The following is a 72089-nucleotide window of genomic DNA, read 5'->3' on the forward strand; positions in this document are numbered from 1 at the left end:
TTTTTCATCATCCAAAGTAGTTGTGTGCAGCAAGATGCAACAGCCACATATTCTGCTTCAACTGTAGATAAAGCAATTGAACTTTGTTTCTTGCTGAACCAAGACACTAACCTGGAACCCATAAAGAATGCACCACCACTAGTGATTTTTCTATCATCAACACTTCCTGCCAAATCTGCAACTGTATATGCATCAAGAGTAAGATCTGCATCTCTCGGATACCATAAACCATATTCCTGAGTCCTTGAAGATATTTGAAAATTCTTTTGACTGCCTGAAGGTGTGATTCCTTTGGATTTGCTTGGAATCTTCCAACTATTCCTACTGCATGCATGATGTCAGGTCGGGTACCTATTAGATAAAGCAGACTACCAATCATGGATCTGTAAATTGGTTGATGTACTGCTGTTGATTCATCATTTGAGCTAAGACCGTATCCTGTTATCATTGGGGCACATACAGGTTTAGAATCTTCCATTCCTTACCTTTTCAAGATCTGTTTGAGATATTTGGTTTGTGAAAGAAAAATACCATCTTTATTTTGTTGAACTTGTAGACCAAGAAAATAGGTAAGTTCACCAAGTAAGGACATTTCAAAGTCTTGCTACATTACTAAAGCAAAATTCTAACTCATGGATTCTTCATTGCTACCAAAAATGATATCATCAACATAAACAATAATAATTAGCAATTTATCAGTTTCAATATTTGTATATAGATTGCTATCTTCTGAACCTTTTGTAAAACCTTGTTGGTGTAGATATTTATCAAGGCGGTAATACCAGGCCCTTGGAGCTTGTTTTAGACCATAGAGAGCCATTTTGAGTCTACATACAAGTTTTGCATCATTTCCAAGAATGAATCCTTTTGGTTGTTCAATATAAACTTCTTCTTCTAAATCTCCATTAAGGAAAGTTGATTTTACATCCATTTGGTATACTTTGAATTTCTGAAAGCTAGAAAGAGCAAGAAACGTCCTTATGGCTTTAAGTCTAGCAATAGGTGCAAAAGTTTCTTCAAAATCTATACTTTCTTGTTGAGCATACCATTTAAAAACAAGTCTGGCCTTGTTTCTAATGACTTCTCCATTTTCATTCAACTTGTTTTTGAATATCCATTTAGTTCCTATAATATTTTTATCATGAGGTCTGGGAACTAATTCTCAAGTATCATTCTTTTCAATTTGCTCAAGCTCTTCATCCCTGGCCTTGACCCAACATTCATCTTTGCATGCTTCATTTACATTTTGAGGTTTGGTGGAGGATAGTAATGCTAGATAGCTTGAGGTCCCTGTAAAAGTTCTTCTTGTCTGTACACCTGCCTCTTTTCCCCCTAAAATTTGAGTTTCTGGATGATTTTTCTGAACATACATGGACGAAGTCTTTTCTTCTACCATTATCTCTTATTTTAGTGCTTCATTTGTTTCTTCTTCAATATCATTTTGATTTGATGTGGGAAAATAATCCTCATCTTCTTCATTGTCATAATCTTCTTTTTTTATTTGTTTTGGATTTTTGCATGCTTCATCAACTACAACATCAATGCTTTCAAAAATTTTCCCAAGTCTTTTATTATAACATTTATATCCTTTACTTTTGGAAGAGTAACCAATAAGAATACCTTCATCTGCTTTGGGTTCAAACTTACCAAGTTTTTCATCAGTCCTTTTGATGTAACATTTTCTTCCAAAAACTTTAAAGTATTTTACAGTAGGAGTCTTACCATACCAAAGTTCATGTGGAGTTTGAGTGCTATTTACCTGAACATTTCCTTGGTTGAGAATAGTTACGACAACGAATGCTGTTTCACCCCAGAAGGTTGCAGGAGTTCCAGATTCATCTAGCATATCTCGAGCCGTTTGTTGAACTGTTATGTTCATTCTTTCTACCACACCATTTTGCTAAGGAGTCCTTGTGGTGGAGAATTTCCTTTTTATTCCATGTTGTTCACAAAAGTCAAAGAATTCATCCGATGTAAATTCCCCTCCTCGATCAGATCTGAGGCATTTAATTTTTCGATCTGATTCATTTTCGGCCAAAGCTTTGAAGGCTTGGAATTTTTCAAATGCTTCATCTTTATGCTTTAGAAGACATATCCAACACATTCTGGAAAAATCATCAATGAACAAAATAAAGTATTCTTCTCCACGAGGTGACTTTTTCCTTGATGGTCCACATAGATCAGTATAGACAAGTTCAAGAGGTTTACTAGCTGACCCTTCTTTTTCCATGAAGTGAACTCTGGTTTTCTTACCAATTTGACATGGTTTGCATATTGTATTTTATGGGATGTTGATATTTGGAAGATCATGAACGACCTTGAGTCTGCATGGTTTTCTTATTTGAGAAAAGCTTAGATGTCCCAATCTTCTATGCCACAACCAGTTTTCATCATTTTTGCTTAGATAGCACTATTGTTGTCCTCCCTTGAGTACGTATAAGTTGTTTGGAGTTCTTGTACCTTTGGTCACGGTCTCTCCTATATCAAGCTCACGAACAACACATCCATTTGATCGAAACACCACTTCATTTCCTTGATCACACATTTGACTGACACTCAATAGGTTGTGCTTTAAACCGTCTACATACATAACATTTCCAACTTTAACCTTTTCTTTCAAGAAAACAGAGCCTTTACCGTTTATGACAACAAGAGTGTCATTTCCAAATGAGACATTCTTTTCTTTTTCTAAGGCATTATATGAGTGAAGTTTTTCTTTGTCACCTGTCATGTGTTTTGAGCATCCACTTTCAATGTACCACTGATTTTCTTGTCCTTCCGCATACAAGACTATACCACATCTTTCTATTTGAGATTCCTCCCTTCTCCATATCTTGGGATTTATAGGCGTTTGCTCCTTTTGAGATGTTTGCCGAAATTTGCTCCTACATTCAGATTCTTCATCACCAAAGTTGTTACAAATTGAGCATTCTATTTCATTTTCAAGAGGAGAAAAGTTATTATAGGAACTTCTCTTGATTCCTATCACATTCCTTTGATTTCGTGCGTCTCTAGTCATGATGGTTTTGTAAGCAACGCATTGAGCAGCTTTGTGCCAAAAATTGTGACATGAAAAACAATTCCCATTAAAGAAGTTCCTGCGACTATCAAATCTATTAATCTGGTGATTATAGTTTCTATTGATATTCATCTTTGGAGAAAATTGAGTATGATTTGCTTGAGGTTGGTTGTAGCTTCTATTCATCCTTGGAGTAAATTGAGTATGATTTACTGGTGATTTGCTTTATTCCTTTGCTGACAATTGTCATATTGTTCACTAGTCTTTGCTGCATCAAGATAGATTTTGTTGTAGGTTGACGACTTCTGTGATTGAGATGCTTCTTCAGTATATCCAAGACCTGTCTTTATCAGAGGAGAACACTGAACTTTGATAATTTCATTTAAAGTTTCTGATCCTTTAGTAAATCTAAGATTGAGAGTTTTCGTTTTCTCAAGATCCTTTCTTAGACCCACAATTTCACATTCTAGATTTTCATTGTGTTTTTCTTTTTCTGCAAGTTAGTATGTCAAGGTATCTATAATCATATTCTTTTCTTCTAGACAGATTTTGAGTTTAGATATTTCCTCATGAAGGTTTTCCTCTTCTAAAGCATCCCAAAAATTATCATTGTCATAAGCCATGAGAAGTCTATAATCATCACTATTAGATAAACCATCACTATCATCTTCTAAACTATCCCAAAAATCATTGCTATCATAAGCCATGAGAAGTCTGTAATCTTGTCTAGTTTCATCTTCATCGCTATTAGATAAACCATCGCTATCTTCATGAGTATAGTAACTCATTTTATTCACAACTTGTTTTCTATTCCCTTTTGTATATTTCTTTCCCTTTTCATATTTATCTTTATGAGGACATTTGGAAGCATAATGACCGACTCTTCCACAAGAAAAGCATTTGAAGGGTAGCTTACCTCTAAATCTTCCAGAACCCCGTTAAAGCTTTTTGACAAAGTTTACCTCATCTTCTTCTTCTGAAATAGGTCCTGATTCATTGTGTTCTTCCTTTCCTTTTGCTGAAGCTTTAAATGCGGCTTCCCTCATACCTAATGGTCCTCCTTTTCTCATCTCGAAGGTAGTTAAGATTCTATGAAGCTATGTCATAGTGATATTATACAGATCCTGTTTTTCTTCTATGGCAGACACTTTGGATTCAAATTTAGTGGACAAGGATTTCAAAACTTTCTCAACTAAGGTAAATTCCTTTATTTCTTCACCCAGATTCTTCATACAATTAACAATCTCATCTATACGTAAGAAATAACTAGCTATACTTTCATCACTATGCATATTAAGAGTTTCATACTGAATTTTGAGAGTTTGAAGCTTAGCACGTTTTACCTGATAGTCTCCTTTGTAGCTCAGAACGATTTTGTCCCATATTTCTTTGGCTGATTTGAGTTGCATGACTTTGACAAACTCTGATTGTGATATACTTCCCAATAAAGTATTGACAGCTTTGTCATTGGTTTCATATTACTTTTTACCTGCTGCATCTGTAGGAATTGCTATTGGAAATGTATATCCTCCTTCCACAATTTCCCAGACATCTGTTCCAAGCAATGTAGCTAGGTTGTGGTTCTTATTTTCCAATAAACAAAGTTTCTCCCATTGAAGATTGGTGATCTAATGGACCCCATGCTTTCTTGATTATTCATGTTGATGGATCTCCCTTCAAGCGATCAAGCTTCTTCTGAAGGACCTGCTCTGATACCAATTGTTGGAAATAATACTGAGAGGGGGGTGAATCAGTATTATCATATCAATAATTTTATTTCCCAAATATATTTATATACGCTACTTCAGTGAAGTGAACTAGCGTGTACACGTGACTGTGCTTAAAGAAACTAGTGTATATGTAGAGAACTTGTGATTTAGACAATTTATCATGTGTTGAGCTTAAACCAGTATATCAAAGATTTATTAGACAGTGCAATAAAAGCAGAATAAAGCATCACACATAAGCAACACACATGAACACCAAGATTTAAGGTGGAAACCCAATGTGGGTAAAAACCACCTGCTGCTGTCGTCTCTATCTTCTTTTAATAATAAGAAAATATGTTTACAATCTTGTACTGGTGCAGACTCATACCAGTACACAGGCTTCTACTTGTAGAAGGTTACAACCTTCTCTCATTCTCCAGCTTCTACTGGAAGGGAGCTACAACCCCCTAGCTCTTGTACTAGCCAATATGTTTACTAGTACGTAGGTGCTAGCCTACAGAAAACTCCACTCTTCCACCAAGGACCACGTTTCATGAATTTTCAGACTGGATACTCCTGGATCACAACACCACAATTTGAAGGCCACGTTTCATCAAATTTTCACACTGGACCCATCAATAACTTTTAAACTCAACCTGCATTAAACAATATTCAAATAATCTAAACAATCAGATCACTGACACCAAAACACTGTGTTGAAACCAGAACCCTGCATCATCATTCAGAACCATCTGTAAATTCAAAAATCATGCATTAGAGTGTATACGCTACTTGGCTGCGCCCAACCTGCGTGTATACACTACTTTCGTTAATTGAACCTGCGTATACCTTCAAAACTACTGCAAACATAAACTTTTGAATCAAGTCTGTACCAACTATCAATATACTAAACATCTAATGTCAACTTTTAGAGCTTTATATAGGCAGGGACAAAGATTACTTCTTCTCACTTCTACAATCAATCAATCAAATTACATCCTCCTTATGTATTTAGTTATACATTTAGATCTAAGAAGAATTCATTGACAGACAACAGTAAAACAACATAATTTGATCAGATATGAAAAAATAAGCTTTTCTTTTGTATACGCTACTTGAAAGCGCTGAACCTGCGTGTATACGCACTTTGGCCGAGACGAACCTACATACAGATCTACAAATATTGACTTAGAACTTTGCTGCAATTCCAGACTTCAGACAAACCCAGATCTTGATAGATAACGAGTAAAACAGGCACAAAACATCAAATCTAGTCTCAACCAATATCAGATCATTCAAGAATAAGTCATTTCATGTCTCATGATCCTGATCCAACATTGAACTCAAGGTGCACATAAATATTTCAGATCTAGTCCCAAACATAACCTTGCAACATAAAATATACTTCAGATAGAAGTATTCCTTAGAATCTTATTGCTTGCACACTTGGCCTAATGATCTTCTCCTCCTTATATACTCTTAGGCCTTTCTCAATACCTTGGACCAAAACCACTTAGGACCAATACCTTGGACCAAATACCTAGGGTCAATACCTCGGACCAAATACCTTGGTCCAATACCTTGGATCAAAAATACCTTGGACCAAATACCTCGAACCAAAAACTTGGTTTTCCAACATGTACGCGCTTTTCCTCCTGTGAAAGTGCGTGTATACGTTATATGCTCCTTTTGTTCTGTTAACTTGCGTGTATACGCTCCTTGGACAAAGTGAACCTGCGTATACCTCTCTTTCTTCATTCTTTGGAGTCTGATCTGTAATCTTTTGTTGTTAACCTGCTGCACTGTGAATTTTCATCTGAGTGAGTTGCCATCAAGGACAACACCTGTATCATAATGCGAACACCTCAAGAGATAAGACCTTCTCCCATGAGAAGAGGAATCATCTCCCATCCATTCAAGCTATATAAACCTCCACTTTTCCCAAGCACAAGCTAGTGTGTGTGTGCTAGTGCTAATTAGGTTTTGTTTGGAGTAATCAGCAAGTTATTCATACTTTATAGCTCTCTAGTTTGTGTTTAAGGGAGGATTGTGAGTTGGTTTGGTGTGAGTCTTAAAGGGAAGAGCCTTGAGACTATCATTGTTGGGGCCATCCATGGAACGCTAGAAGAAGTGTGTGGGAACCTGATTTGTCAGAGGAGAACAACAACGTCAAGACGCCGTTTGTAATCTTTTCTTGATTTAATAAAGATGCAACTATCGATTCAATTCCTACATAAGATATCATTTCACATGTTTATGGCTTAATGTTTCTTGACTTGTTATGTAGGTTGAATACAATTTATATATTATCACGATTTTTGTTTGTTGTTGTCTACTTGTTTTAGGTGTTTGCAAGAAGAAACAGAAGATAGCTAGAGCAAGGAAAGAGGGTCGTCATCAAACGGATAGTGCATTAAGAGGTAGGCACTTTTAATTGGTTCTAACCTAAGGAAATATTCCATAGAATGTCTTGTTTGTGGCCAGACCCGCTCTGGGGTTAGAGGAATTGTTTGTGTCCACACTTAGAATTTTACTTGCACCACAAATTGTCGTCTCCACTTGGGACCAATCCTTCTTTTTTCTTGTTTGTAATTCCATGGTTTTGTGTGAACTTTTCTAGTATCACCCTTTCCCTTTAGTTCTATCTGCTCTACCTTGTTTACTGCTTTGGGTTTGAAATTTACAGTAGCAAGTTTGGTCTCAGCCTTTGAAAATTTTTATTTTTTCCTTGTATCCTCAACCAGCGCGCTTACTTCGCTGACAGTCGCATCGAACATCGCGATATACTCAGAAACAGTCACGCCGACCCCCTTCTGGCGCTTGTTTTTAGTTAGGTAGTCGCACTGATGCCTGTAGGTGAAGATTAGGGTTTACCCCAAATCTCGACCAATGTGTCTTGCTCTCTTGATTTTTGCCTTGTAACTTGTTTAGACTATTTTCTCCCTGACTGGAAAGCTGCATTTTGACTTGGTTTATTTGCTTATTGACTTGCCTTCTTTTTACTTGATTTCTTGAGTCTGTGGATGGTTTGTAGCCCTAGGGCATCTAGGTTGTCATCCATTCAGTTGATTGTGAACTCAGTGAGTCAAGTTGTTGGTGAATTTACTCCTTGCATTTCGTTTATAGTCCTCTTATTGCTTTGGTCTCCATCACACAAGTTTGAAAAGTTTTGTTTTCTTGTTTAAACATATCTTTTCCGCCATAGGTCACATTGCTTGTCATGTTTTTGGTAGAGTCATTGCTTCATTAGTTTGAAAGACATTATTTTTGTGCCTTTTCATTTGCTTGAGGATTGATTGTCTCGAAAACTTTTTCATTGAAATATTTGATGAAATATTCGTTTTGTCATTTCATGAAAAGCACATAATTCTAGTTTGTTGCATCAATATGTTATGTTAGTTAGCATCATTGAAGACTAGGGTTGCATTTGCATTTGAAAATAAAAAAGAATTATCTTCACTCTTGAAAGAACTGTTTGAGTGCACTTGTTAGGAAACTAGGAATTGGAAGGAGTTTTTTCATTAGTTTATTTTCAAAAAGTAAAGTAGTGAAAATATCATTTTTGCTTTCAGTTGCTTCATTGTTTGCATTTGATTGTGTTTTCTACCCTCTCTAGTGTAGATGATTCATCGAATTGAAAGAGTCTTGTCTTATAATATTGTTTAGGATTTGGCTCAGGCGCCATCAGCTATGTCTACTCTAGAGGTACTTCAAAGGTGTTCGTCCCAACGGAAGTCATTACAGTCGGATATTGGGGCTATTGATCCTATTGATTCTAATCTAATATGTTTTGATCTAGAGAACCACGTTCCACGTTTTCCTCATCAGATTGCCTTTCTCATTCAGGTAATCATTAATGAGAAAACCATTCATAGGACCATCAGCGATGAAGGTGTCTCTACCTACGTCATGTCAGTCGCTTATTGGAAGGCAACTAGTTCTTCTACTTTGAACCAATCCCCTAGCACTTTGGAAGCTTTTGACGGGCACGATTCGTGACCATTCGGTGTCTCACCCAACCTTGGCATTACTTTGGAAGGCAAGATAGTACATGTTGAGGTAGAGATTTTTAACGCTAATCTCAATTATAATCTTCTACTCGGACAGGGTTGGACCCACGCCATGCATGATGTAGCCTCTTCCTTGTTCCGCGTGATTCGTTTTCCCCATAAAGGGAAGATAGTCATAGTCGATCAACTGTCCTTCTTTGCCTCTTCCTCTTCAGATGGCAATGTTCCATATGTCAAGTAGATCAGTGCTCCTTATGAGAGTGTGGGGGCAAGACTTTTTCAAGATTATGCTTTGATGGGAATTTTTCTGCTCCCACCTCCTCATGTTGCCTCTGCCAACATGATCTCAATAATATCTGATCCTTGGGTCATACCTTCACAGGATTTTGTTGATACCTAGGGTGAGGTTATGCCACTTAGTCCCACTGAGATCAATTATGTGGAAATTATTTCGGCCTTAAGTTCTGTATTCTCTGATCATCCTGTTTCGAGTTCATCTCTCGACGTGTTTTCTCAATCCCCGTGGCTTAGTTCTAGCTTGGCGGTCATGTCTATGTGTCTTGAGAAGTTCTCTTCTCCACTGCCTATTGACATGTCAGTTTCGCCTGCCATTGTCAAGATATTTCAATTGAGGGCACCTTTATCTCCTCATGGATTCAGGTTTTTTTCTCCCTCCCCGAGTTTTTACCGATTGCCCATTATTGCAATGGGGTTGTCATCTGACTCGTAACCCTCCCTCACCTAGGGGGCATGGGGGCAACGCCTTATATGAGTTCTACTCTATTATTTGGCCGAGTCGATGCTTACTCGTCATGTCAATGGTAAAACTCTGGTGTTCATCTGTGTTGATTGATTACCCGAGTCCGAGCATGGACTCTCTCACAAAGTACTATGCTTAGGTCATCTTGCATGGTTACTTATGTACATTAGTGTGTCATTCATTTTTTTGCAGTGTGGTTTGGTGTGTTGGTTTTCAAGCAGTTTTCATGCTCACTATGTTTTTACTTGCTTTGCAGATGTCTGTGACTCCTCACATTGGTTTCGCTGATGGTGCTTGCTGTAGTACTCGGAATTTATCCTCCGTGGCATGGGCCATTTATGACCCCCATGGTGAGTTGATTGATCTTCAAGGTATTTGTTTAGGTCGGACAACCAATAACATTATTGAGTACAACACATTTATCTAATTGTTGTTGAAAGCCATCGCTCTTGACATTCGGGAATTGGTTGTCAACCTAGATTCACAGCTTGTCATCCTTCAACTCAACGGACAATATTCCATCAAAAATCCTTAGATATTGAGAATTTATCTATGTATTTGTCTACTAGAGAGAAATTTTGATTATATTACATATCATCATATTCCTAGACATATGAATACATTGACAGATGCATTAGCTAATTATGTGCTGGATAGATATTTGCCAAACATGTGAAAAGCAAGAACAAATCATTTGTTCCATAGTAAGCAAGAAAATACAACATATATATATATCTGTGTGTGTGTGTCTGTATATCTATATATATATCTGTGTGTGTGTGTGTGTCCATAGTGTTTGATACATCCAAAACCTCAAAAAATAATATGTGTGTCCAAAACACATCAGTGGCTCGCAGGTCTTATACATCCGTGGCTCGCAAGCCTCAAAAATATGGAATGCTAGACCTATGCACTAAACATCATGATGCTCATGATAACATGTAACTGCTCGGACTACGCGACTAAGTAGTCGATGGATCCGATCTAACACCCCCACCGTATGCCTCTAGTACTGGCGTGGGACATCACCCATCCGAGCGTACTCTGGGATCCCATGGGTCAAAACCTCGAGATTCCGCGCAATCTCCTCCTCGTTGTCGCTCCCCTCCTGATAAGGAGCTACATCAAACTGTCCAGCGATGCGTCTGGCAATCGAGGACATCCTGACAGGGCGTTCTGGTCCAACATTTGCATTCATAAAATCGAAGTGTCATGAACAGATATATTTCAAAAACAGAAAAAACATCAAAAAATAAAAAAAATTGTTTGTTTTTACCTCCATCACCAAAATCCTCTCCTTTTGGGAGCGACATATCCAGATCTCTGCGGAAGTTGGTACCACTGTAAGGCCAATCCTCCATTACGATTAGCTGTCGTCGTAGCCATGAGAAGAAGGCAGGATTGTAGGACATCTGTTGGCCCCCTGTAACCCTCAACATCAAATCACTCCAATGGACCATCCGTGGGTATTGTGGCATCAACGGATCCACCTTGGTCAGCTGGTATTGTAACAATGAAACCCATTCCAAGAATAAGGTCACTAGCACAGACCCAAAGCAAAATTGCTTCAGGTTTCCCACCTTAGCTTTTGATAGCTAGCGCTTCATGTTGAATTTCATAGATTCCACCGAGTTTAAAATAGTGGGTGCTGTGCACTCGATAGCATATAGGAACTTTGATTTGTTAGTCTCATGTGGCGCTTGGGACCCAGTCACTATGTTGATGGTCAACAGTAACACTCTCAATACAAGATCCCAAACAATTGCGGTCTCGATCTTGCCTCTCTTGGATTTGAGAGCTTCTGGGCAATGTTTGACAAGTAACATGGAAACACTTGCCCCAATCGGCCTCGACCCGTATAGGTTGACTGGTTCCCCTCTTCGGGACAGTCTTGTGATGAAATAAATATCTGAAGTCTCCAACTCCAGCTCTTGGTCACCAATGATAAAAATTTCCTGATTTATGTCCCAGAGACTAATTAGGTACCGTAGCAGCTCAGGTTGAGCCCACATCCTTGGTGTGAGAAAGAACTTGAGGAGCCCACAGTTCCTCAAAGCCTCCAAGCAATTTGGATCAATGATGGATTGGGTATCGATATCCTCATGCTCTCTTTCTTTCCAATCCACCATTTTCAATGCTTTTCTTCCTGAAACAAACATTCAATCAAGTCAATGATCACTTTTTAACACAGAAATTTGGATTTAAACAGTGAATTAAAGAGAAAACATCATTTTTTATTTTTTTACGGTGCCGGTGCACCTTTTTTAGAAACAGTTGCGCTGACGGCACGGTTGGTAGCTTTAGCAACCCCCGGTCAGCGTGATTCCGTGCCCAGAAATTGCGCAAACCGAGGGCAAACAATTTCTGCCAAAACCTCCCTCAGAAATCCAAAAAATGGATCAAAATAGGAAAAAGCAATATGAAAATGGAGATTAAGGTCTTGGCTCTTACCTGCAATTTACGGCTCGGTGAATGACCTCCCGGATCTCTCACAATCTGCTCCGAAAAAATTAGGGCAAAAGTGGGTTAAAAGCTCTTCGCACAAAGGTAAAATGGTAAATGATAAAAAATAATTACTTTTCCCTCCTTTTATTCATTTTTTCATGAAATATTAGGGTTATTACGTATTTTTGACCTATTTTGCCTCAGGAATTGGATAATGCATTTATCTTTTTGTGCAGTGACAGGTCACGGATTTTTGATGATGGTACTGAGTCATGTTTAAGCTCTTTTCTTGACTCATAAAACTGAAATGAAAATATTTCCGAGTATTTTTCCCTTTTGACTCGTAAAAGAGAATAAAATGGGGGGTCGGCTTTCAAGCTCTTTTCCGACCCTTTAAACACAAAAGGATTTCTGAGATCTTGTCATTTTGAACTCATTAAAGGCTATGAAACTTCATTTATTGAGTATATGTTTACCCCTTTTTTGAGCTAGGATGCACTATTTAAAAAAAAGGTACTCCTTGACTAAAATGGTCAGGTGGTTCTCTTGAGTATCATTTTCTACCTTTTCGGGCTCAAGAGACACAAATGTATGAAAAGGGACCATGTGGAATTTTCTTTTCCATGTCTTTTTCAAACTCTTTAAACATGAAAAAGATACTGAGTTAAACCTTTGTCGGACTCGTTAAAACATTAAACGACATTAGATTCATTTCCATGACGAACATGAGCTTCTCCTTCCTAGGGCTCATTAAACTTACTAGGTCGGATTCGTCCGAAGGATGAACTTACAGTGCAAGCATATGCTATCCCATTTATGCGTGTGATAAAAAATAATTGGGGTACCTGCGAGAAATGGTGGGGGAAAATTTGGAAATTTGATTAGTCGTGTTGGCAACTCACTCTTGAACATGACACTTTCTACCTCATGTTGGGTTGGGATATCCTCACTTCATCATTGACCTTCCTAGGTTGGGCCGTTCATTTTTTCCATCCATTTGATCTCTGCCACGTCATCATGATCACTGATCCTATGGATCCCAAGGCTACCAAACTCCACATCATGTCATCGATATGTTCAAGAGTTGTCCTTCTGCAGTTACCCTTACCTCTGATTCCCTGTATCATCCAAAATAATTTTCATCCCTTTGTCTCATGTCGATGATGTGGGATACATCATGGCCCTCCTTCGACACGGTCACTTCCTATCGACTTCAACTCATTATCCAGGAAGTTGATTGAGAGACTCCTCTTCAGTACCTTGGAGCTTGCATGCCCTAATGGCAAGTTCTTCGCACTCGACGATAAGTTCACATCATTAGCTTTCAATCAGGTGATTTCACGGGTGTTCGACTTCAGTTCCTTCACTCACATTCCATGAATTGTGCTGCTAGCACCTTGAGAACCATTGTCATTATTGGTGGTTTCTCTCGCGCTTATTAACAATTTACATCATTGACTGGTAATCAAGTGGTTTTCTAGTGTGTTCGACGTCAACACATCTATTCACATGTTATATTTTGTACTTTGATCGGGTCATGTTGGAGTGCAAGACCCTGGGCTCAGATTAGAAAAGTCCAGGTTGCAAGGCGATGTGACATGGTTGTGCTGATATACATGTATCTTTTAGATGGATGGATGCGACCATACCATGAGTTGTCATATGTGATCCTTCTTATTATCGGATGGTTGCGCCCATGCCTGGATCCATTTACATGATAATTCTCTGGATGGATGCGTCCATACCATGATTCATGTGTCGTTTGATAGAGTTTTCAGTAATGTATATGTATCTATACTTGCTTGCAGGTTTTCCGACGGTAGACTCTGGTTCCCCACACTGAGTTATAAAGAATTTCACCCCTCACTCTAGTTTTGCATTCACGCTTTAGGGGTCATCTGTTACATAACATTTTGTCACTGTCCTTTTACTCCTTGTTCCTTGATCCTGAAGGACCTATACAGTGAACCCTTCATGCTTTCCCATCATGAAGAACCTCCCATTGTGTCCCTCTTCATGAGTAGAACAATTCCCCTTTGCATCATTTTCCCAAACTCTTCTATTTTTCCTAGTTTACAAGACTGACGCTAATGACCCGTGTCCTCCCCGCGCTGATATGCAGGATTACAACTATCCCTCGCACCGATCGGAGCGATTGAGCCTTTTCCGAGTCGCGCCGATCCTCTTTTGGAATTCTTTTTAAATTTGGAGCTGAAGCTTCCAGCTCTAGAAGCTTCGTAATGGAAGTCTGGTTAATGGTTAGGCCGAATGGAGCTGAGGAGGTCAAATTGGGATCCTTTCCCATATTAGGATGGAACTACTCAAGAGATAAGACCTTCTCCCATGAGAAGAGGAACCATCTCCCATCCATTCAAGCTATATAAACCTCCACTTTTCCCAAGCACAAGCTATAGTGTGTGTGCTAGTGCTAGTTAGGTTCTGTTTGGAGTAATCAACAAGTTATCCATACTTTGTAGCTCTCTAGTTTGTGTTTAAGGGAGAATTGTGAGTTGGTTTGGTGTCAAGCTTAAAGGGAAGAGCCTTGAGACTATCATTGTTGGGGCCATCCATGGAATGCTAGAAGAAGTGTGTGGGAACCCGTATTTTTCAGAGGAGAACAACAACGTCAAGATGTCGGTTGTAATCTCTTCTTGATTTAATAAATATGCAACTATCGATTGATTTCCTACATAACATGTCATTTCACATGTTTATGGCTTAATGTTTCTTGACTTGTTAAGTAGGTTGAATATAATTTGTATATTATCACGGTTATTGTCTGCTTTTGTCTACATGTTTCAGGTGTTTGCAAGAAGAAACGGAAGATAGTTGGAGCAAGGAAATAGGGTCGTCATAAAAAAGATAGCTTAATAAGAGGTAGTCCCTCTTATTGGTTCTAACCTATGTAAATCTTCCATAGAATGTCTTGTTTGTGGCTAGACCCGCTCTCAGGATAGAGGAATTGTTTGTGTCCGCGCTTAGAATTTTACCTACACCACAATATCTCTTTGGAGGAGCAGGCGGTAGTGACTGTAACGTTCCACTGATGGAACTAGTGGTTGGTCAAGGTTGTATTGTATGACTGGAACTTACACTTCTTAACATAACAGAGCAAACATGTTTCATGCATATGTCGTATTGTATTTCAACTATCTTTTTTACTCTAAATCATATATGTATATGTTTGCTTACGCATGCGTGTGTAGCTATTTTCTGTATATGCATGTATGAATCTTACTGAAATGTGCTATTGGTTTAACCATCACTTTGGATTGCTAGCTCATTTTCCTTCCAGTTTTTGATGCATCTTGGCTCATGTGTTCCCTTGTTAACTCTGTGCTTTCACAGGTCTCCAAGGGGTGCACTCACCTCATCCCCCGTGTGATATAAACACTCATGCACCTTCCTTGACTTACTAGATATGTCACACCATTGCTACCAACAGGGAAATCTTACTTGCCTCTGCGCACCATTGCGGTCAAGGCGATACCATACGACCCACTGTTGGGACTCCTTCACCAAACAGTCCGAGGTCTAGTTGGGACTTCTTACCAGGGAGATCCCCTGACATGTTGGTGGGTCCAACACCGTCAAAATTTTGGCACTAGAAGGAGGGATAGATGACAAACTGATTCCTCAAATCAGTTTTGAATCTCTGCATATCTATCATGACTAACTACAGAGTTTCTCTTCCAGAGTGTATGTTTTATGGAAACAACTTCCTTATCTCGGAAAAGATCTCAGATAAATTGTCACATCAAACATACGATGGTGGAAGTTACGTAGCCTTGGTTAGGCACGCGGTCATGCGAAAGACATGGAATATTTGAAGAATACATGACCTGCGTGCTGTTTATCTACATGCTTCAAGGGCCCCCAATGCACTAGTGTGCCACGCTGCCTGAAAAATATATTCATTCTCTTTCTCATCTGGTCGTAGAGATAGACCGTGATTTCAATCACTTTAACCATAAAGCACTCAACAAATAAATTATGGAATTATGAAAAGCACCCAATGAATTCGTTGAACAGTTTCACACATGCTTTTGTAATATTGCATACCGATTTCCCGAATATGAAATTGATTGGGAATTTTTCGATGGAAGATTTGAGTATCTTCTTCAATATTCAGAAATCTGCAATTCTCGAAATCACTCGAACCCCGCTCAGCATACTTCGGTGATGGAGCTGTGCAATCACATGCAGGCACAGTTGCTGTCACAAGTGACTGTCTTCCTTCACCTCATCAGACAGCTCCACCATTGCAGAGTGATGTGGGAGAACATGCACACACATTTGTTGAACTATCACATCCTCCCACCCCACTTGTTCTTGATATCTATGCATATTTGGCTTGAAAGTCTGTTGGTTGTCATGTTGATTCGTTCCTTGAACCTCCGTCCCCACATTATGTTGATCCTACAGATTGTACTGTCTCGCATTCTTCCATTTTGAACTCCTCACCTGTTGTGATCGAGGATCAAGATGTTGATGGAGTTGGTGTTATGTAACCAACCTGTGCCATCATTCATGATGAGTGTGTGCAGGAATCTAAAGAAGAACCCACAGTGAAGGATGACTCCCTTCCATTCGTGCCTCACCCTCTCTATCCTAACATCCCTTGTTATTCTGCCACTGTGAAAACTCATTTCCGGATGTTTCTACTTCCGATCGTTCACAAGACACATTGGATGTCAGTCTGTCATTACATTGTGGAGAGGATACATCTTCCTCTGAAAATCCGTCCAATTTGTCATCTCTCATTTCTGAAAACTCAGAGTGTTAACATCCTTGCTTCTCATCTACCCCTCTGCACGATTCATCAAATCATGAGTATGCCGACAAACATCCTCAATTTTCTGATCTTAGTTGTCGTAATCTCTCTACTTCTTCATCCAATCATGATATTGATTCACTCATTGTTAATCCGTCTAAGTCACTGGTCTACAATGATCTATCTGTCAACGAAGCCGAAACCCCGCAGACTATTGAGGCACTTCAAACCTGAGTTGATGGTTATGTCAGGTCCTTGCTGTCTTGAGTTTGGTTTCACTTCCGATCAGGAAATTGTTGAAACACGCAAGGCTCCTCATCACTCTCTATTTTGCATTGAAGATCAATCTAACACTCAGATTTCACTCCCTCCACTCGGGCTACACGATCCAGTCACTCATGCATCGGAGGAATCTTACACAACAAGCACACTTGCACGAAGTAAGTGGTCTACCTTTCTCACATTTCTTGCATGTCACAATCAAGAGAATGCATACACTCTACACCTACATGTAGTGTAGCACAACACCGTGGAACGTCCACAGAGTGCATGTCATGCGCTTTCACTCATTTGTGTTTTGTGGATGCTTGTAAGCTCGGATTATGTCTGTCTTCATCGTTATATCTTTCATGTTTGCTGGTTTGTGCAACTGCAATGTTCTCAAACCATGCCTTCACCAACATGGGTCTACCAAATCACTGATGGCTGCATTGGAAATATCACTTCACGTGATCAGGCCCATGCACCGTTAGCTTAGGAGTAGGAGTAGTATTTTCTTTGAGTTGTTTGCTTGCATGCATGTTTGCTTCTTTCTTTGTGTGTTTTCTTGCTTTCTTGTTTGTTTTCTTACCCGCTTTATATACACATTTTCTTCTGCTTCTTGCTTTGATTTTTAGTTTGTTTACTTGTTTATGTCCGTAGGTTAGTTTTGCATGGAGCGTGTGCGACTCTTGAAACAAGCTGGGTGAAGTACAAGAGGACTTGTACAACTATCAATACTTGGTTATCTATCATCCTACCTCTTATGTAAGAACTTGTTGTCTTCAGTCCATGATACATCAATGGAAAATACGTACTCTTCGAAGTGAAGCTTGGTGAAAACACAACACTTGCGCATGAACTAGTATCACCTACTCTAGTCGTTTTTTTTGGGTTAATCCTTGTCAGCTCAATCAAGTAGAGTAAGGTGAGGGGGAAAACCTTAATAAGCACGTCAGAGGTATATAAAAACTACTTCTTTGAAGGAACAACCTCTTCTTCTCTCAATAAGTTGGGATCCCTCTTCTGCCTCTGAAATGAATAAGTGTTATGCACAATTACGAAAAATGAAAAATGAAAAAGTGAAAATGTGAAAAAATTGGAAAAAATGAAAAATGAACAAGGCGAAAGAAGAGAATGGCTTCCTATGCAGAGAGGTGATGCAAGTAACTCCTCCGGGGTATTGACCAGGCTCGCTGGCAGTGGAGCGATGCTTGTGTTCCCGTGTGACTCCAATAGGTTACTGTTCAGGCCTACTGGCAGCAGAGAAACACCAGAGATGAAACTAAAACTTTGAAGATCATATGACTTATGCACCAATTTACCTCTCATCCCCAATCGAAACAACTGTGTTGGCTTGGCTTGGAATGTGTGTCAATTGACCAAGAGCCTAGTAGATGCTACATCTACAATCAAGCAAGTGTGGAAACCAAGACGAACAGAGAGCTAAACAATACTTCCGGAGGTGTTCGAATTGATTTTCACGAACAAGGTCCATTCAGAGAGTTGGAGTTCTACCAGTGTCTCACGAAGTGTTGTAGTAGCTACAACCACCCTACAAAAGTTTGCATTAACTGTTGAAAATGGCAACAAGAAATGCTAAAAATAGCATTGCTATAAATAGTAGTTCGGGTACCAGTGTTGGACATAGCAACAAGGAATGAAAAATGCAAGTGCTAAAAATAGAATTGCTATAAATAGAATTTCGGGATGGATTCCAATTTTAGTTAGTCCCTGAACTAAAATTGAGAAGTAAAATTCGAATTTGATCTTAGTAGCTGTTTGTAAAATAATTAATTAATTCATCTTGAGTTAATTAGTTGGAGAAAATCAAACATGAAGTCTATGTGGGGACATGCAACAGTTTCTCCATTGATTGAGGAATTTATCCATCAGTTAAAGAGATAAGGATGAATTGTAACTAGTTAGCTCAGTTAACTGAGTTAAGTCCAGTTAGATTAGTTCCAACAGTTTGTGGAATTAATTATGAGTTCAGTTAGTTAATGCTTGCATGCATGTAACTGCTGCACTTCAGATAACTGAATATTCTCTCATAAATAACTCATGCATGTCAGTTCAGTCAAAGACCCAGTTGAGATCAGAGGAAGGGACAATGTACTATTAGTTGGAGGATTTTTCCTATATAGGAAACTCATCCATGCAGAAGGAATTATCTCCTTTAGGTTTGTGCAGTTATTTCTGAGCCAAGTGAGTAGTGTGAGGTGGGAATTCACACAAGTGGAAGCACTGGACCCCAGGAAAAACTGCGCAAGGAAATAGGAGGCTTGGAGGGTAGAGGAGAAGGTTGTGAGAGCCTTTGACTGTCTATGAGCAGTATTGTTTGATTGCAGAGAAAGCATGATAGCTTGAGAGCTGATTCTTTTTGTAACTTGAACAAGATTTCCACTTGTATGATAATACAGAGATTGGGGTTTTAGGTTGAGGCTTTCCCCGGGTTATTTCTTCTGTGTTATGTGTGATTGATTTCTCATTCTCAGTTATATGTGTTCTCTTGATCTTGCTCAATTCGATTAAGCTTCTGCAAAGTGTTGTAGAAGTAGATCTTGTATTTTGCTTTAGTCTATTGCATAATCTGTTGATCTACAGTGGGAATTTCTACATGGTATCAGAGCAAAGGTGATCAAAGTGAAGAACAATATACAAGAAGGGAGAAGTTCAAAGTTTGAGGTTCCTGAATATAGAAATCGAGTTCTTATCACATCTCAATTTCACTAATGGCATTCAACGGTTTAAGACTCAAGTATGCCCTTGATGGCAGCTCGAATTATATAGCCTAGAAGGATCGCATGGAAGCGGTATTAGAGGATAATGATCTAAAGGACTTCATTGATCAAGAAGTCCCCAAGCTGACTAAAGCTACAGAATTGGCAGAATTGAAGAAATGTGTGGCTAGAGCAAGGAGAATCCTTCTGGAGGGAGTTCGAGACCATGTAGTCTCAAGTCTCCATGGGAAGGAGACACCGTTTTCGATGTGGAAAACATTGAAAGATCTATATTAGAACAACAGCGATCAGAGGAAGCTGGCACTGAAAGACAAGCTTCGGAAAATCAAGTGTGAAAAGGGAGACACGATCTCTACACATCTGAACAAGCTCACCACCTGCAGGGATGAGCTTGGAAGCGTAGGCATCATGACCGCTGATGATGACATGGTGAGTCTTGCACTCCTCGGTATTCCTAAGAGCTAGCATAGCTACCAAGACTCGATAAATGGAAGAGAAAAACTGCCAGATTGGGAACGACTTTGGTCGGATTTGATGCAGAAGGAGATAAGAAGAAGCACCAGAGATGGTTCTTCATCCAAGGAGGATGAAGAAAATCGTGTCTTAGTGAGTAAGGAAAAGAAAGGGAAGGAGAAGGATTCTCATCCCAAATCTAGTTCTTTCCATGGAGGGAAGAATTTTGACAAATTGAAAGTGCGATGCTTTTGTTGTCATGAAGTTGGCCATTTTGCTACAAATTGTCCACTAAGGAAATCCAAGAAGGGATCCGTGGAAGGATCAGAAGGTGAGGCACTGGCCTCACAGTTCGAGTTGGATTTCACACTTTTCGCATGAATGGTTTCATCCATGGTGGGAAGTGGTTGGTTTCTTGACAGTGGAGCTTATTTCCACATGACCGGCGACAAGAGTTTTTTCAGTACCTTGGAGGAGAAAGATCTCTAGATACTCATAGTGATGGGTAATGATGAAAAGTATAGTGTCTTAGGTGTAGGCACAGTTGTTTTTCAAAGGGAGCATGGAGCTCGAATTACATTGACCGATGTCAAGTATGTACCAGGACTGAAGAAAAATTTGGTGTTGATCACCATGCTGGAAGACAAGGGCTATGATGTAGTTTTTAGTAAGGGAAAGGTTTTCCTTCGACACATCACCATGAGACAGGTGAAGCAGATCGGTTCACGAGACAAGAACCTGTATGCTCTTGAGGTTCAAGATGCATGCAAAGCCTTGAGGAGCAAGGAAACTGATGGAGACTTGGTGATTGAGAGGGGGAGTACATTACCTCTTAGCATGCAGCCACAGGAGAAGTCTCAAATGATTGTGGAGGAGCCACGATTGGTGAAGCATCTTTAGGAGGTTGTGGAGTAGCCACAACTTGGGAAGCTGAGAGGAGACATAGTGGAGGCATCCACTCATGCAGAGACCTCCAGTAGGGGGAAATTTTGAGCCAAGTGGGCAGAGGGATCACATGTAGCCATACCTTCAGGTCGGAGGTGGGGCGATGTGGAGTGATTGTCCCACAAAGGCTAAAATAGGGGTTGGATCCTTGAGGTACCCAACCTTTTGGATTTGACTTTGTTACGGGAACCCCATTGAGGAGTAGCAGGACTAGCTGAGTGGGTAGAGATAGATGTGGATGGAGCGGTAGAGAGAGCTACAGTGCAGGAGTCCCAAGACTGTGTAGAGCTAGCAAGCTGCAGCAATGCGAGAGGCACAGGAGTGTTGCACCAGTGCAGGATGGCACAGAGAGGTGTGCAATGGTGCGAGATGCATGGAGTTTTGTAGTAGCTCAGAGGTCATAGAGGGAGCACTTGTCAGCGGCAGGAATCTTCAACATCAGAGGATGTTTCTAGCCAAACATGGAGGTCAGTTGGGAGATTTTTTGTTTCTAGAATTGCTGGAGCAATAACACTTGGGAGAAGTGTTTCATGCAGAACATTCCAAAGGTTCAGGATCGGGTTCGAGTTGAATGCCTTTCTTATTGAGAGGGAGTGTTGAAAATGGCAACAAGAAATGCTAAAAATAGAAGTGCTAAAAATAGCACTGCTATAAATAGCAGTTCAGGTACCAGTGTTGGACATAGCAACAAGGAATGAAAAATGGAAGTGCTAAAAATAGCATTGCTATAAATAGCATTTCGGGATGGATTCCAATTTTATTTAGTCCCTGAACTAAAATTGAGAAGTAAAATTCGAATTTTATCTTAGCAATTGTTTGTAAAATAATTAATTAATTCATCTTGAGTTAATTAGTTGGAGAAAATCAAACATGAAGTCTATGTGGGGACATGCAACAATTTCTCCATTGATTGAGGAATTTATCCATCAGTTAAAGAGATAAGGATGAGTTGTAATTAGTTAGCTCAGTTAACTGAGTTAAGTCCAGTTAGATTAGTTCCAACAGTTTGTGGAATTAATTGTGAGTTCAGTTAGTTAATGCTTGCATGCATGTAACTGTTGCACTTCAGATAACTGAATATTCTCTCATAAATAACTCATGCATGTCAGTTTAGTTAGAGACCCAGTTGAGATCAGAGGAAAGGACAGTGTACTATCAGTTGGAGGATTTTTCCTATATAGGAAATTCATCCATGTAGAAGGAATTATCTCCTTCAAGTTTGTGTAGTTATTTCTGAGCCAAGTGAGCAGTGTGAGGTGGGAATTCACACAAGTGGAAGCATTGGACCCCAGGAAAAACTGCACAAGGAAATAGGAGGCTTGGAGGGTAGAGGAGAAGGTTGTGAGAGCGTTTGACTGTCTATGAGCAGTATTGTTTGATTGCAGAGAGAGCAAGATAGCTTGAGAGCTGATTCTTTTTGTAACTTGAACAAGATTTCCACTTGTATGATAATACATAGATTTGGGTTTTAGGCTGAGGCTTTCCCTAGGTTATTTCTTCTATGTTATGTGTGATTGATTTCTCATTCTCAGTTATATGTGTTCTCTTGATCTTGCTCAATTCGATTAAGCTTCCGCAAAGTGTTGTAGAAGTAGATCTTGTATTTTGCTTTAGTCTATTGCATAATCTGTTGATCTACAATGCGAATTTCTACATTTACTTCATTTTGGAGCCTCCCTACCGACCATCCTCAGCAGTATGTCTTGCACTGTCAAGCACATCAACTTCAGCTATTTCATAGTCTTGTTAGCCTATGTATGCAACTTTGTTCCACCTGCTTCACAGGCTGATTTCTGGACTTAGTGTCAGTTGCTGGTTGAGCAGCTCCCTTTGGGAATTGCGCAATTCTGGAGGGGAACCAGTCTTCCTTCTATAGATTGTGCAAACCTAGCTGGACACCCAGTTGGGCTCCGTAATTGTGCAATTCTTCCTGTCAGTGTTCCTCTAAAAAATTGCGCAATTCATCCCAGGACAATTGCTTAGCCCAGAAATTGTGCAATTCTGGGTAGTAGTCACCTACTGCTCCTAGAAATTGCGCAATCCCTTTGGGACAACCATCCCAGCAGCTAGCAAAAATTGTGCAAATCTAGCCAAGGAGCCTACTGGGCTCAGAAATTGCGCAATACAGTTAGATAGGCTTCCGAGAAAATTGCGCAATCTGACCCAAGATAGTTGCTCAGCCTAGAAATTGTGCAATCTTGGAAGAAAATCACCTGTTCCTCCTAGAAATTGCACAATCCCTCTGGGAAACCATATCTGCTCAACTCAAAAACTGTGCAGATTTTCATCCAAGGCTCGTAGACCGATGCATGTGCCTTCAGGTTGACCGGTTCCTTCCGCAACCGAGAAAAAATGATTTGCATGCATGGATTGCTTTTCCCAAGCCAGCATGAAAAGACATCCCTCGATTCAGGGATATACTTTTAGCATCTGGAGGTTACATGCAAGGATCATTTCAGAAACCTCCCACCAAGTGTCGCTTTTCCTAGATTGGTGGCATGCGCGTCACAAACTTGATCTTATCAAAACTCATCAACCGGATGCTACAGGGATCATTCCTGACATCGACCTTGCAGCTCTGACATCCCACATTGCATCTAGGAGTCATCGGCACATTCAACTCAGTTGTTTTGGGGTTAGCCCGCTTTTCATGTATTGCATTGCATTTCTATCACATTTTGTGTTTCGGTTTGTGTGAGTGTTGTCTTCTTGATTTCAGTGAGCGTTTTTTGTCATTTTGATGTATATTAACTTGTAGAAGAACCATTTCAGTTTTCGTTTGCATCTCATTGCTGTCGCATGCATGACACTGTTTTTGCATCGATGGTCGTCGTTGCGGCGATTCGCTTCATACACATGCATGCTTTTCCATTTTTTGAATCCTGCACTTTCTATTTGCATGTATGATCATTCACTCTTGTTTTCACTAATCTCATCATGCATTTAGACTTCTCATGTTTTCAGTCGCCCGTTGGCCGGTCTGGGCTGCCTTGGCCCGGACCGTGCCTTGCTTGGCTAGCACTACACATTTCCAGAAGCAAAGACTCTGCCTTCCCTCTAGAAATTACACAAGTCTAGCCGAGCACTAACCTCCAGGCTTGCATTGCGTAATTCTTGGAGGCAATGTCCTACTAGCCCCAGAAACTGTGCAATACAGTTTGCTGGTTGCATGTCACTGCTAATTGAAATTGTGCATTGTGTAGTTTCAGTCCTTAACAGGCCTAGCTGGAATGTGCATTGCACAATTCCAATAGTCAGTTAGCCTCCTGACAGCCCGGACTGTGCCTTGCGTAGTTTTGGCAATCAGTCTCCTAGCCTCCCGGTGAAAATTACGCAATCTTCACAGACAGTCACACAGGTATGTTGCATGTCAACCCTCTAGTTTGTTTTGGTTTTCGACTGACAGATTTCTTGTCATGAGTGTTGCTATGTCTCTAGGTATCACAGGTGTTCGTCTGCCTCTCAGTAACATAGGTACAATGGCTTCCAGGAGAGCAGAGTCGAAGACACTGTTTAGAGCACACTTGGGGATGCAGTCGATCAAGTGTCTATGAACTTTCCTATCTATGAAGACATTAATTTTTTCATGGACAAGGATATCAAGATGAAATGGCAATCGTGTTACAACGAGCAGCAGCAGCATAAGGTAGCACACCCGCACGCGACAAATGCAAGAGGAAGGTTGTTGACAACATAGAGGTGGAGCAAAGATGCGAGTTCAAAGCAAATCCACTCATGACGAAAGTAGCTTTGGAGATTGAAGCTATGAGGTGACGACGCGACACGAATATCGTGTGAAGGTAGAGAGAGAAATAGGGAAGGAGTTGCATGTGCTGAAGTGGAAACTCAAGGAAGAACAAGAGCTGCACAGACGAGAGAATGAGTACATCAGGAACAGGTACAGTAGGGGATGCAACATGCATAGATGAATGAAACTATGCCTGTACAAGTTATAGAACCATCGAAAAGCTGGCATGGAGTAGATAGGGTGAGTAGGGTTGTCAATTGCATGCAAGGGTATTTAGGAGCATGGATGTCATTATGTGCACGCATGTGATCCCACCCATTTGGCACACTCACTGAGGCGAAGCCAAGAAGCAAGTCCGGCTGGAGCTGAACTTGTACTTTGACAAGTTGATGCACATCGTCACGAGCACATGCTTGGAGATTAGCACAGACAATATGCATCAATATGTTGCTAGACCATCCACACTCAAGACGATGATGTGCATGCTATCAAATAAGTTGGACAAAGGGGCCATATCAGTGTACCTGAATGAAATAGAGGCAAGAGTTTGGTTTTTGTAAGATGTCACCATTGAGTGCATGGACACCATCACGAATGACCAAACTTTGCATCAATTAGCCACCATCGACCATCACAAGGATGTCAAAGAGTTGGTCTCACCAAAATGGTCTGAGTGTCAGTGATGTCTTGCATGACTTGCTCAAGCCATTTTGTCTCACATGGGTACATGTGCAGATTGTATGTAACGTCTTTTCAAGTGGAAGTTCAAGTGTCGATAGTTGAATGTAACAGTCATAGAGTAGTTGAAGAATCATGAGGGTAGATGAACGGTCGCAAAGGGGGATGTCAAGGGTCATCCCACCCTTTGTTATAAATAGTCCCTCATAACTCATTGTAGAGGCTTTTGGTCAGCCAAGCTTCTGATAGGAGTATCTTAGAGAAAGCTTGGAGAGTATTGTAATGAGCCTTGGCTTCTCCACTGTGCAGAGCTAGTATATCTCTTTGGAGGAGTAGGTGGCAGTGACTGTAACGTTCCGCTGTCGGAACTAGTGGTTGGTCATGGTTGTATTGTATGACTGGAACTTACACTTCTTAATATAATAGAGCCAACACGTTTCATGCATATGTCATATTGTATTTCAACTATCTTGTTTACTCTAAATGATATATGTATATGTTTTCTTACGCATGCATGTGTAGCTATTTTCTGTATATGCATGTATGAATCTTACTGAAATGTGTTGTTGGTTTAACCATCACTTTGGATTGCTAGCTCACTTGCCTTCCAATTTTTGATGCATCTTGGCTCGTGTGTTCCCTTCTTAACTCCTTGCTTTCACAGGTTTTCAAGGGAAGCACTCACCTCATCCCCCGTGTGTTAAAACTGTGCATGCACCTTCCTTGAATTACTGCATATGTCACACTCTTGCTACCAACAGGGACATCTTACTTGCCTCTGCGTACCATCGCGATCAAGGAGATACCGTACGACCCATTGCTGGGACTCTTACACCAAAGAATCTGAGGTGTACTTGGGACTTCTTACCGGGGAGATCCCCCGACATGTTGGCCGGTCCAGCACCGTCAATAGTATGATAAATCACCTTCTTGTAGCCTATTTAGAAATAATGTAAAAAATTGGTATATTTGAGAAACATCTTGAAAAAAGTGAGGTTTTATTATTTTTTTAGTTCTAGTTGTCATACCATTCTAAAGTTATAAAACTTATGCTTGTTCCAAAGTGTTTGTGTTATAAACTATGTGCATATTTTTAAAATGTTCATGTGCTATTTTGAATAAAAATTCATATTCTCATATTATCCTTAATATAATAGAAGTTTCCATTTATGTTTTTAAAATGTGAAAATGCTATTGTGAATAAAACTTCATCATCTCATATTATTACTTCCCTTTGTCTAACTCTCATGATATAGTAGAAGATGCCCTTTATGTTAAGTGCTATGATACCTTCTCTCATTCCGATTAAGTCAAAGAAGCTTTGTTTAGGGTGTAGTGCCCTTGTTTTCCTTCCTTATCAATGGTAGGGCCTAATGCCATTGTTTTTCCCCTTGGTGATGATAGGGGTCTCAAGACTCATTTTATAATGTAAGGATCTTAATAATGTGCACACTCATAATGGCAGGCCTTATTCATGATCATTAAGCACAAGAAAACTTCTTTAAGGGCATGTGGACCTTGTTTTCCCCTTATCGCAATGGTATAGGCCATGATGTTCATATGTGTTGTGGTAAATCCCTAATATCACCCAAATCCACCTAGAGGCCAACGATCCATTAGAAAATATTAATATAGTTATTTGAGTACTAATTCATGGCTCTTTAAATTGAGATTTTTCTCCCTAAGCCATGGCATAGGTCTCAATAACTGATTTTGTTGTGCAAAACTTACTAAGAATGCAAAAGTCACCCCATGGAGACCAAAAAATCCCAATAGATGCCTTATCTAGTTGTTTGAGGAGTACTACATCAAGCTTTATATTGAGAAGATTTAGTTAGGTCATTAACAACTTACATTTCTTACTTAAACATGTTTAAGGCCCCATTTACATTGCATGGTGTAGAAAAATACCTAATGGAATTGACATCCAATATGAAGGCATTGAGACCCAACTGTGGTGCTCAAAACTTGCAAATGGACCCCATATCCAACATGGGGACCAATATCCCTTATAGAGAATTTGTGTAGTTCTATGAGGCTTTTTTCATGGTCATCAAGATAATGAATATTGTTTTCTGCCTACCTTTGTTTTCCTTACTTAGCCATGGTAGGGGTCATAATACTCATGCTTATCATGCAAAAGCATACACTATTTCTTATACTTCTAGTTATAGGCATTTATTATGGAAATTGAGTATGATAAAGTTTTGTTTATGGATTAAGGGCCTTTTTTTCCTCCCTTAGCCATAGTATAAAGACTAAATACCACATGTTTTTCCAAAATAATCATCATGGAACTCATATCCCATCCATGAACTAAATATCCCTTAGAAAGGACTTGTGCAATTGTTTGAGACCTAATTCATGTGATTCATCGCACATGAGTGCAATAAGCTTTATCTTGGGCCTAAGGTCCTTGTTTTCTTCCCGTAAGTTTTATCTTGGGCCTAAGGTCCTTGTTTTCTTTCTTTTCTTGGATATGCATTGAACTCTTTGAAGGAAAGATTTATCTCATCCCAATGAAAAGGAGATTAGGGAGGGTGATCACCATGTTTGATAATGAATGAATAATAGGATAAAATATTAAGAAGTCAACATCAATAAACTTCGAAAATGCTATCAGGCATATGGAAACTGAAAAGATAAATTACAAGCTTTAATTGTGAAATGAAGTTATGAGTTTTGATCTATAGACTTAGTCAATGGCTATGAGGTTGATGAGGTTAGCCGAACCTCAATTTTTTTTAAAGTTCCCCAAAATTTAAATTCCAAAATTAAAATTCTACAAAACCTTATGACATGAGTTTTAACTTAGCAAAATTTAGAAAATACTCCAAAAACCTTTTCACATATATATATTTTTTGAAATCTATGTAATTGATTTGAAAGTTTAAATAAATTAATGGAAACATATACTTGGAAGAAATGGATTGATATATTAAATATTAATAGAATGATACTCAAATACCATCATTTTAACGGTCAAATTTAAATTTAATCATGGTTATTGGAGAAATGGTGGACTTGATGCGGTTGGCATTATACTTTTCACTTGTCCGGTCACTTTCAAATCCATGAGCATATTTTTGTTTGTAGCTAATAATTATGCTATTTTTTAACTCTTTTTCTTTTAATAGTTGTGTTTTGTGAAAATGACGCCATAAGAAAATTGAAGCGCGTGCACAATAGCAACAGACTTTCGCTAGAAACCGGATTTGATCTAAACGTTTATTATGAAGCAACCCCCCTGCTTTGAGTAGTCTTGCTTCGGCTGGAGCTAATCAACCATATATTGGGTATTTAATGCCCTCAGAGCAGCACGCCACTTAGCCCGATAACACGGGAGTGGGCAAATATTATTTAATGCCGAATTTACCCGCTCCCGTGTTATCGCGTTAAATCGGGTGCTGTTATGAGAACATTAAATACCCAATATATGACTGGTTAGCTCTTTCCGTCTTGCTTCCCAATTCTGGCCAGAGTCAGAAAGCTCCCTCGATAAGTCCACATTTCTGAGATTCTCATATATCTTTTACATTAAAAAATTATAAAACAAAGCTAAACATGTAACCGATACGCAATACCTATACCTGGTGCAATATCTTACCGATCTCATAGGGCAATGAAAAGGTCGTGTTCTGATTTTTACATTAATGTAATGCGCTCTGGATTTTTCTGTTGTAAATGCCAATAACGCAGAGTTTCATGGAAATGGGGATAAAAGAATATGGTAAAATATGCAACTACGGTACCAGCAGTTGAAGTTTTGCAGATAAAGATTGCAAGGGAAAGCAAAAAATGTTTTTGGAAAAAAAAAAACCATGCAAAACTCGCTTTCGAAATTTACGTGTGAGATACATCATTGTGGTCATTTCAATTTCTAAACGTGTACAACTCCCGGTCTATTGTCTAAATCTGCCATTGTTTCAGAATATCATCTCATGTCAAAGGTGAAAGAAATAGATCTTGACAGAAGATTTATGTCGCCAAATAATCGAAAAAGAAACGTGTTAGGGGAGCAGAGTCCATAGAAACTGTCAAGCCTATATTCGTCACAAATTTCATACTGGTCGTAAACTCTCACCTGTGATAAGAATATATTAACATACTTTGAATGAGTTACAAGTGAATTAAGACGGAAATAAATTGTTTTAATAAGTTTAAAGTGAATTATAATTAAGGGAATAATTATTTAAATATTAATAAAAAATTGTTTAACTTTTTTTTTTTATGTATTTATTATTGTTTAGTTAGATATAATTTTTTTTATTTTATATATGATAGTAAAATAATATATAGTTTTGTTATTGAAAGGTGACAACATTTATTGTTGGCCAATATTTATTTATGGAATTTTTATAGAAAATTTTAGTGGTGCTTATGTTTCTTTAAATTCTATAGTTTTAAGTGGGTTTGGACTCTAATCATGTTTCTAATTTTTTTGTTCTTTTTTCCCTTTCTGCTAAGAGTCTTTTGTTCTTTCTTCACTTTTCCTTTTAGTATCCTTCTTTTGAGGTTTGCTCATGTCTTTCTTCGAGGATTCTTCTTGTTTTGTTTAATTGACTTTCTTTCTTTTTTTTCCAAGGAAAAAAACGAACTTTTTTATTAGGCATAAAAAAGTTACATAGTATATGAGTTAACATTCTGCAAAAAACTGCATGGTCAGGAGCAAAAACTCCTCTGAGTAAGTGCATCAGCATATCTACAGAAATCTATAAAGACTCCTGTACCCGGCCTAACAGCCATACCAAAAAAAGAAAATGAAAAGCCAATGTGTTTCCTGGGTCTCCTTTCATGAGGAAAACAACCCAGAAAAACACATACAGTAACCACAGTTTAACAACCCGCTCTGTCAAAACAGAGCCTCATAGTATATAAAAGGGAAAAACAGTTTTTATATGCCACCGTTTTCAAATAGAAACACTGATAAAATACTGGAGCATATGAGTAAACAAAACTCAAAAGACATTATATGTTTGGAGGGAGATCCGACACACGGATCTGATCTTGAAGCTGTTCTGTTACTCTCCATGCGCCCACAGCTTGTTGCACACCTTCTTTAGAAAGCCGGTCGGCCTCTTCATTGCTGTCCCTGTAGATGTGATCAATAGAAAAAACATTAAACTGCAATTTTAAAGATTGGATTTCCTCTAATAAAGGCAACAACATGTAATGCTGACATCTGAATTTCCCAATGACCCAATTAACAACATTCATCGAATCTCCAAAAATCTGAACTGCAAGGATATTTCTGTGGATGAGCCAACAAAGGAGAAGCTTTAAGGCAGAAAGTTCTGCAAAGTTATTTGTTCCCATCCCAAGACCCACTGAGGCTTTTAACGAGTGATCGGCACTAAGGTGAATACAGATCCCAGCTCCTGTGAAATTATTTTGGGCTGCCCCATCGAAAAAAGCCCACGGAATCCCATCTCTAAGCCTTAACTCTTTCCGCTGATCATTTTTTACAGGTTTCTCCGGCTCAGGGATGCTGGCGAGGATAGCATTGCTTTGAATAGCAATAGCTGCCGCTGGGGTCGAAATTCCTTTAAAGATGATTCGGTTTCTGGCAATCCATATGCCCCAGCAGATGATGGGAGGCAAATTTCTCAAATTCTTTTCTTGAAAATGGTTCCACCAATAATCCCAGGCAGCAGGCAAAACATCCCCCTCCCATCTAACCTTTGCGTTTAAGAGCTTTTCCGCTTCACTCCAGACTTGCTTTGAGAATGGACAGACAAGGAACAGGTGAGAGATGGATTCTGAGTCTGCTAAGCATAAAGGGCATCTACCAGGCCCCTGTTTAAAACGAGATTGAAGGACATCCCAAGTAGGAATTTTGTTTTTTAAAGCACACCAGAAAAAGATCCTAGCTTTTTTAGGACACTTCAGTTTAAACAGAGGCTTTGCCCACCAAACAGGAGGCTCCCAACCCTTTCTCTTCATCAAAAAATTGTAGCCAGCCTTTGGAGAATATCGCCCTGTCTCAGCATGAGCCCAAACCAAAGAATCCGGCCTGTCTCTTATTCTGACATTTGATCTTTTAAGCTCCTGAAGAAAAAGCTGCCATTCATTCCTCCAAATGAAATCAATGCCTAAATCATCTGCAGACTTCCAAGCCTGCCCCCAAATAGATGACTGCTCCAAATTTGCTATCTGGTTTAAGCAATTGACTTTCTTTCTTATAACATTCTTTGGTTCATTTTTCTTTTGTTCCTAATCATCTTATTTCTTCCTTGGTCTACCTCTCAAGAGTTTTGCTTGTGTTTCTAGTTCTTTGAGTGCAATATCTTGCTCCACATCATTAGTATTATGGACCTTATCGCTATTACATTATCGACATCCAATTTATCATTTTCTTTAATTCCATGCTTAGGGTTAGGGTTTGAGGAAACCCTTCTTTGACTCCTTCTTATCCTTTTGACCTTCTCCTCATCTGAACTGTCAAAAAATGATTTCTCACCAAAAAGTCCTTCCAATTATCATTATTAGTCTTTAATTTACCCTCAAAAAGTAATTTAACTAGATCGTGATGATACAAATCCTTGTCTATGTTTCTTGAATCTACTTGAATATTAAATGCCATCTTCTTTAAACTTCATAGTAGATAATATGAAAATTAAATTCCTTCCCTTTTATGAAATGCATTAATAACCGGGCACGGTAAAACAACAAGTTCGATATCTTCCTTTGCAAGTAAGAATTTTTTGCAGGATAAACAATAGATTTTTCCTTTTTGGTTTTAATTTAGAAACTTGAATACCCTTTCTAAGTGATGATTTTCCATACCTGGATTGTGCAAGAAAGACTTCCACATTTCATCTTTTAACCTTTTATTTTTAGACCAACTTTCACCATTTATGGGAAGCTTTGTTGCTTCCGTTATAAATGATTCAGTCAACTTTAATTTGATATCTCCAATATCTGCTTCATCCCCATTAAAATATTGTGCAAATTCCCTGGTCACCTCTACACCATTGTTGTGAAAGCAATCTCACCCTCAAATTGCCTATTCGACAATCTATCATAGGTAGCAGTGGAATTAAATGGATGGTGTAATGGAATTCAGTGAGAGATACTGGTTTAAATGGAAGTGAAATGTTTCGATGATAGTACTATGATAGGAATCTCCCTTTTGAATTCATAATTTCCCATGAATCCTTTGGATATGATCCTTTAATTGCAACATAGGCTTCAAAGTTTTGAATTTTCAGAATAGGATAGGGAGGATTTTATGGTATGATGAAATGAAATGATAGGGGATGAGTTTGTATTTTTCCATCTTTGAAATATATGAGAGCCTTTTTAGATCATTATAAATAGTCCACATATTAACTCAAATATCTATACTTTATACTTTACTAAAACTGATTGACTATTCATAATGTTACTTTCTTGAATTACCTCACATATATGCTTTGATTTTACTTTTCTTGCAGGTCCAAAGTATTTTTCTGATGAATTAGCTACAAAAAGTTTAATTGGATATGAAATGTTTGTAGAAATTTTGAATAATTTAACACATATTCAACAGAGATTATCCTGATCATGTACTATTGCGGAATACATACACAATACATAAGCTCCTCTACGTTGATCATCAATATAGCAGCATCAATAACAATAAAACATCAAGAGCATTCACACATTAACACAATATGTAACCCGGGGAAAGCATCTCGCTAAAAACCCCAACTATCTGTATATTAATGATTGAGACCATGTAACATTACAAAGTACAATTCTTATCACAAGCAATCCAGTACCAGCTCCACCTGTTACACACAATACAGCTAAGATATGATCTCCAAATCTATTCCACTGCTTGCCTGCCTCCACTGCTCAATACCTGCTCAAGAATGAATGAGAATGGTTTACCAAACTCGTATTTCACCTCCAAAGAATCACTCACATTGTGTAAGACGTGAGCAAAGGCAATAATACTGGGCAAATACATGAGCAAACTCATTGGCATACTCAATCCCTTGATTGTGCAAATCCTCATGCACAACTATAGTCACAACTGATAGCAATCTGATCCTCTAACACCTGTCCCTGTTGAACTGAACATGCACTGACATGCAAATGAGTTAACTGATGTATTCTATAGTTGTATTATGAGTTAATAATTAGTTTAACAACTCATCATTAGTATATTTGCAGTTAGACTAATTACAACTAGTTTAACCAAGTCAAACTGAACACAACTCCATCAACTCCACAATCAACTCCACCAAACTCAACTGATTGAGTTCTAACTGAAGTCATGCATGCAACAACTCAACTGACTCATAAGAAAAGCGTACTTCCTTCTGACAGCTGCATGGGCCACATCTGTAGCTCAAACTGAAGTGCTCAAAGAGAATAAGATCAAGTTTATAGTCCAAATATTATTATGAGACAATAATATTTGACTTTTCTATTTTTGACAGCCAGTCTAAAAATAGACTTTGATCACTCCTGCTGTGATCACTCCTGCTGTGGTCACTCCTGCTGTGATCATCCCTGCTGTGGTCACTCCTGCTGTGATCATCCCTGCTGGGATCCAAAAATAGAACTTGCGCCATAATTTGCCTGCGGGCCCACTTAGTGAAGGCGACTCTTTTCACTAAGCTCCATCATCTTGTTGCATTCTCAACAAGCATTTCTTGTTGCACACTTTTCAACAATGTTAGTAGTCTTCAAAAAATTTCTTTCAATTCTTCATAGCACTTGTAGATGCTAAGGCTAATGATGTTGATAACAATGATGATGTTGATGAATGCTAATAAATGTTGATGAGATCTCTTTAAAAGATAAACAAATTCTTCAAACTAATTAGCTTGAACTTAAAAATTTATTTGCAAAGACAAAAGGGAAAATCCAAGTTTCCAAAGACTTTGGTTTTCAACTAGGGTTTTCTGGATAATGTATGCCAACAATGTTGGTTTTCATATTTATGCATTTATTTATTTACTCCTTTTATTGTTTTTTTTTTTATAAGAATAAAATCAAATTTCTTTTGGTAGTAAAGGAGAAGAATCTCATTTTCCTACCAATTTCAAATCAAAATTATCTTGTAGATTTTGAACAAATTCTTCTCTTGTTAAGGGCTTGTGATAAAACTTTAATATATGCCCGTTATCAAGAATATTGATCTCTTCTTCATCAATGGTCTTATTCCTTTCTATTCCATTGTAAAAAATAGTTTTTATCTCATATGGACCTAACCAATGTGTTTGGAATTTCCCTTGAAAATGTTTAAACTTAGAATCAAAGAGAAGGGCCCAATCACTTGGCTTGAACTTTTTGAATTTGATAAAATTGTCATGTCATCTTGAATTTTTTATTGTATTATGTTTTTCCTTTGAATGACATATTTTCTAATCTCATCCAATTCATCTAGTTGTGTCAATCTTTGTTTTTTAGCTTCAGAAAGATCTAGTCCTAATTTTGTTGTTGTCTTATAGGTATCCACTTGGAATTCAATAGGAAGTAAAACTTGCTTCCCATAGACATCATAAGGAGTATGTCCCATGGTATTCATCCATGTGGTTCAACATGCCTAGAGTGCTTCTAGAAGTTTGTCTACCGATTCTCTTCTATGTAGATGCATAGTCTTGGTTAGTATGGCTTCAAAAACTTCGTTTATGGATTTTACTTTTCCATTAGTTTCTGGATGTTAAGGAGTGGATTTACAATGTCTAATCTTGTTTTGCTCCATGATATTCTACACTAGCTTGGATGTAAATTGTGCACCCTAATTTGTTGCAATTTCTCTTGGAACACCAAAATAAGTGAAAATATATTTAAAAAGAAATGTCATATTTTTTCATGTATTTCACATTTTGCATGTCGTAGGGTCCATCAAAACTATGCAGCATGGGTACTCCTTGGATGAAAAATTAAATTACACATCCGAGTGATTTTGCTCGAAATTTGAGTAAAATTAGAAGGAGATAAGTTGAAAATACGAGTTGAAAATGTGGTTTTTTCCTTTTTCCCTCCAAAACTTGACGAGGTAATCTAATCTTATTTTATTATTTCCACTGTTATTTTGTAATATTCCTATGAGGTCTATTTTAGACCTAAAAAATTCTCTAATGTTTTGTCGTGACACAACTCCTAGAGCCATATCTGAGGCATCAATATAATTATGAAATGGAAGGGAAGAGTTTGGCCCTCTTGAAATAGGAACCTCAAGAATATTTTGTTTGAAAAATTCAAAAGCTTTTTTGACAATCATAATTACAATGAAATTCACAATCTTTAGTGAGTAATGTGAAAAGTGTTGAAACAAGCTTTGTGAAGTTTTCTGTAAACCTTCTCTTATAACTTGTGAATCCAAAAAAACTTCAAACATCGCTTTGACATGTTGGTATTGAAATTTTGGAGATTAATTCAACCTTTGATAAATACATTTTAATTCCATCACATGAAATATGATGACCAAAAACAATTCCTTCCTTAAACATCATAAAGCATTTTTCATTACTTAATGAATGATTAGCTTCTTTACATCTAACAAGGACTTTTTCCATTTTTCTATAGATCCTTCAAAAGTATTCCCATAAAAAGTAAAATAATCCATATAAACTTCTCTGTAATCATCGATCAAGTTAGAAAAGATACCTAATACTAATCTTTGGAATGTAGTAGGTTGATCTTCAAGTGCAAGTTGAATCTAGATGTATCCACTGAAACCATCAAGAAAAGAGAAATATTTCTTCTATGCTAGTGTATCTAATACTTGATCAATAAAAGGTAATGGGAAATGATCGTTTAGATTTTCTTTGTTTAATGCTCAAGTGTGGAAGCATGAAGATGGGTTATACTTTTGGGCCAAATGTGGCTATGAAATTTCAAGTTTTTCCTCTTTTATTGAATTGAAGCCCTCAAAATTCATATAATAAATGTGAAATTTGATTCAGAGTAGAAAAACAAATTATGGAGAATTATGTTGTGTTCCTAATGATATTTTATGAAAAAATATTTATTTTCGTATAATATGTCAATTTTCCATTAAATGAAATGCTTGTCCTTGTATTTTTTCACACATCTTAAGAGGTATGCGTGTGTTCATGTAGCATAATTTAGTTTAAAATTTGTAATTTAAAAATAAAACAAAACAAAACAAAATAACATACACATATACATATACATATACATATACATATATATATATATATATATATATATATATATATATATATATATATATATATATAAGCATGATCTATATGGAGAGAGCTAAGTTTTTCATATTAAAATTTATTTTTTTTATGCAAAAAATATATTTTTTTTATCATTTTTCAAAGTTGACAAAGTAATATTTCAATTGCATTTTGTAGACGCATGTGCTCACATAAGGATTTTTTCAACTATTTAAATAAATTTAAAAAAAAATAGTACCCTTTTAAAGAGGACTCGTAAACAAAGATAGATGTATTTTTTGAATTTTTTCATTGTGTATATTTTATGATATTGATTTTTTATTCAACCTCTTTAAAACAATTCAAAAAAATTTCAAGCATTATGTTTAAAAGAAATTAGGTGAAAATATCATACAAATTCGAAAATGTCAAACTCATATTCCATTAAATAGATGATTCCTTCATGAATCCAACTTGGTCAACTCTGCCACCTAAGGATAAATTTAACCCTAAGTCCGCTAGGGTACAAAATGTTGTTGCATGAAATTTTGCATAAGGGGTGCTAAAATTATGGATTTTAGGACTTAAGAGGCTAGATTGAGCACTTAAAACACTCGATCAAGCATTTTATTTCTAAATTTAATATCTCAATCGAAATTTTAGGAAATCCTCGATCAAGCCCTTACCACAATTAAATAAAGGCTCAATATAGCCTATAGCTCGATCTAGCTTTAAGGTTAGATCTAGATTTAAGGTTAGATCTAGCTTATAACTAGATCTAGATTTAAGGTTAGATCTAGCTTTAAGGCTGGGTTGAGCTTGTAGCTCGATCGAGCTTTATGGCTCGATGAAGCCACTTTTTTTAATTCCATGCCTAGGATGTATTAGCAGGAAATTTAAAAAACATGGTTCAATCGAGCTCCTAACTAAGCTTGGGTTACATTGTTTAAGCCCTAAAACAACTCGATCGAGCACTTAAATGGCTCGATCAAGCCATTAGTTTTTCAACTCAAATGCACCATCTCTTGCCAAAAAGTGTAACCCAACTCCTGCTTTCACCCATAACAAAATATATGCATACCTCCACTTTCCATTTTTCTTCAACACAATAACTAGGGGTGAAACCCATTGACTATTTGGAATTGGATAAATAAAATTCACATTGAGAAATTTATGTAACTCTTCTTTAACAATCTACCTCAAAATAAGGTTCTTCCTTCATTGGGATCTTCTTATAGGTTTGACATTCTCTTGTATATAAATATGATGCGTACATGTATTTGGATTGATTCTGTGTATATTCCCATCAAATGAAGAGGAATGTTTGTGCGACATTGTAGGTTTTAACATTGTATAGAAATTACTTGCAAACAAAGTCTTAAAAACAAAAAATATACAATGACAAGAAACACAAAACAAATACACCGAGATTTTCCCCTGGATCCCAAAATCGGGACTACAAGATTGATTTTTCATTATTATCTTTTCAATGTATATATATATATATATATATATATATATATATATATATATATATATATATATATATATATATATATATATATATATATATATATATATATACATATATACATACATACATGTCGAAGCATTCATATACACCAATCCATTAACCCTAGATTATAACATAATTGTAATTCCCTTGACCATATCTACAAACTACCATGGGTAGAAAACTATCATGGCCAAAACGATGTGCAAAAACCATGCACAAAACCATAGGTAGGTTCACCCACCTAATACAGGGTCTAAATAACAATTCTCGAGGCGCTGCCCCAAACTCCGTGTAGGGGGGATACCGCCCCCTGGAGCCCCTCTACAGGGGGGGCTTTGCTCCCCCCTATGACCCCTTGGTTCGCCCAACACAATGAATAAGGGGGGGGGTATCATCCCCCCCTATGACCCCCCCGCATGTGCGACTAGTCGTGGAAAGAATATAACACACACCCAACAACCATCTTAATCAATTGTTTCTTTTGAAATTCCTCTAAGTTATTATTAATATTTAATGTTTTCCCTGGATTAATTTCTACCAGAGAATTGCCAGAAAACTCCATTGAGTTTAATGATATTTTAGATTGTCGAGATGAAAAGTATTCAATACCACAATATTCTTGAAAAATTTGTTCTAACATATGCACACAATAATTTTGTTCACAATATGAAGAAAAGTCATGGTTATTCATTAAATTCATAATTGATCTTCCTCATCATTCTGTGAGATAGTCAGAACTGGTTGAATGTATTCATAATCTTCATCATGCTCTTCAATACATTTTTCATTCTCTATTTCAGTTATTTCTGTTGTTGGTGGATATAATGTGAAATTTTTAGTGGTATTGCCATCAGAAATAAACATCAATGGCTAACAATGGTCTACCAAGAATCAATGGATGGCCTCCTAGATTAGTTTTTGGAGTTAATATTATGAAATCAACAAGATGCTCCCATTAATCTAGGGATATTGATACATCCTCTAATATACCTTCTGGTTTGATAACAAATCTATCTGCTAATTGTGATGGAGTAGGAATATATTGAAAGTTAGTTAATTTTAATCTATCCATAGTATTCCTAATCACGTCATTTATAATTGCACCTAAATCAATCAATTTGTTTGGAATTTTGATATTATTGATGTGGATCTTTACAATGGGACTTCATGGACGTAAGTATTTTTCAACTATTGTTTTACCCATCAGAATATCTGCCATTTTTCCTGTGGGTTGGAATTTTTGTATTCCATTTGATTTTCTTTCAGGTTTTCTAATACACAATTCCTTTCTTATTTTTGAAAAAATAGGAATTTCCTTTATTGCTTGAAGCAAAGGGATTTTAATGCAAATATTTTTCAAATCATCTAACATATCATAACATGCTAATGTTATTTGCTTCTTTATACCTTTATCAACTTGTAATATTTCCATAAAAGGTGGATTCTGTAAGGAAACATAGGGTTGCTTGGTTGGAGGAATTGTAGGAGTTGGTCTTATTTCGTTGTCATCTATTTGTGTAGGAATATATTCCTTTTGAGGAGTCTTTTCCTATTCAAGATTTTCCTCCTTTTCATGATTTTTATCCTCTTTATATTCTTGAATGACAACAAAAGGTGTTTTCTTTTGTAAAACTCAACCAAATATAAGTTGGGCATCATTTAAACCTATAGGAGCTACCATATGAGCTTGAAAATTTTAGACTTCAACATTGTAAATGGGTTGTTGAGGTGTATTATTATTGGGATTGGGGAGTGGTTGTCCAAGAAATTGGTTTTATTTTTGAGGAAATGAGGTGGATGGTAATTGAAGGGGTTGACTGCTATTCAATTGGGGTTGGAAATGTGGTTGGACCAGATGTGAAGGTTTGGTTGGAGAATAATACTGAGGTTGATATTGAGGATATTGTTGAAAATACCAAGAGTATTGGGGATTTGTACCATAAGAACCTTGCGATCCTTGTGACTAAGATGAATTTTGAGGTTGAGGTGGCCAATTTTTCCATGATAGGGGTGTGTTCCAATTACTTTGAGGTTATGAATAAGAATGAAATTATGCATTCAGATCTTGTGTTATACCTATTTGATGGAGTTGTCAAGGTCTTCTAGGAGCAACATAGAAAATTTTCTCTATTTGAATTTTCTGAGATTCTTCTTGGTTAACATCTTTTAATCCTTGTATTGAATGGAAATTCTTCATAGCACGAGTCTTTGCATATATAACACAAACTTTAATACTATCAAGAGGACATTCTCATAATGCATGTTTCTTTCTACATCTAGGACATAATATAAACAAAGCAGCATTTAATCTTCTTTCTTGTTTTGCATTATTAGCATATCAATTTTCTCACTAAGATTCCCAGGAGTATCAATTTTAAAGTTATCAAGCAAATTATCGATTTTTTCTTGACTTCCATTCCCGATGCAAATTTTCCTACTCTTGACATAATTGGATCCCTCAGATTCTTGCCATACTTTGACTTTCCTCTTGAAATATGTTTACACAATTCACAAATCTCGTGAAAAGATAGTTGAGACACTTCTTCTTTACCCATTATATTACTAATATAAATCCATTCATCCCTTATAGCTCTTAGTAAGAGAGTTTTTAATGTATTCAGTCCAAAGTCATGCAATTTAGCTCTTTTAAAATTATATGTAAACCTCTTTACTAAATCTTCAAGACTTTCATCTTCTTTTGAGTCATTTTAAAAAATTATTCTCTAAGGTCATGATGCATGCAAAAAATCATTATATTTCTATAAGAATAATCTTTTAATGTCATCCCATGTCCTTATAGAATTACTTCCTAAACCAATAAACCATTTGAGAGCCCCATCTTTCAATGTGGTTGGAAACAATTTCAATTTTTGAGTATCAAACAAATAATCATAATATCTACATAATACCTCAAATTCAAAGAGAATTGTTTTAAGATCCTTAGTACTCATACCATGAAAGTTAGGAAGAATGGATGGAGAAATATTCTTCATAGTAGCAGTAGTATCAATATCTTGAATAGGAAATCCAAAAGGATCCTCCTCTTCATGATAATCTCCATCATTTCCTCTTCCTCCTCTTCCATCTCGACCACCACTACCACCTCCCTAACGGCTTCTATCTCTTCCTCTTCCTCCACCAATTAGTTGTCTTTATTCTCCATTATGAACATATCCTCCTTCTCCTTTGGTTCCTCTATCAATGGTTCTTCAGGAAAATTTTCTTCTCCTTCCTCACTAGGTACTTCTAACTCTTATCCAACGAGTTTTTCATATGTTGAAGAAAGGAATACAACTCCTTCCATTGTAGATGTATGTTCTTCTACCACTACTTATGTAGATGAAGTTGGTGATTCTCTAGGTAGAATTTCTTATCTGTGTACCTCAAGGAGTATTTTTCAACCTGTAAAATATGGAATGTATGAGATGGAGGGTGATGTGACTCTTACAACACCACGTGGTTTAGTGGGGGTGGTTGGTGATGATGGAATTAAACTACATCCTCTAACGAATCTACCCATAGAATCTCTTTCTCTATACATGCATCCTAAATGATATGAATTTCGATAATGCATATAGTAATGAATGAAACTAATATGAGATGGAATTTCAATAGCTTTGGTTAGGAAGAACCTTGTAATCATGATGCGCATGTTCTTACCTCTCGTCTTATTGCTCCTCCTAAACAAAGTTGTATAAATAAAAAGACATCAAAAGCTTATTACCAGTAGGTTTTAACCCCGTACAGAAATTACCTGCATACGAATTCTAAATCACAGAAAAATAAACAATGCGAGAGCATAACACATAAAACACATATACACAGAGATTTTCCCCTGGATCCCAAAACCGGGACTACCAGCTTGATTTTTCATTATATTCCTTTCAATGTTACAATACATATTTATACATGCCGAAGCATCCAATACCATGGACCGAAAACCATCGCGTCCAAAACCAAGGACCGAAAACCATAGGTGGGTTCGCCCAACCTAATATAGGGTCCAATTTTTTTTTTTTTTCCCGGGGTGCTACCCCGGACCTCGTAGAGGGGGGCTACCCGTCCCCCTCAAACCCCCCGGACAGGGGGGCTGCCGCCCCCCCTGTGACCCCCCTGCTGCGCAATCGGCGCAACAAAGGGGGGCTCCGCCCCCCCTCTAACCCCCGGTTCACTACATGGGTTAGTCGTGGAAAGAATATAACACAACCCAACATTACCTATGTATGCTTCCCCGATAGTAGTGCAAAAAATGTCGGGTAATTCAATTTCCACTTAAATTACTTAAATTAAATTATCAATACAAGGTTCATATTCTTGTGAAGCACACTTGCATTATATATAATAGGGAATTAACGTTTGATTTAAAACAAATCTAATCTATTAGAAATGAAACTGAAATGCTCTAAATCAAGTCCTATCTCTAAAATCAGTACACACAACACTCTCTCAAGCAAGATGAAATAAAATCTAATGTATGGAAATTGTTAAGAAATCGATAAGGCTACAATTGAAGTGATTTCACTTAGACTTGATAACTGCTTGTGACATTCTTTTACTTTTACTGATTATTAGATTCTTCTTCTCTTATTATTATGTTGTTTTTATCATCAAACAACTACCAAAACATGAAGATCGATAGTACACGAGGACACAAGATGTAGGCTACTAGCCAGGGCCAAAACCTCTCCTAGAGAGGAAAACCCACAAAATTATCTTCTCTCCTTATAGATTCTTCCAATGATGAATTCCAAGGCCTCTAGACCAAGACCAAGAGCCTTCCAAGACCAATTCAAACCTTCTAGAGGATGTGATTCTTCCTTGTAGTTCAAACCAAGTCAAATCTCTTCCAATTGCAGAACTTCGACCCCCAACTTGAAATTTTCAGCCCTCACTACAAGTCTGAAATTTTTGGCCCTTGTAATAGCTGCAACTTTCACATGTTTGGGAGAATTTAGGGCTTATAATGTTTCCTCCTTCCTTCACTTGGGTTGCTTCTTATTCTAGGACTTGAGGATACCAAATTAGCTTATCTTCTTCTAATTTCGACCCTTCTCTTGTAACTTGAAAACTTTAGCCTTGATGTTGTAGAAACCCTAGTTTTCCTTCTCATGTGAGACAAAGAGAGAGTGCAAAAACCCAAAAATTTGTCTTCCTTATTTCTTCTAGTCCTTCACTTTCTTTCTTCTTCTTGTCCTTTGCTTGATTGATGAGTGAATGAGTGAGTGTGAAAATGAGGTCAACCAGTCTCTTATTTATAACCCTTTCAGGGGTATGAACTACCCTAATTAGACCGACTTCTCCTCTACCATGCTGACTTGGTCTTCAAGGGGTATTTTGAAAATTTTGACTCAAAAGTAATTATTTTCACATGATACAAGATGCCCAATGGAGTATTTTACTGATGACAATGACTCTTTGACATCTTGACCTTATGACAAAACCTAGAAGCACTCAATGGGTGCTTTGACCTAAAATAAATTAATCTTGAGCATGAAACACATGCTAAATAATAATAATAATAATAATAATTTTATTTTCATTTTACAATATACAAGAATCAAGAGTACATATGAAGGCAAAATCTAGTTACATATTTCAAAAGTAAAATACAAACTAGAAAATATAGAGACTCTTAATCTACTGAATTAAAATGACGATGCAATTCTAATTCTTGTTCTAGATATATTCTATTAAACATGAAAGAAAAACTATTCTATTGAACATAAATGTAAATTTATTCTATTGAATGTGGAAGCAAATATATTCTTTGAAAATCCAGTTAATCGAGAAAGAAATAAAATTACATTTTAGGAAAGCAATGAAACTCCTATTTATAGAAAAGCAGAGTAGTTATATTCTACTGAGAAAAACAATAAACATTTATTCTAATAAGAAAGTAATAAACTTTATTCTAAAAGGAAATTGAATTCTTATTCTAAGAGTGACTAAAAAGACTGAAACTTGGTAAATTAGTGTGTACATTAGTTAGAGTTCATTCACTTGTGAGTTAAACATCTAATGCAAGCTGATGAAATTATAAATGCAAGACTGAAAGCAAGGTCAATGTTCTTAGTGTTTTTTATGTTTTTACTCAAGAACTTTACTTGTAAAGGAGGACAAAAATAAATAAGAAAAAGGAAGAGCATATTAACTAAATAAAAGTAGAGCATAGACTAAACGAAACATAGTATAGGAAATGGAATGAATTCACAATGGAAAACTAGACTAAGATAAATCGTAATTATGTAGGGGGCTCTCCTTAGGTGCACGAGTAAATGTTAACTTCAATTCACATAATTATATCAACCACCAAAGATGATAAGAGTACCATAAATGATATTGAATTACTAAAGTGCATATAGATTTTGAAAAATAATAATAGTTCGAGAATTCAAATCAATTTCTAGACTATCTATTCGCTTCCAGATGAAGCATGTTTATAGAGTTTCAATATAACAACTTCAAGATTCTATTAGCTAATAACTATAAATTAAATTGATATCTCATTTATTCAAATTGAACAAGGTTCTTCATTTTCACGATTCTCTATCGTTGAAGTGAGTCATGAAAGGACACATTAACAACCTTAATCCATTATGCCTTCTTCATATCATTAAATCTCATTCATATTCTCTTTCGCTTCATATGAATATTGCTTGCTTGATATTTTGTTTCCTACAATTGTGCTAGTCATTACTTTGACCGAGAGTTTGACTTGAGTGTTGTGTTGAATATATGCACTTCCACTTACTGCTAATAAGTGGATCACTATTTCAACATTATTTGACATCTTTCTATATATTCTAGCTGATTTATAGCACATGAGATCCTATAGAACCTTCGAATCAGCTACAGAATATTAGTGGAGTTGCAAAATATGCAAGATTTGGTAGCTTATGCCTAATCAAATTAATTTCATAAAGAAAAAAATATAGATTTGAGATGATAATGGAATTTTAGCTTATCACTATATTTATATAGCTTTAATGACTTTGAACACAAGGTAGAGGTGTAGTGATATGAAAATAAGTGTCAAAATGAGTGAAAGGTAAGAGATAAACTGTAAAAAAGGAGGCAATTTTGGAGGCTCAATAGCCACTAATTTATAGCCTTCTTAGCATTTCGAGGTTGTTAAAGTGATTTTTTCATTAGAGAAATTTTTTTGATGTATTAGCATGATCATAGCTTGATCTTTGCTACATATTCCCTTAAGAATCCATTTCCTGCAATTGCAATTGAGTCCTATTATGTTCCAAAATATTATCTTCACTGTGTATTTTTTGGGGTAGAGGAGACTACCTTTGTGATGAATGTAATGCATCTCAAATTGAATCGGATTTCCCCTAATTCCTAGAGGAGTTTCCCATTGTTTCTTATACCTCTATTTTTTTCCTCTCTTGAGGTTTTTAGAAGATCTATAAATAAATGGGTGTAGACACCCAGGTGAGGATTAACAAAGTTTAAATTTGATGTTTTTGAATAGGTGAGGATTAACAAAGTTTAAATTTGATGTTCTTGAATAGGTAAGGATTACCAAAGTTTAAATTTGATTTTTTCGTATGGGTCTGAGATTTATATTTGAGGAGGTCCATGCATAGTATTTGGACCTAATGTTCTAGTAACAACTAAAGATAGTTTTCTTTCCATGATGATACCAAAGCCTAGAGGTATAGGGAATCCATATTCATATATTCTACTAAATCATGTTCTTGGTTGACTGTCGAGTGTATTATAGCTACATATCTAATGAAAAGTTCCAAGTATTTTTACTTGTTTGATATATCCTCATAGTAGTTGGGGTTAAGGATTGGTAGAGTAGATGATTGGGGTCCACTGAGTAGAGGACTAGTTTTTGGGAGGAATATTCAAGGGTGGAGTGTTTTTTTAGGGGGAATCAAATGTATCATGCGTTTTTGAAGTCCCTATTGGAAAAAGAAGGGATATAAGTGGATAGGTTGTGGTAATGAGTGAGAGGTTTGATGAATCCATCAGATTCTTTATCTAGCTAGGGTGTTGGAGGCAAGATTACAACACTGAGGCGACAGTCCCTTAAGAGGTGACCATATTTGTGGAACTTCCTACAACAGAAAGGAATGGGCTCATAGTCCAAGGTGTTTTCCAAACCATTTCATGGTAGGAGATGTCTAAAGGGGTTGGAAGTGGCTCATAAATGTTCATTTGGACACATATTCATGCATAATATGTATATCTTCCATATTTTGTGGCTTATTATATTTTGAGGAACTCTCCCAACACGTTACCTATTCCTTTTAGGGTTTATTCTTCCTATAATTCCTTTGGAAGAGAGAAGAGATTGATCTATATAAGGGATTCCAAGAAATACTCCTTTTCCAAGCCAAACCTCTCTATCCAAAAGTGAAGATAGAGCCTTTTAGAGTTGGAAAAGTATGGTTCATTTTCAAATATTGTCGTCGTATCTTCCAAATTTATGAATATGATCATGAGGAATCCTTTTTATTTGAGTTTCAGATCAATCTTCCCCTTTGGTTTCCATTTTTCTAGATCAACCAGATAAATTCTCTTTCTAAGGGCCAAAACCCCATGAACATTCTTATTAGGGAATGATCCTGCATGTAATGAATATATTCCATTTTTCGCTTGATTTAACCTTTGTTGTACCTCTAGTAAACATCATCTAGGCTTCTTCCTTTGAGTGGAAATTTCTTGTTCCTAAGCTCGAACATGTGAATAGCTATTGCTCTCCTCATTTGTCTTGTCATGCTAGCCATTTTGCTAAGGTGAGTTCATTAGACAATTGGGGTTTTCTTGTTGATAAAGAGGGGATTTCGAGAACTTGACACTCATGAATATATTGTGGCAAGAGGGAGCTCTGCTCCTCCCTATGACACATGCCATGAGATGGTTGCACCAAAGTCCCTAATGTGTGAGGTTTATGCATATGAAGAATCACCTTTGCGTAACCTATTTAAAAATAATGTAAAAGATGGATATATTTGAGAAGCATCTTGAAAAAATCAGGTTTTATTATTTTTTCAATTCTAGCTGTGATACCATTCTCAAGTTATAAGATGTATGCACTTAAGAAAAGTCTTTTGGTAGAAATCACATAAGAGAAATTTTTGGCCGACACGTTTTGAACCAACAAGTGTGGTTCATCATTAAGACCAAATGAAGAGAGAGACCATGGCAAAGGCTTAAATAGAGAGCAACGTAGAGACATAATTTCAAGTAAGGGCTATATTTGAACGATAATATTTAAATTATGATATTAATTTATTAATATATTAAAAACAAATATTCTTAAGTAATGACTATATTAAATGGATAATTTTTGAAAAATAATATTTAAATAATGATATTAGTTTATTAAGTTATTAAAAAAATATTAATAAGTAATGGCTATATTAAACCACTAATTTTTGAAAAATAATATTTAAATAATAATATTAGTTTATTAATCTATTAAAAAATAATAATAAATGAATACTTAACTTCTTCTGAATCACAAAAACCTCAATACAAAAATATATACAATTGTTTATCTACTCCATAAATATAAAATATTATTCAACTCTTTATTCACTCCACAAATATAAAATATTATTCAACTCTTTATTCACTCCACAAACATAGAGTATTGTGCAAGTATTTATCCACTCCATAAATATTGATATTCAATTTCATATTTATTAATTTCACTGTGGCCACCTCAAATACAATCAATAAATCAATGCTTTATGATTTACAAACGATTATCAAGGTCATGAGGTATTTGGATCCTAATTGATTACGAGATTGGAATTTACATTATTTTATTTATTTATTTAATTATATTTTTTAATTTAAATATTATTTCAAATTTATTATGAGTGATTATAATATTTTATTTTTATTTTTTATTTAATATAGTGAGAAAAATTATTATAATTCGTTGTGAAATTAGTAGTGAGACAGTTATTATTAATTTTTATTTTTTTAAAAGTTGATTTATAAATATTATTCAAGGAAAACCATATTACTTGTTAAATTTGATTCATAATTGTTATTCAAAGAAAAATGCACCACTTGTCACCACTTTTAGAGGTTGATTCGTAAACATTATTCAAAGAAAACCACACCATTTGTAAAAATTGACTCATAACTATTATTCAAGGAAAATTACACCACTTTTAACTACTCTCTAGTATATATATTTTTAAAATTACAACTAAATCATACATTAAATTGATATATAAATGATTTAAATATTAAATAATTTTAATTAATATAAATAATATCAAATTTTAATCAAAATAATTGTAAGTAAGAAATTGATTGATATTATAAATATTAATAGACTGATACCATTTTAAGGGTCACATTTAAATTTAATCATGGTTAGTGGATAAATGGTGAACTTTATGCGGTTGGCATTATGCTTTTGACTTGTTCTGGGCGCTTTCAAATCCATGAGCCTATTATATTTTTGTTTGTAGCTAAACTATTATGCCACTTTTTAACCATTCTGTTAATAAATTCGTTTTGTGAAAATGACGTCCTCAGGAAAATCGAAAAGCAGATTTCGCTGGAAGCCGGATTTGACTGAAAAGCCACTGAACGTTGATGATGATGCAATTTCGGTGATTTGGGCATCCGTGATTAGTGTCAGAAAGCTCGCTCGATGAGTCCACATTTATAAGATTCTTATGTCTCTTCTACATTAAAAAATTATAAAACAAAGCGAAACATATAACCGATACGCAATACCTATGCCTATACCTATACCTATACCTCGTGCAATATTTTACCGATCTCATAGGGCAATGAAAACTTACAGAGAATTTTATATTTTAAAGGTTACTTAACTTCTAAGTTTTTAAAGCAGAATTGCCGTAGAGAAATAAAGTATGTTGGCCTCTATTTAATCCCCATGAGCAGCTGATAAATGAATGTGATAAGCAGCTGAGAACTGAAAAGATGAATGGAAACGGTGGTACTGTGACTATTCTGCCTGTAGTTAGCAAACACTTCTGCTCCACTTCACAAACCCAATTCATTGTGAGGAAGAGGCCGTGTGTTGTTAATGGTGGCGGCTTTGTGGTCACTAATTGCGGAGGCAACGAAATTTTCAGAGTGGAGGGATGCGGTCCAATGTTTAAAAACGAAGCTGTTCTCAAAGACGATGAAGGGAATTCCATACTCGCCCTGAAACGCAAGGTTATATGACTGGAAAACACCAAGTTCATTTTTCAAAATTTATAATAATCGTGAAAGTAATAATAAGGATGTATGTATGCATTTTCCAGGTGGGTCTTGTGGAGGTGCTCTGCTTTCGAACTCAATGGAAAGGGTTCGTGAAGGACGAGATTATAGGTGAGCACCAGAAACCCATTTTTAAGGTCATCGCTTCGGCCGTGAGTTGTTGCCAGAAGGACGACCCCATTAAGGTCTCCCTCACAAATTCAGAGAAGAATAAAAGGGGGTGGGACTACAAGGTTGTGGGTAGTTTCACTGAACGAGACTGTGGCATCTACGATCATTCCGGTGCAATTGCTGCAGAGGTGGGCCCGTTATCTTTCTCTTGCTTTCTGCTTGGTTATTCATATAAATGATCCAAATATTGAATGGTTTGCAGGTGTTTGTGAATACTGCATTTACGGATGTGAAGGACATATACAGCGTTGCAGTGGGAGCAGGAGTTGATCAAGCATTCGTTTTTGGAGTGATTGCTATTCTTGACAAACTTAGTGAAGAAGATCATGGCTACTGACAGTATTAACATATACTCCTTAGATAAGGAATACTCGGTTCTAAAGCTGTTGGCGTTTAAACTAAAGTTTGTAGCCATTTCTGAGTAGGCCGTCTTCTGATTTTTACATTAATGTAATGCGCTCTGGAATTATCTGCTATAAATGTTAATAAATTAGCAGAGTTTGCAGGGAATTGGGGTAAATAAATATCGTAAACTTGCGAGTACGGTACTTGGTGTAGATATTGATTGGTTTAAGAAGCAAACAAATGTTTTGAGGAAAATATAATACAAATCTCTATTACTAAATTTAAGTGTGTAAGACACCATCGTGATTATTTTTACTTCTAAATAATGTACATCTTCCGTTTTATGGTCTAAATCCATCATTGCCTAGAAAAAATCGATTCATTTCAAATGAAAAGAAATAAGCCTGCAGAGAACATTACTAAAACAAATTAATCTAAAAGCAAAACTGTAGAATATATAAAATATTTAAATAATGTTGGTTCAAAAAGAAATTTGCACATGAAGAAAGTGGATTTTTGTCTGTTCATGTTAAATCATATTTAAGAAGGATCTATTCTAGTATATATATATAGTTGGCTTAAAGTCTCACTAGCACAACCTATTGAGGATGAGACTCATCAGCAAGGGGACCCAGGATCAAACATCATGGGGGTTGGTTGTGCCATGTGCTAGGGGAGGAGACATGTTGAGTGTTATATCTGGGTGGCTTTGATGGATTAGATGCCCTTGGGTCGTGGAAGATCATAAATAACTTGGCAAACAAAAACAAAGATACATACATGACAATTATTTTATTTATGGTAGACATTTTTTTATATTTTTAATATATTTCAATAAATATATATGTTGATTTTTTTTATTTTTACATTTTTTCCCTTTCAGATGACATTAGAAAAAATAATTATGAATAAATAATTTCAATTACTTTATAATAAGTAGATGTGTAATTCATTCAATTATTAACATGGATTTTTTTTTTAATATAGTTCAGTTTATTTTTGGTTTTTACTATATGGACATTGTTTTGAATATGAAAAAAAGTACACTTCCCTTGCAACTTTAGGGAAATAATTTTAAATATATTAAAAAAATTCATTTACTTCATAATAAGGAGATGTGTAATTCATTTATTTTTAATATGAAATTGTTTTTAATATATTTCAATCTCGTTTTTTTCTATGTACTTTTTTTTTGAATTTAGTGAATATTTTATTTTTTATGTCAACTTTAGGTTGGGCAAGGAAGGAATTACACCTCTCTCATAGTAAGCTATGTAATGGGTCTTTTGGTACAATAATTTGATATACATAGAAAAGAAAAATAATTAAGAATAAAAAATTTGAATTAATTCATAACAATGACATGTATAATCTATTAACTCTGAAAACTAGTGAGGCAGATACATTTTTTAGCATTTTAAAATAGTTATATTTAGTGTAAGAATGGCAGACTTACAATTTTTTTTTTCCTATATCATATTTAAATAAATATTAATGATAAAGAAAATCAATGTGGAAAAAAACAAAATATTTACACGTTTAAGTAAAATATTTCAATATTAAGTATTAATAAAAAAAATGTGGTAAAAATATATCACTTTCATTCTTAACCATATAAAATATGCCAATGTTCATGAGAAGTAACATTATTTTATATTAACATTAAAGTGAGATAAAGTAATTAAAAAGTGAATAATTCTTACTTTTACTTTTGAAATAAGAAAAATATATAATTCTAATACTTTAAAAAATATTTCTATTAATGACTTAGATAGACAATTATTTCAATGTCTATGAACTAGTTTATTTCAATATTTGTGTTGATCATAATATTTCAATATCTAAAAGAGAAAAGTAATTGAAAATATTTTTTAATAAAAGTAATAAGAGGGAAATGTGTATTTAATTCAATTTTTAACATAAAATTGATATGTGACATTTAAAATTTTTTAGTATTAAAATTTTTAGTGTAGATCATAAATAAAATATTTCTATGGTCCATAAATTAAATCATTTAATTTCCATGTTAAGTAAAATATTTCAATATCAACTATGTATGTATTATATTTAATTGGAATATATATATGCTATTTTTGAGTCAATTTTGTTTTAAACCCAACAAAGATTTATTGGAATTACAAGCTTAAATTATGTAGTTTACATAATCTAAGTGCCGAAGGAGATTTCCAAGGTGTTGCATATATATATATATATATATATATATATATATATATATATATATATATATATATATATATATATATAGATATATATAGATATATATATATAATCCATGACGTATCAAACTTATAGAGAGATTAAATTTCTCAATGTGCAAAGGTTTTGCAAGTTTTGAATTATAAAAGAACTTTACACAATAAGAGAATTGTTCTCTCAATGCTTGATAGATTCATGTTTAAGAGAAAGAGAGAGATTATGTGTACAATTGGGACCATAAATATTTCATGTAGATTAAATATTCTATCTTTTGACCCTTTTTAGGCATATTTTTGAATTTATTTCGTCCAAAATATAATAAAGATTTTATTATGATCTTTGCACCTTAAAAATGATAAGAAACCAATAAGTATAGTCCACTTTGAGGGGGAAACCTTCTTTTACAATAAATACAATGAATGTGACAATATTTGATGATCCTAAGAATATGTCTCCGTAGTGTATATATAGGAGACAAAGGATACAATTATAATAAAACATGATGATAAGGGGTTATAGCTTATATAACAATATAACAATAGGAATGTAATCACTTAATATTTAGGGTTTAGCAAGGGGTTTTTGGGTTAACATGGGCTTATATAAGGCTTAACATTCCCCTCCCTTTCAAATAAGTGTTTTCCTCAACGCTTGACTATCTGTGGGCTTTTTTGCATGAAAAACTCATCTTCCATGTTACTGCTTACACTAATAGGTTCTTCCATTCGATGAGGTACTCAATGATTGTTTGATTTATCATCTTCTTAGTATTTGTTTCCAAAATTGTTTATGGTTCTATTATTATTTTCCCTTCTTCATTATTTTCTGGTAGAAGAGTTTGTACAGGAAGCTTATCGCTAATTATCTTCTTTAAGCAAGAAACATGAAAATTGGATGTACAAATGAACATGAAGGCAACTCCAATTTGTAGGCCATACTTCTAATCTTTTACAACACCTTTTAGGGGGCATCATACCTTAAAGCTAATATATTTTCCTTTTTTTGTTGCTTGAGGGACATCTGTTATATGGTTGTAGTCTCACAAATACTCGATTCACCACCTCAAATTCTCTTTCTCTGCAATGTTGATATGCTTGTTGTTTCATCCTATTTGTGAAACATGACCAATTTGTCCTTCAATAGTTTGAGAACCTCTTGTTGGTGTTGTATGTGGTCCTCTACTGCTTGAGCCTTTATAGTCCCTTTCAATGGTGATGTGATGGAGCAGGGTGATATCCACAAAGTGCCATAAACTGTGACATTTTTTGTAAAGTATGGAAGGTGTATTGTACCACCATTATCCCAAGGGTAACTATTTTATCCATTGTATATGTTTATTAGATGCAAAGAAACATAGATATCCTTCTAAAAATGTACTCATAGTCTCAATTTTTCCATCAGATTGAGGATGGTAAGATGAGATGTGAGCCAATTGAGTACCCAAATATGAAAATAATTTAGTCCAAAAATTTTGAGCAAAAATTGGATCTTTGTCCCTTACAATAATATTTGTTATTCCATGTAGCTTTTGGATTGTTCTGATGAATGCTTCTACCACAACGCTTGCTTTAATAGGATGATAAAGAGAGAAAAAGTTGGCATACTTTGTCAATCGATCTGCCACTTCAATAAGGACACTCTTTCCTTCATATTTGGGTAAACTTGTAGTAAATTTCATTGAAACTTTTACCCAACACTAGATTCCTATGGCTAATAGCTGAAAGATCCCTTGGGTCTTGATAGCCTCTCCTTTATTTTATTAGCATACCATTCATTCTACCACAATTTTTTACACAATTTCTTTATGACCTTCCCAAAAAATTCTTTCTTGATCCTATGGCATGTCTTCAAGAACCTTGAATGCCCTCGTATGAGACAAGTGTGTAATTCCAATAGGATCTTCTGTTTGAGTTGAGAATTCTTACATAAGAATAAGAAATCTTGATACCATAACAAATCATTTTTCCAAGTAAAATTTTCTATTGCATCAAGGTCCTCTTGTAGCTATTGAATGCTCTTGTATATATTCTCACATTGTTGTCATTCTATCCTTGTTTCTTCCCTCTAGTCATATTTTGGAATGGAAATAATACATAATAAACCATTTGTGTCTTCCTTTTTCCTTGAGAGTGCATCTACCACAATAGTTTGTTTTCCTATTTTTTAGATTGATGTAGGAGCATCTAGTTGAAGGGGATCATCATGACAGAGGGTCATTTGGTCTTTGTGAGGATTGAGGAGAAAATTTCTAGTGAAAATTTTAACTTCATTTTAATTTTAATTTCTTAGGGATGTAGCATTTAGGAAAGTAAAGGTTGAGTTAAAGGAACTGTTGTAGTTAACTAATTTTTTTTAAATTTTTTATTATGTTGTCTTTTACAAATCACAGCGTAGGAAAAATAGACAGTTTTAGAAACTAGAGAAACCATCAAATGTAACTAACAACAATTAAGGAAAAACTGTTTTCCAAAAATCATTCAAAAGACAACAGAATGTATTGTAACGGGTTCGATTTTGAAAAAGAAAATAGTAGAAATCTCTAAGCACACAGAAGTTTACATTCTGAGATCCCACAACAGTCTATTTATGGTCCTTCATTCTGAATTACCTAATACAGTAAAAGAAAGTCCTTTTTACTTTTATTCTACAGAACATGCATATCTTTCTATCTGTATAAATTTAACAGGCCTATAGACAGCAAGAATTCGTAAGTGTCAAAGTTGGAGAACCTACAGAAACCTGGACGAATATTGGAGTCCTGACAAATTAAAGCAAAATGAGCAAAAGGAAGTTTTGATAACACACAAGTTCTAGACAACGAAGATAAAACGAATCAACACAGGTACTTCCTGAGTAACAGAACCCTTTCCATTTATTCACAAAAAGAAATAATACGATTTCTGTCAATATAAATTACAGTCCATAAGGAATTTAATGCTGTATAATTTCAATAAGTTCACATTAGGAAAACGGGTTGAAAAACCCTAACATGTAAACCCTACGGTCACAACCATAAACTGTGACAACGCAAGCCTGAGGCCTACAGTAACCCTATGCAGAAGTAGAGACAGAGAACTCTATGCCTAAACCTACCCAGGCCATCACTGAAGCAAATGACGACAGAAGCAACCAAATAAACAAAGTTATCAAGGAGCAACCCTACCGGGTCTTGTTAGCACGTGTCGTAGAGGGAACCCAAATCTCCAGAGTGAACCCATCTGCAATCATTCACTAGAACAGAGTGTAAGAATTATGTGGAGGAAAAAAGACTGAAGGAACAAAACACTAGAGAGTCTAGGGTCTAGAACTTACCAGCGAAGAAACAAAGTTTCGAGGTCGTGATCACCAAAGGGTTTCTCTGCTCATAAGGAGAAATTGAGTCAATTAACGGAGTAAAAAGCAAGAGCTTGATGATAGCATAGAACAATGACTTACCTCGTTGCTGTGGAAAAAACCAAAGCCATAAATCCTCGAGACCACAACTTGCAAACGCAAAAGTGCAGCATAACCTAATAAATTTCGAGAGCAATTGAAGGAAAGAAACTGAGGAAAAGAGCAATCACTAATAGATAGGTGGAATAACCAGCTGAGAATGTATGTAGAGGAACTGAAAGCCTTCACAACAAGCACACTTTCCATAGAGTGACAGAGCTCATCAAGCGCGAAGACAGAGGAACAAAATAAGCACAGAACAATGGGCATACTTACCAACCAGTAGAGCAGAGCACGTACCCAGGCCAAGGCTGAACAAAACAACAGTAGCAGCACATTCACACAGAGAAACCGCACCGGAGAACAAACAGTAAAACCCTTGAGCCACCACAGAACAATGCACAAATGACCAAGTGAATAGGGTTTGTGAACATTAACCAAGGCGGGAGTGTGTTTGCCGAGGAAGGGACACATGTCCATCATCCAACGTCATAGGTACAAGTAATAAATACCAGAACCAAAATATCTGTGCAAATCATTGTAATTGCCCATTGATTAAACTAATCACACAATTAATCACCGTCGAAATCATTATATTAATCCATATCGACTTTATAAAGTTTGTTAAGGGCAAAGAGGGGGTTGGACCCATCATAGATAATTTCAAAGTCATAACCCAACATCTTTGTGACCCATTTTTGTTGCTCTTCTGAAGATAATATTTAATCCAAGAAGTACTTCAAACTATCATCATCTATTTTTAGTTTGAAGTTTCTTCGTATTAGGTATGGATACCATTTCTTAATTACATGTAGTATGGCCAACATTTAGTTTTCACAGATGGGTCTAAGTAAGTTCTTTCCTTTAAGTTTGACAATTTCAAAGGAAATGGGCCTTACTCATTGCATGAAATGTACATCAATTTTCCCATTTGGGCTGGGTTTAGGTGGACCTCATAAGATCTATTATCTGTGACTAATCACCTCACACATGAAAAATGAAGAAAGAGAAGCACATATGATCTATATAGCCGAAGGAAGTAGTAAGAGAGACCCTTGAGTCACTATATAAACAACGAAATCTTTGTTGGATCTCATAGGAATGCATGAAATGATCTTCCATTAAAAAAATAAAGTGCCACATTCTGACAGTTAACAACTTCGCATCCATTCAAATTTTGTTTCAATACTTATGTTGAAAAATTGAAAAGTGTTGAAGCCCCTGATTCACCTCCTTCCATAAAATTGCTTCAAATTCTCCTAGAAGGCTCCTATAAGCATATCAATAAGGAAAAAAATATCTCTTGACATAGTATTTACACTACCTATTTATGATTTATTTTTATGTGTCTTTTTCTCAAAGCTAAATTTTATTTAGTAATTTGTATTTTCTTTTTATATGGATTTATTCACTCATGATCTTGTGATTAACTTCTTATCATCCACTGGTGTATATCAAAGTCAACTTGACAATTAGTATAAATATTTACATATTTAGGGTAGAATAATGATAACCCCATATAGGTCTTATTAACCCGAACAACAACATTAGAGATGAAGAGGAAGCTTCTGAAATTTTCTGAAATCCATCATTGCCAGACTTCATGTATGGTCTACCCATTCTGTTTTTTGAAAGGTTTTAACATCTTTGAAATCATTCAGATACTGACTGTAGTAAGATTATGATAAAAAAATATGCTTGCCACCATAGGTGAACATAAAATAATTTTAGAAAGAAACAATGAGCTCTACCAAAGTCATCATTTGTTCAATCTATCAATATTTTACACCATATAACTTACCTTTTCACTTTGTCAAGTGCATGCATGCAACCACTAATGTTGTTTTCCTATCCCCCATCCTAGATTAGCATGACATTATACCATTAACAACTAAGATAAGATAAGGTAATTTGATTAATGTCCAATGAATAGCCATAAATAGGTCGATGGGACTGAAGGATACAACTAGTACAAGTACAATGTAGGAGTGCAAATGCAACTTCTAGAAAATTCCAAAGCTAAACCTGGGATAAAGTTAAGTAATTTGTATTTTCTAAGACAATTTCATAGCACACTTGAGTTTTTGTTCTTGAGAATGATGGGAGACCAAGAATTCATCACCCATGACTATATTGTGGTAGGAGGGAGATTTGATCCTCCTTATGAATTGGATTGGATCATTATATTGTTTTTCATCCATATTGATGCTTTCAAAGTGGAAAAAAATGGAGTAATCAATTCTCAGGACCATTTTTACCGGTGGGACCCCAGTTTGGAAAATTGGGGTCTCAAACCTTCTAGGAGCATTTGGAGGAATCAAACAAAATTTTCTACTGGTAAACTTTTATGCTCTAGTGCTGCACATTTTTTTCCTATTCTACACACAATTACCTTTTCAATGGAACAAGAATTGTGTCAATCCGAGTCTATGTGAAATTTATGCCACTCAGAAGTTGACCTTCTTGTTTTTACCACCATAATTCGAGACGATGCCACATGAGTCCCCATTATTCATGAAAAATAGTATAATGATGTGATTACAATAAAGAATACTCTAGAAGAGTCTAATTGTAACTCTGGGTAACAATTGAGAAGGTCAAACCTAACCACTAGTAGGCTATTGTGCTATGTTATAACTAGGTCAATAGGAGGAAAAGGGGTTCCACGGTTTTAGGAGATAGAACACACAAAGAGGATTTTTGCACTATAGTAGCCCATGGGCCACAAGCCATACTTATTTCTACTCACAACCATTTCCTATTAAGAGAAAGAGAGTAGAGAGACTACACCTTCCAGCTGGGTTCTTCTTCAGAAAGGGTTCCCAAGTCATATATTGTGTAAAATGTGTTTGTGAGATTTTATTTCGTTGTTCTCTATTTTAGACATAATTTTAGTTCACATGCATACGCTATTAACAATAATCTATAGATCAAAAATTATAAATGCGCTCTGGATTTTTCTGTTGTAAATGCCAATAACGCAGAGTTTCATGGAAATGGGGATAAAAGAATATGGTAAAATATGCAACTACGGTACTAGCAGTTGAAGTTTTGCAGATAAAGATTGCAAGGGAAACCAAAAAATGTTTTGGGAAAAAAAAAAGCATGCAAAACTCGCTTTCGAAATTTACGTGTGTAATACATCATTGTGGTCATTTCAATTTCTAAACGTGTACAACTCCCGTTCTATTGTCTAAATCTGCCATTGTTTCAGAATATCATCTCATGTCAAAGGTGAAAGAAATAGATCTTGACAGAAGATTTATGTCGCCAAATAATCGAAAAAGAAACGTGTTAGGGGAGCAGAGTCCATAGAAACTGTCAAGCCTATATTCGTCACAAATTTCATTTTCATTATGGTTAAGATTGAATTAGATAAGTGAACTTTCAGGCGCAGTTGAATTCTGTGTTGTATTATATTATGTACCAAGCTGTTTGAGCTAGGTCAAAATCTCTGTGAGAATGAAGCGTTATAGAACAGGAAATGCGAGGCTTAAATTTTTGCGTTACTGTAATTATGTAAATATCAAATTATTTTGATTATTTATTCCGTAAGATTATATTTTTATCATGTTTAATTTTTATTTTTATTATGTTTAATTTTTCATCAAATTATTTTAATTATTTATTCCGTAAGATTATATTTTTATCATGTTTAATTTTTATTTTTATTATGTTTAATTTCTCATTTCGATGAGAGAGATGGCCCAAAATTTGAATCCAAAATTTCTAATTAGATAACATTTCATTTCCACTACCATTACTAATTAAGCTACGCCAAACAAACTATTTTAAACTATAATATTTAAAAATAAATCATTGTCATTATATAATTTTAATTTTAATTTAAATGAAATGATGAATGAAAGATCTATATGAATCTCAACCTATATTGATATCAGTGTAACTAAGTTGAGTAATCTTGAAGCACAAAAGCACGATCGAGGCTTAGTAGAGGTGTTCTTTTGGTTGTGAACTCTCATTTGTGATAAGAATAAATTAACATACTTTGAATGAGTTACAAGTGAATTAAGACGGAAATAAACTGTTTTAATAAGCTTAAAGTGAATTATAATTAAGGGAAATAATTATTTAAACATTAATAAAAAATTGTTTAATTAATTAATTAATTAATTTATGTATTTATTATTGTTTAGTTAGATATAATTTTTTTATTTTATATATGATAGTAAAATAATATATAGTTTTGTTATTGAAAGTTGACAATATTTATTTATGGAATTTTTGTAGAAAATTTTAGTGGTGTTTATGTTTTTTAAATTTTATAGTTTTAAGTGGGTTTGGACTCTAATCATGTTTCTAATTTTTTTTATTTTTTTTTCCCTTGCTGCTAAGACTCTTTTGTTCTTTCTCCACTTTTCTTTTTAGTATCCTTCTTTTGAGGTTTGCTCATGTCTTTCTTCGACGATTCTTCTTGTTTTGTTTAATTGGCTTTCTTTCTTCTAACATTCTTTGGTTCATTTTTCTTTTGTTCCTAATCACCTTATTTCTTCCTTGATCTACCTCTCAAGAGTTTTGCTTGTGTTTCTAGTTCTTTGAGTGTAATATCTTGCTCCACATCATTAGTATTATGGACCTTATCGCTATTACATTATCGACATCCAATTTTTCATTTTCTTTAATTCCATGCTAAGGGTTAGGGTTTGAGGAAACCCTTCTTTGACTCCTTATCCTTTTGACCTTCTCCTCATCTGAATTGTCAAAAAATGATTTCTCACCAAAACGTCCTTCCAATTATCATTATTAGTCTTTAATTTACCCTCAAAAAGTAATTTAACTAGATTGTGATGATACAAATCCTTGTCTATGTTTATGAATCTACTTGAATATTAAATGCCATCTTCTTTAAACTTCATAGTAGATAATATGAAAATTAAATTCCTTCCCTTTTATGAAATGCATTAATAACCAGGCATGGTAAAACAACAAGTTCGATATCTTCCTTTGCAAGTAAGAATTTTTTGCAGGATAAACAATAGATTTTTCCTTTTTGGTTTTAATTTAGAAACTCGAATACCCTTTCTATGTGATGATTTTCCATACCTGGATTATGCAAGAAAGACTTCCACATTTCATCTTTTAACCTTTTATTTTTAGACCAACTTTCACCATTTATGGGAAGCTTTGTTGCTTCCGCTATAAATGATTCAGTCAAATTTAATTTGATATCTCCGATATTTGCCTCATCCCCATTAAAATATTGTGAAAATTCCCTAGTCACCTCTACACCATTGTTGTGAAAGCAATCTCACCCTCAAACTGCCTATTCGACAATCTATCATAGGGAACAATGGAATCAAATGGATGGTGTAATGGAATTCAGTGAGAGATACTGGTTTAAATGGAAGTGAAATGTTTCGATGATAGTACTATGATAGGAATCTCCCTTTTGAATTCATAATTTCCCATGAATCCTTTGGAAATGATCCTTTAATTGCAACATAGGCTTCAAAGTTTTGAATTTTCAGAATAGGATAGGGAGGATTTTATGGTATGATGAAATGAAACGATAGGGGATGAGTTTGTATTTTTTCATCTTTGAAATATATGAGAGCCTTTTTAGATCATTATAAATAGTCCACATATTAACTCAAATATCTATACTTTATACTTTACTAAAACTGATTGACTATTCATAATGTTACTTTCTTGAATTACCTCACATATATTCTTTGATTTTACTTTGCTTGCAGGTCCAAAGTATTTTTCTGATGAATTAGCTACAAAATGTTCAATTGGATATGAAATGTTAGTAGTCTTCAAAAAATTTCTTTCAATTCTTCATAGTACTTGTAGATGCTAAGGCTAATGATGTTGATAACAATGATGATTTTGATGAATGCTAATAAATGTTGATGAGATCTCTTTAAAAGATAAAAAAAATCTTCAAACTAATTAGCTTGAAATTAAAGATTTATTTGCAAAGACAAAAGAGAAAATCCAAGTTTCCAAAAGACTTTGGTTTTCAACTAGGGTTTTCTGGATAATGTATGCCAACAATGTTGGTTTTCATATTTATGCATTTATTTATTTACTCCTTTTATTGTTTTCTTTTATAAGAATAAAATCAAATTTCTTTTGGTAGTAAAGGAGAAGAATCTCATTTTCCTACCAATTTCGAATCAAAATTTTCTTGTAGATTTTGAACAAATTCTTCTCTTGTTAAGGGCTTGTGATAAAACTTTAATATATGCCCGTTATCAAGAATATTGATCTCTTCTTCATCAATGGTCTTAATCCTTTCTACTCCGATGTAAAAAATAGTTTTTATCTCATATGGGCCTAACCAATGTGTTTGGAATTTCCCTTGAAATTGTTTAAACTTAGAATCAAAGAGAAGGGCCCAATCACATGGCTTGAACTTTTTGAATTTGATAAAATTGTCATGTCATCTTGTCTTTTTTTATTGTATTACGTTTTTCCTTTGAATGACATATTTTCTAATCTCGTCCAATTCATCTAGTTGTATCAATCTTTGTTTTTTAGCTTTAGAAAGATCTAGTCCTAATTTTGTTGTTGTCTTATAGGTCTCCACTTGGAATTCAATAGGAAGTAAAAATTTCTTCCCATAGACATCATAAGGAGTATGTCCCATGGTATTAATCCATGTGGTTCAACATGCCTAGAGTGCTTCTAGAAGTTTGTCTACCCATTCTCTTCTATGTAGATGCATAGTCTTGGTCAGTATGGCTTCAAAAACTTCGTTTATGGATTTTAATTTTCCATTAGTTTCTGGATGATAAGGAGTGGATTTACAATGTCTAATCTTGTTTTGCTCCATGAGATTCTATACTAGCTTGGATGTAAATTGCGCACCCTAATCTGTTGCAATTTCTCTTGGAACACCAAAATAAGTGAAAATATATTTAAAAAGACATGTCATGTTTTTTCATGTATTTCACATTTTTCATGTCGTAGGGTCCATCAAAACTATGCAGCATGGGTACTCCTTGGATGAAAAATTAAATTACACATCCGAGTGATTTTGCTCGAAATTTGAGTAAAATTAGAAGGAGATAAGTTGAAAATACGAGTTGAAAATGTGGATTTTCCTTTTTCCCTCCAAAACTTGACGAGGTAATCTAATCTTATTTTATTATTTCCACTGTTAGTTTGTAATATTCCTAGGAGGTCTATTTTAGACCTAAAAATTCTCTAATGTTTTGTCGTGACACAACTCCTAGAGCCATATCTGAGGCATCAATGTAATTATGAAATGGAAGGGACGAGTTTGGCCCTCTTAAAATAGGAACCTCAAGAATATTTTGTTTTAAAAATTCAAAAGCTTTTTTGACAATCATAATTACAATGAAATTCACAATCTTTAGTGATTAATGTGAAAAGTGCTGAAACAAGCTTTGTGAAGTTTTCTATAAACCTTCTCTTATAACTTGTGAATCCAAAAAAACTTCAAACATCGCTTTGACATGTTGGTATTGAAATTTTGGAGATGAATTCAACCTTTGATAAATACATTTTAATTCCATCACATGAAATATGATGACCAAAAACAATTCCTTCCTTAAACATCATAAAGCATTTTTCATTACTTAATGAATGATTAGCTTCTTTACATCTAACAAGGACTTTTTCCATTTTTCTATAGATCCTTCAAAAATATTCCCATAAAAAGTAAAATAATCCATATAAACTTCTCTGTAATCATCGATCAAGTTAGAAAAGATACCTAATACAAATCTTTGGAATGTAGTAGGTTGATCTTCAAGTGCAAGTTGAATCTATATGTATCCACTGAAACCATCAAGAAAAGAGAAATATTTCTTCTATGCTAGTGTATCTAATACTTGATCAATAAAAGGTAATTGAAAATGATCGTTTAGATTTTCTTTGTTTAATTCTCAAGTGTGGAAGCATGAAGATGGGTTATACTTTTGGGCCAAATGTGGCTATGAAATTTCAATTTTTTCCTCTTTTATTGAATTGAAGCCCTCAAAATTCATATAATAAATGTGAATTTTGATTCAGAGTAGAAAAACAAATTATGGAGAATTATGTTGTGTTCCTAATGATATTTTATGAAAAAATATTTATTGTCGTATAATATGTCAATTTTCCATTAAATGAAATGCTTGTCCTTGTATTTTTTCACACATCTTAAGAGGTATGCGTGTGTTCATGTAGCATAATTTAGTTTAAAATTTGTAATTTAAAAATAAAATAAAACAAAACAAAATAACATACACATATACATATACATATACATATACATATAAGCATGATCTATATGGAGAGAGCTAAGTTTTTCATATTAAAATTTATTTTTTTTATACAAAAAATAATTATTTTTTATCATTTTTCAAAGTTGACAAAGTAATATTTCAATTGCATTTTGTAGACGCATGTGCTCACATAAGGATTTTTTCAACTATTTAAATAAATTTAAAAAAATAGTACCCTTTTAAAGAGGACTCGTAAACAAAGATAGATGTATTTTTTGAATTTTTTTCATCGTGTATATTTTATGATATTGATTTTTTATTCAACCTCTTTAAAACAATTCAAAAAAATTTCAAGCATTATGTTTAAAAGAAATTAGATGAAAATATCATACAAATTCGAAAATGTCAAACTCATATTCCATTAAATAGATGATTCCTTCATGAATCCAACTTGGTCAACTCTGCCACCTAAGGATAAATTTTACCCTAAGTTTGCTAGGGTACAAAATGTTGTTGCAGGAAATTTTCCATAAGGGGTGCTAAAATTATGGATTTTAGGACTTAAGACGCTAGATTGAGCACTTAAAACACTCGATCAAGCATTTTATTTCTAAATTTAAATATCTCAATCGAAATTTTAGGAAATCCTCGATCAAGCCCTTACCACAATTAAATAAAGGCTCAATATAGCCTATAGCTCGATCTAGCTTTAAGGTTAGATCTAGATTTAAGGTTAGATCTAGCTTATAACTAGATCTAGATTTAAGGTTAGATCTAGCTTTAAGGCTGGGTTGAGCTTGTAGCTCGATCGTGCTTTATGGCTCGATGAAGCCACTTTTTTTAATTCCATGCCTAGGATGTATTAGTGGGAAATTTAAAAAACATGGTTCAATCGAGCTCCTAGCTAAGCTTGGGTTACATTGTTGAAGCCCTCAAACAACTTGATCGAGCACTTAAATGGCTCCATCAAGCCATTAGTTTTTCAACTCAAATGCACCATCCCTTGCCAAAAAGTGTAACCCAACTCCTGCTTTCACCCATAACAAAATATATGCATACCTCCACTTTCCATTTTTCTTCAACACAATAACTAGGGGTGAAACCCATTGACTATTTGGAATTGGATAAATAAAATTCACATTGAGAAATTTATGTAACTCTTCTTTAACAATCTCCTCAAAATAAGATTCTTCCTTCATTGGGGTATTCTTATAGGTTTGACATTCTCTTGTATATAAATATGATGCGTACATGTATTTGGATTGATTCTATGTATATTCCCATCAAATGAAGAGGAATGTTTCTGCGACATTGTAGGTTTTAACATTGTATAGAAATTACTTGCAAACAAAGTCTTAAAAACAAAAAATATACAATGACAAGAAACACAAAACAAGTACACCGAGATTTTCCCCTGGATCCCAAAATCGGGACTACAAGACTGATTTTTCATTATGTTCTTTTCAATGTTACAATATATATATATATATATATATACACATACATACATACATGTCGAAGAATTCATATAATCCATTAACCCTAGATTATATAACATAATTGTAATTCCCTTGACCATATCTACAAACTACCATGGGTAGAAAACTATCATGGCCAAAACCATGTGCAAAAACGATGCACAAAACCATAGGTAGGTTCACCCACCTAATAGAGGGTCTAAAAAACATTTCTCGGGGCGCTGCCCCAAACTCCGTGTAGGGGGGATACCGCCCCCTGGAGCCCCTCTACAGGGGGGGCTTTGCCCCCCCTTGTGACCCCTTGGTTCGCCCAACACAATGAATAAGGGGGGGGGTTATCACCCCCCCCCCCCTCCCCCCCATGACCCCCCGCATGTGCGACTAGTCGTGGAAAGAATATAACACACACCCAACAACCATCTTAATCAATTGTTTCTTTTGAAATTCCTCTAAGATATTATTAATATTTAATGTTTTCTCTGGATTAATTTCTACCAGAGAATTGCCAAAAAACTCCATTGAGTTTAATGATATTTTATATTGTCGAGATGAAAAGTATTCAATACCACAATATTCTTGAAAAACTTGTTCTAACATATGCACACAATAATTTTGTTCACAATATGAAGAAAAGTCATGGTTATTCATTAAATTCATAATTGATCTTCCTCATCATTCTGTGAGATAGTCAGAACTGGTTGAATGTCTTCATAATCTTCATCATGCTCTTCAATACATTTTTCATTCTCTATTTCAGTTATTTCTGTTGTTGGTGGATATAATGTGAAATTTTAGTGGTATTGCCATCAGAAATAAACATCAATGACTAACAATGGCCTACCAAGAATCAATGGATGGCCTCCTATATTAGTTTTTGGAGTTAATATTATGAAATCAACAAGATGCTCCCATTAATATAGGGATATTGATATATCCTCTAATATACCTTCTGGTTTGATAACAAATCTATCTGCTAATTGTGATGGAGTAGGAATATATTGAAAGTTAGTTAATTTTAATCTATCCATAGTATTCCTAATCAATCAATTTGTTTGGAATTTTGATATTATTGATGTGGATCTTTACAATGGGACTTCATGGACATAAGTATTTTTCAACTATTGTTTTACCCATCAGAATATCTGCCATTTTTCCTGTGGGTTGGAATTTTTGTATTCCATTTGATTTTCTTTCAGGTTTTCTAATACACAACTCCTTTCTTATTTTTGCAAAAATAGAAATTTACTTTATTGCTTGAAGCAAAGGGATTTTAATGCAAATATTTTTCAAATCATCTAACATATCATAACATGCTAATTTAATTTGCTTCTTTATACCTTTATCAACTTGTAATATTTCCATAAAAGGTGGATTCTGTAAGGAAACATAGGGTTGCTCGGTTGGAGGAATTGTAGGAGTTGGTCTTATTTCGTTGTCATCTGTTTGTGTAGGAATATCTTCCCTTTGAGGAGTCTTTTCCTATTCAAGATTTTCCTCCTTTTCATGATTTTTATCCTCTTTATATTCTTGAATGACAACAAAAGGTGTTTTCTTTTGTAAAACTCAACCAAATATAAGTTGGGCATCATTTAAACCTATAGGAGCTATCATATGAGCTTGAAAATTTTAGACTTCAACATTGTAAATGGGTTGTTGAGGTGTATTATTATTGGGATTGGGGAGTGGTTGTCCAAGAAATTGGTTTTATTTTTGAGGAAATGAGGTGGATGGTAATTGAAGGGGTTGACTGCTATTCAATTGGGGTTGGAAATGTGGTTGGACCAGATGTGAAGGTTTGGTTGGAGAATAATATTGAGGTTGATATTGAGGATATTGTTGAAAATATCAAGAGTATTGGGGATTTGTACCATAAGAACCTTGCGATCCTTGTGACTAAGATGAATTTTGAGGTTGAGGTGGCCAATTTTTCCATGATAGGGGTGTGTTCCAATTACTTTGAGGTTATGAATAAGATTGAAATTATGCATTCGGATCTTGTGTTATACCTATTTGATGGAGTTGTCAAGGTCTTCTAGGAGCAACATAGAAAATTTGCTCTATTTGAATTTTCTAAGATTCTTCTTGGTTAACATCTTTTAATCCTTGTATTGAATGGAAATTGTTCATAGCACGAGTCTCTGCATATATAACACAAACTTTAATACTATCAAGAGGACATTCTCATAATGCATGTTTCTTTCTACATCTAGGACATAATATGAACAAAGCAACATTTCATCTTCTTTCTTGTTTTGCATTATTAACATATCAATTTTCTCACTAAGATTACCAGGAGTATCAATTTTAAAGTTATCAAGCGAATTATCGATTTTTTCCTGACTTCCGTTCCCGATGCAAATTTTCCTACTCTTGACATAATTGGATCCCTCGAATTCTTGCCATACTTTGACTTTCCTCTTGAAATATGTTTACACAATTCACAAATCTCGTGAAAATATAGTTGAGACACTTCTTCTTTACCCATTAGATTGCTACTATAAATCCATTCATCCCTTATAGCTCTTAGTAAGAGAGTTTTTAATGTATTCAGTCCAAAGTCATGCAATTTAGCTCTTTTAAAATTATATGTAAACCTCTTTACTAAATCTTCAAGACTTTCATCTTCTTTTTGAGTCATTTTAAAAAATTATTCTCTAAGGTCACGATACATGCAAAAAATCATTATATTTCTATAAGAATATTCTTTTCATGTCATCCCATGTCCTTATAGAATTAGTTCCTAAACCAATAAACCATTTGAGAGCCCCATCTTTCAATGTGGTTGGAAACAATTTCAATTTTTGAGTATCAAACAAATAATCATAATATCTACATAATACCTCAAATTCAAAGAGAAATGTTTTTAGATCCTTAGTTCTCATACCATGAAAGTTAGGAAGAATGGATGGAGAAATATTCTTCATAGTAGCAGTAGTATCAACATCTTGAACATGAAATCCAAAAGGATCCTCCTCTTCATGATAATCTCCATCATTTCCTCTTCCTCCTCTTCCATCTCGACCACCACTACCACCTCCCTAAGGGCTTCTATCTCTTCCTCTTCCTCCACCAATTAGTTGTCTTTATTCTCCATTATGAACATATCCTCCTTCTCCTTTGGTTCCTCTATCAATGGTTCTTCAGGAAAATTTTCTTCTTCCTTTTCTTCTCCTTCCTCACTAGGTACTTCTAACTCTTATCCAACGAGTTTTTCATATGTTGAAGAAAGGAATACAACTCCTTCCATTGTAGATGTATGTTCTTATACCACTACTTATGTAGATGAAGTTGGTGATTCTCTAGGTAGAATTTCTTATCTTTGTACCTCAGGGAGTATTTTTCAACCTGTAAAATATGGAATGTATGAGATGGAGGGTGATGTGGCTCTTACAACACCACGTGGTTTAGTGGGGGTGGTTGGTGATGATGGAATTAAACTACATCCTCTAACGAATCTACCCATAGAATCTCTTTCTCTATACATGCATCCTAAATGATATGAATTTCGATAATGCATATAGTAATGAATGCAACTAATATGAGATGGAATTTCAATAGCTTTGGTTAGGAAGAACCCTGTAATCATGATGCACATGTTCTTACATCTCGTCTTATTGCTCCTCCTAAACAAAGTTGTATAAATAAAAAGACATCAAAGGGTTATTACCTATGTATGCTTCCCCGAAAGTAGTGCAAAAAATGTTGGATAATTCAATTTCCACTTAAATTACTTAAATTAAATTATCAATCCAAGGTTCATATTCTTGTGAAGCACACTTGCATTATATATAATAGGGAATTAACGTTTGATTTAAAACAAATCTAATATATTAGAAATGAAACTGAAATGCTCTAAATCAAGTCCTATCTCTAAAATCAGTACACACAACACTCTCTCAAGCAAGATGAAATAAAATCTAATGTATGGAAATTGTTAAGAAATTGATAAGGCTACAATTGAAGTGATTTCACTTAGACTTGATAACTGCTTGTGACATTCTTTTACTTTTACTGATTATTAGATTCTTCTTCTCTTATTATTACGTTGTTTTTATCATCAAACAACTACCAAAACATGAAGATCGATAGTACACGAGGACACAAGACGTAGGCTACTAGCCAGGGCGAAAACCTCTCTTAGAGAGGAAAACCCACAAAATTATCTTCTCTTCTTATAGATTCTTCAAATGATGAATTCCAAGGCCTCTAGACCAAGACCAAGAGCCTTCCAAGACCAATTCAAACCTTCTAGAGGATGTGATTCTTCCTTGTAGTTCAAACCAAGTCAAATCTCTTCCAATTGCAGAACTTCGACCCCCAACTTGAAATTTTCAGCCCTCACTACAAGTCTGAAATTTTTGGCCCTTGTAATAGCTGCAAATTTCACATGTTTGGGAGAATTTAGGGCTTCTAATGTTTCCTCCATCCTTCACTTGGGTTGCTTCTTATTCTAGGACTTGAGGATACCAAATTAACTTATCTTCTTCTAATTTTGACCCTTCTCTTGTAACTTGAAAACTTTAGCCTTGATGTTGTAGAAACCCTAGTTTTCCTTCTCATGTGAGACAAAGAGAGAGTGAAAAAACCCAAAAATTTGTCTTCCTTATTTCTTCTAGTCCTTCACTTTCTTTCTTCTTCTTGTCCTTTGCTTGATTGATGAGTGAATGAGTGAGTGTGAAAATGAGGTCAACCAGTCTCTTATTTATAACCCTTCTAGGGGTACGAACTACCCTAATTAGACCGACTTCTCCTCTGCCATGCTGACTTGGTCTTCAAGGGGTATTTTGAAAATTTTGACTCAAAAGTAATTATTTTCACATGATACAAGATGCCCAATGGAGTATTTTACTTATGACATTGACTCTTTGACATCTTGACCTTATGACAAAACCTAGAAGCACTCAATGGGTGCTTTGACCTAAAATAAATTAACCTTGAGCATGAAACACATGCTAAATAATAATAATAATAATAATTTTATTTTCATTTTACAATATACAAGAATCAAGAGTACATATGAAGGCAAAATCTAGTTACATATTTCAAAAGTAAAATATAAACTAGAAAATATAGAGACTCTTAATCTACTGATTTAAAATGACGATGCAATTCTAATTCTTGTTCTAGATATATTCTATTAAACATGAAAGAAAAACTATTCTATTGAACATAAATGTAAATTTATTCTATTGAATGTGAAAGCAAATATATTCTTTGAAAATCCGGTTAATCGAGAAAGAAATAAAATTACATTTTAGGAAAGCAATGAAACTCCTATTTCTAGAAAAGCAGAGTAGTTATATTCTACTGAGAAAAACAATAAACATTTATTCTAATGAGAAAGTAATAAACTCTATTCTAAAAGGAAATTGAATTCTTATTCTAAGAGAGACTAAAAAGATTGAAACTTGGTAAATTAGTGTGTACATTAGTTAGAGTTCATTCACTTGTGAGTTAAACATCTAATGCAAGCTTATGAAATTATAAATGCAAGACTGAAAGCAAGGTCAATGTTCTTAGTGTTTTTTATGTTTTTACTCAAGAACTTTACTTGTAAAGGAGGACAAAAATAAATAAGAAAAAGGAAGAGCATATTAACTAAATAAAAGTAGAGCATAGACTAAACGAAACATAGTATAGGAAATGGAATGAATTCACAATGGAAAACTAGACTAAGATAAATCGTAATTATGTAGGGGGGTCTCCTTAGGTGCACGAGTAAATGTTAACTTCAATTCACATAATTATATCAACCACCAAAGATGATAAGAGTACCATAAATGATATTGAATTACTAAAGTGCATATATAGTTTGAAAAATAATAATAGTTCGAGAATTCAAATCAATTTCTAGAATATATATTCACTTCCAGATGAAGCATGTTGATAGAGTTTCAATATAACAACTTCAAGATTCTATTGGCTAATAACTATAAATTAAATTGATATCTCATTTATTCAAATTGAACAAGGTTCTTCATTTTCACGATTCTCTATCGTTGAAGTGAGTCATGAAAGGACACATTAACAACCTTAATCCATTATGCCTTCTTCATATCATTAAATCTCATTCATATTCTCTTTCGCTTCATATGAATATCACTTGCTTGATATTTTGTTTCCTACAGTTGTGCTAGTCATTACTTTGACCGAGAGTTTGACTTGAGTGTTGTGTTGAATATATGCACTTCCACTTATTGCTAATAGGTGGATCACTATCTCAACATCATTTTGACATCTTTCTATATATTCTAGCTGATTTATAGCACATGAGATCCTATAGAACCTTCGAATCAACTACAGAATATTAGTGGAGTTGCAAAATATGCAAGATTTGGTAGCTTATGCCTAATCAAATTAATTTCATAAAGAAAAACATATAGATTAATATGATAATGGAATTTTAGCTTATCACTATATTTATATAGCTCTAATGACTTTGAACACAAGGTAGAGGTGTAGTGATATGAAAATAAGTGTCAAAATGAGTGAAAGGTAAGAGATAAACTATAAAAAAGGAGGCAATTTTGGAGGCTCAATAGCCACTAATTTATAGCCTTCTTAGCATTTCAAGGTTGTTAAAGTGATTTTTTCATTAGAGAACTTTTTTTGATGTATTAGCATGATCATAGCTTGATCTTTGCTACATATTCCCTTAAGAATCCATTTCCTGCAATTGCAATTGAGTCCTATTATGTTCCAAAATATTATCTTCACTGTGTATTTTTTGGGGTAGAGGAGACTACCTTTGTGATGAATGTAATGCATCTCAAATTGAATAGGATTTACCCTAATTCCTAGAGGAGTTTCCCGTTGTTTCTTATACCTCTATTT

The 72089-nt window shown here is 35.2% G+C and overlaps 2 protein-coding genes across 2 annotated transcripts; one reads left to right on the forward strand and one right to left on the reverse strand.

The window, feature by feature from the left end:
- Positions 1–30511: 30511 nt before the first annotated feature.
- Positions 30512–32362, reverse strand: LOC149253755 (uncharacterized). The gene is made up of 2 exons (XM_089454586.1): positions 32330–32362; positions 30512–31696 (listed from the first exon to the last, which is right to left on the reverse strand). The coding sequence occupies exons 1-2, from the start codon at positions 32360–32362 to the stop codon at positions 30512–30514; spliced, it is 1218 nt and encodes a 405-aa protein (XP_089310712.1).
- A 16756-nt stretch (positions 32363–49118) lies between these two features.
- Positions 49119–49934, forward strand: LOC149253756 (protein LURP-one-related 6-like). The gene is made up of 3 exons (XM_089456915.1): positions 49119–49366; positions 49456–49710; positions 49785–49934. Exons 1-3 carry the CDS (start codon positions 49127–49129, stop codon positions 49917–49919), a joined length of 630 nt encoding a protein of 209 aa, XP_089313041.1. The 5' UTR covers positions 49119–49126; the 3' UTR covers positions 49920–49934.
- The last annotated feature ends 22155 nt before the right edge of the window (positions 49935–72089 follow it).

This window comes from Pinus tabuliformis, chromosome 7, assembly GCF_031772625.1.
Source record: "Pinus tabuliformis cultivar Carrire ecotype Pingquan chromosome 7, CPIR1, whole genome shotgun sequence".
NCBI lineage: Eukaryota > Viridiplantae > Streptophyta > Pinopsida > Pinales > Pinaceae > Pinus > Pinus tabuliformis.

Excerpts from the sequence above, each read along its gene's own strand:
- LOC149253756 (XM_089456915.1), top strand. The coding sequence starts at position 49,127 with ATGAATGGAAACGGTGGTACTGTGACTATTCTGCCTGTAGTTAGCAAA. Across the intron at positions 49,367-49,455 it reads TACTCGCCCTGAAACGCAAG|GTGGGTCTTGTGGAGGTGCT; the intron begins GTTATATGACTG and ends TGCATTTTCCAG. Across the intron at positions 49,711-49,784 it reads CCGGTGCAATTGCTGCAGAG|GTGTTTGTGAATACTGCATT; the intron begins GTGGGCCCGTTA and ends AATGGTTTGCAG.
- LOC149253755 (XM_089454586.1), bottom strand. The coding sequence starts at position 32,362 with ATGAAATGTGGAAGTCTTTCTTGCACAATCCAG. Across the intron at positions 31,697-32,329 it reads GTCTTTCTTGCACAATCCAG|ATAGCAAATTTGGAGCAGTC; the intron begins GTATGGAAAATC and ends TGCTTAAACCAG.